This window comes from Alosa pseudoharengus, unplaced genomic scaffold (genome assembly GCF_046254945.1).
Source record: "Alosa pseudoharengus isolate Yale_2024_CS ecotype anadromous, Long Island Sound unplaced genomic scaffold, YU_APseudo_1.1 YU_APseudo_1.1_scf_25, whole genome shotgun sequence".
Lineage (NCBI taxonomy): Eukaryota > Metazoa > Chordata > Actinopteri > Clupeiformes > Clupeidae > Alosa > Alosa pseudoharengus.
Window position 1 is genome coordinate 3,245,232 of NW_027468696.1, and position 51,718 is coordinate 3,296,949.

General features: G+C 41.6%; 1 protein-coding gene across 1 annotated transcript; it reads right to left on the reverse strand.

The window, feature by feature from the left end:
• Positions 1-11,003: 11,003 nt before the first annotated feature.
• LOC143099149 (uncharacterized) lies at positions 11,004-40,331 on the reverse strand. Its single transcript, XM_076262230.1, has 11 exons — positions 40,230-40,331; positions 39,513-39,692; positions 38,556-38,626; positions 37,738-37,795; positions 34,768-34,906; positions 34,520-34,560; positions 32,625-32,724; positions 32,165-32,235; positions 20,422-20,605; positions 19,232-19,345; positions 11,004-11,455 (listed from the first exon to the last, which is right to left on the reverse strand). The coding sequence occupies exons 1-11, from the start codon at positions 40,329-40,331 to the stop codon at positions 11,004-11,006; spliced, it is 1,512 nt and encodes a 503-aa protein (XP_076118345.1).
• Between the last annotated feature and the right edge of the window lie 11,387 nt (positions 40,332-51,718).

A 51,718-nucleotide genomic window follows, 5' to 3' on the forward strand; every position in this document is an offset into this window, starting at 1 on the left:
TATTGTTTACTTTTTTGTCCTATTTCCAGTTATGTTTTGCTGGGCTTTTATTTTAAAACCATTCCTACCAAGCTACTGAACAGAACAGGCATAAACATAGATGTGATTGCAGTAGCAACATGAAATCACACGGAATGATAATCTGATTTTCACAGAACACTCCGAGGAGACACAAAGCTAGTGTTTTAGTGTTCACAGAATATTACACTTTTATTGTGTGTTTTGTTGGACTCTGTCTAGAACTTCATTTGAATCAATTCAAATTTGAGCAGCCTATGTTAGTGTTAACTGATGTGAATGAATGAATTTGTGATTTCAGAGAAACAGGAAGAGGTTTTAGTTTGGTTGATGATTTGATTTCAAAGTTCAAAGTACTATGACATGTTCTACGGTTGCTTGAATGCCACACTCACAGTAACCATCAGCATGCTTTCTCATTAGAACTAGTGTGCTGTTCAACCCTGTATGCTCATACCTCATTCTTGACACAATATCCTCCTCCTGTTTGTTTCTGCTGGTACTCCTACTCCATCCTACATTCTTTTGAATTGAATGCAGATGCCTGCCTGTAACTTCATTATCCCATAAATATTGCCATATTTCCTTATTCTTAGCTTTAATCATGTTTTTAATTTCAGCTTTGCTATATTGTACCTGAATACCTATCAAGATTTGTGATGTCATTTCTGTTTGTCTTCAAACCGAGATTGTGACACCTCTAGTAGGGGTTATTGCGTTTAGAAAACGGTTCCGTTTACTACATAACCCTGTCTAGATTTCATAACATTTAACCATAGCAACAGTTCGTTAAGAAAGAAACGTTGAGATGTAGAAACTCTTGACTTTTGATTCAATTCGTAGCACAGTAATATAGAATGAAATGTGGTGAACATGGGGGGTTGCAGTTTTGCAGCAGCAAAAAAACGTGATTCAGTCAATTATAATCAAGAACACACTTGAGTGCATTTCTACGGCCTCTCTCCTGTGGGCAGCCGTGGCCTACTGGGCAGCCGTGGCCTACTGGTTAGCGCTTGGACTTGTAACCAGTTGCCGGTTCGAACTCTGACCAGTAGGAATGGCTGAAGTGCCCTTGAGGTACCTAACCCCTCATTGCTCCCCAGGCGCCGCAGTAGCAGGCAGCTCACTGCGTTGGGATTATTGTGTGCTTCACCTCACTGTGTGTTCACTGTGTTTCATTAAGTCATGGATTGGGATAAATGAAGAGACCAAATTTCCCTCACAGGATCAAAATAGTATATAATATATATACATATATTGTATGTATTTAGTGTCTTTTGAGATCTTCCTCTTGAGAGGAACTCTTGCCACACTGATTGCATCTACAGAATATGGCCTCTCTATGTATTCTTTGGTGAACTCTGAGATTTCCCTCGAGAGTGAAACCCTTGCCACACCTAGTGTATTGATACAGCCTCTCTCCTGTATGAATATGTTTGTGAGTTTTGAGATGTCCCGCTTGACAGAAACTCTGGCTACAGAAAATTGTATGAAGGCTTTTCACACACACTCACACAGCAGCACAGAGCTATCAACCAAAACAATAGGAGGGCCATTAACCAAAACAAAGCATGTGACATGCCATACTGTGGGTAACACTGGACACTGGAACAACTCTGATTAAACAACATGTAATGTGGAAGCCATTCCATAATTTCAGCAAAGACTCCAAAAGGTAAAGTTCCGCCATTCTTCAGGACGTCCCGACCGTCCAACTTGGCCGTTTCATCCACTTCAGCAATGGCAGCTTCAGTGCTGTCCCTCAAGCATGCCCTCCGCAGATGGGCTAACCTGTGGGTGGAGCCAACCTATGTGTAGCTCCACCCATCTTCAACAGACAGGTGAACCATACACGTGCTAATGGGTGGGGCTAACCTGTAAACAGAAGCATAAATAGAAGCATGACACTTTGGGAATTATCTTACTGTGCAGGAGATCTACAGACAACATTGCTACAGTAGATTTTCATTGCTACTGATTTTTCCTTTTTGCATTTTTCATTTCTTCCTTAGGCCTTCACCTGAAGCCAAAAAAGCAATTTTCATTGCTACACTGAGAAGCATTTATTCCATAGGCTTTCACCTGAAGATTCTGCTTCATTCAATCCCGAGAAATGGCTCCAAGAATAGTGTCAAAGGGACAGTCTCTGTTCTGCCCATTTTGTCGTAAAACCCAAGATAACCTGCCCGTCCACCTGTGCAGATCCTGCATGAGAACGAGCACTGAAGCAGACCGTTTGGCAGTGTTTGAAAAGGCGAAGTTGGACGCTGCGGAAGTCCTGGATCGAGTATGGTACTATTGCATCCTTCAGAAAGTTAGGAAAACTCAAGATCCAGTCCAAAGGTTGGTGGCTTCTACATTACTTTTTGTTTAGTCAGAGTTATCACATTCCGCTTGTTTTTGAAAGCCTTAAAACATGGTTTGTGTATGTATGTAGGAATGAATCTCAGTTAATTGCCATGTAGGAATGCATCTCAGTGAATTGCTCCATTATCACCTCTCTCAGTCTTATGTGAATAGGTCATTGATTATTGATTGTAACTGCTTTAGTCAGAGCTCATGTCACTGCGCATGTCCAATCCCCAATAGGCCACATGCTTTGTTTGGTTAATGACCCTCCTATTGTTGGTTGATAGCTCTGTTCTGCTGTGTGAGTATGTGTGTGAAAAGCCTTCATACCTTGCTTCCAAACTCTTCTTCCATCACAGTCCCCTTTTACTATTTCTTTGAGTTTAAATGTTTCATACATTAGTTAATTTACCTTTTTTCAAATATCTTGTTTTCCTTAAGCTTGATTGAGGAGCTGAAGCGTCGTGACATGGTTAAGAATGGTGTCCCCCCACCTGAGGCGGGACCATCCACCAGGCAGAACAATTCTGTGGCTAGACCATCCACCAGGCAGACTAATTCTGTGGCTAGACGATCCACCAGGCAGACTAATTCTGTGGCTAGACCATCCACCATGCAGACTAATTCTGAGGCCGGACCATCCACCAGAGACCGTGGAGAGTCAGCCGAAGTGGCATCTGACGGCAATGGAAAGTTGTTTCAATGGTGAGAGTCTCAGTTTTCACAACTTATCTGTGATTTGTGTTTTTTAGTGTGGTTCACATTAAATCATAATAATGCACTATTATGACAAAAGTCTTATCCCACATTGCAGTGGCCGAGATGTGAATTATTCCCAGAAGACCAAGCAACTCATGCTTAAGAAGGAGCTTTATAACAAACATCCACTGGAAAATCCACTGCTGAAAGACTTTGCCGAACACCTAAGGATAGATCTCCTAAAAGAAAATTATAAACAGGGGGTGAGGATCATCAATACACACTCTGTGTTTATTAGGCACATTCATTAGAAAGTTAATAAACGATGAAGCAACGGTCATGATTAGAAGGTAATTTAACATTGTTGCTTTTATTTTCAGGTAGAAAATGTTTCCCGGTATCTCTACTATGTCAACCCTGAGCAAGTATCCCTGGAGTTTGTCAATGACAGAGAGAAGCTCCGACAGTACCTGCGTGACCTTTCTGAGGCAACACAATTGAACTACCTGAAAAGCTTGAAAAGATTCCTGGTTTACCACGCTAATTTATCAGATCTGGGGATGGAGAATGTTACACTCCAGGAACAGTGCCAGGACTTCATTGCCTTCATTGATTCTCTGAAAAAAGTCACCTCTAAGCTGGTGAGCAAAAACATCACCCAAAAGAGGTTAGTTGAAGTGTTTGTACCCCATGCAAATTATTACACTACAGAACTGGTAGTCCTCTCTCTGTAATATGATTTGTTAATACAGTTGATGTGTTTTGTCATAGGCATGACTTGTTGACTAGCAGCGAACGTCAATTACAACCATATGAATGCGTGGCTGTTCTGATGGCTGCCGAGAAGGACCTTTTGGCAATTATGAACAAACTGTCGGACAGTTGTTCTGCCTCATTGGAGTTGGCCGAGTGCACCTTTGTGGTGTACTACCTCGAGGCTGTTATCATTCTGCAACACCTCCAACGACCAGGCGTGGTGGCACACATGACTGTGGCGGAGTGGCTTGCCAGGAGAGAACATCAATCACGTTACATCATTGACGTACACGAGCACAAGACAGCACCACAGGAAGAGGCCTCGTTTGCCCTGTCAGAGGAGGAGGCGCGCGTAAGTTCAATTCAGAGATATCACATTTCCTCAGAGAAAATGGATAAACCAAAGCAAATGTCATTTGAAGAATGAGTGAAATCCTGTATAGGAGAAGCAGGGACAGTGTATTCTTAGATGAGCAGTCCATCTGTAACCTGCCCGTCTGTGGGTTAGTCAGCTGTGTGTTCAACAGCAGAAGTGAATCTTAATTACCTTTTCTCATCTGCCAACAGTGGTTTGATCTATACCATAGACGGGTGCGTCCACAGCTCCTTAGATCCAACAAGAAACGCAAGAGGAGTAAAGATGTTGACGTGGAAGACAGGTTCTTTGTCTCCTCAACAGGGAGGGCAATTCACAACCCATCCAATGACCTGTTGCGGCTGCATTCAAAGTAAGTGAACCATTTGCCCTCTTATATGTTTGCCCATGTGTTGTTCATTGTGCCTCAGATGAGATGTCTTGATACATTTCTAACATACTGTTTAAACTTGCATTTTAGATACAACCTCCCGTCAGTGACCAGCCAGATGGCGCGGAGAGCGTTTCAGACAGCAGCTGAGAGCTGGCCGGAAGCTGAGAAGTCAATGTTGGCCGGTTACATGGGTTGAATGAGCACGGTTTAATCACGCGCATCCAAATAATACGCGTGCAGGATCGAAGATACGGTTCGAACAAAAAGTGAAGATCCTCACACTGGAGTGCTCCCATTGAAGCATTTTTTATTGGTAACATTTCAAGCCCTTACGGCCCTTCCACAGACTTCCAGCAGGTGTTACACAGACCTCTTGGCCGATTACCTGACACATGCCAACGTAATGTAAAAATTAAAAAATTTAGTTTTATCTTTCTCCAGTTCTTCCAGCTGTTCGCTGAGTCTGGCGATACCACTTAGCTCTAGCCTAGATCATGAATAGGATTAGACCAGTGGTCTAAGCATCACGCTTAAAAGTGACTAACATTATGGATGTGTTTTAGTGTAGCGTGTAACCATCTTTAATTCTGCCTCTCGTGTAGCCCTTCTTGTCAGTGTGAGTGTGACCTCCCTTTCTGTGTACTGTATGAGTGTTGTTGACTGCCCTATCGTGTGCCATGTATTGGTGTCTGTATTCCCCACAATAAAGCTAAATGTTTTGAACAAGCCTTGCTCGAGTCATCACAATATGATTAAAGGTGAGAGAGAGGGAGAGAACATAGCTAACTTAGGCTGTGATCAGATAGGACACGGTATTTGCAGTGAGATCCGGCTTTCTTAATGTTGTTTCCTTTTGGCAGTAAGCGTTTTGCGTGCTGCGTATGTGCTCAGAGCTTCATTCTGTCTAGAACTTCATTTGCAAACTTGAGCAGCTTATGTTAGGGTTAACTGACGTGAATGAATGAATTTGTGATTTCAGAGAAACAGGAAGAGGTTTTAGTTTGGTTGATGCATTTTTTAAGTGGCTACAGCGTAAAGTTTAAGTAGATAATGTTGCCGTGCTGCACTTCAGCATCGATTGTGTGCTTGTTTTCTCCCTCTTGACATGCATGCTGGACGTGACATTTGGGGTGTGGCTGCATCGTCGATTCTAGCTTTGATTTCAAAGTTCAAGATTGTGATGTCATTTCTGTTTGACTTCAAACCGAGATTGTGACACCTTTAGTAGGGGTTATTGCGTTTATAAAGATGTAGCAACTCTTGACTTTTAATTCAATTCGTAGCACAGTAATATAGAATGAAATGACGTGAACATGGGGGGTTGCAGTAGATTTTGCAGCAGCAAAAAACATGATTCAGTCAATCATAATCAAGAACTAGAACTATCCGTTTCAAAACAATGTTGATAAAAATAAAGTGTTGATTAAAGCCTTGGCCATACAACTGGGCTATTCACACCCTGTTACATAACAACAAAAACATGTTTCTTGCGTGCCCAAAAAACATGGCCGACATTCGTTTTTTCGTCAGCAGAAAGTGAAGAATTCTGAACGGTTTCAGCACTAATATCTGTTCAAATTAAAGTTGAGATGGAAAAGTTGTGTTAATAATCTTTGTTCAGTGAACACATACAACCGTCAGTTTGTTAGCTAACAGAAATTTCGTGAATATGACGTACAGGCCTATAAACTATATGTTTACCTGCAAACTTTATCTTCTTGTCTAAGCAGATGCAGTGGTCACATGCAAGGGCTGGCACGCGGAAGACCTGGGTTCGATTCCCGTGTGATGCGTTTTGGCAGAGTGAGTGTGCATGTGTACCAACGTCTCTGGAGAGAAGGCACGCAATTTGAACAAGAAATCGGTTGTCAAACGGAAGTTTTGATTGCAACAATTAGCTAGTTCATGCACCAGGGTGTAAATAGCATGCAGTACTATAAACACCTGGGTACGAATAGCATCCACTTCTAATTGTACATTGATGCAAACAGCATACCTTATTCAGAGTGTCTATTACACAGCTGAGCTATTCACACTCTGTTATGTAACAACAAAAAAAACATGTTGCTTGTTTTTTAAAAAAAAAAAACAATATTATTACATTGTGTGATCAATATGCCAGATTAAATGCACAGGGGTGCAAATAGCATACACTGATATTTGTACCAGACAAGGTACTAATAGAACACTTTGCTGTGTGCACCGGGGTACGAATAGCATACACTGATATTTGTACCAGACGGGGTACTAATAGGACACATTGCTGTGTGCACCAGGGTACGAATATAATTCACTTCTTATTGCACCAGGGTACGAATAGCATACACTGCTAATTGTACCATTAAAATAAAGCCCTCTGCAATGTCTGCAGCAAGGAATTTGCATGTCACCGGAGTTTGTCAACTCTAAAGTCACACATCAATGCAAAGAAATAGTGTTGACATTCAAGGGAGTGTTAATTTATTTTCATTGTGTCCCCTGGGTTATATCTGTGGCCTGAAATGCCTGTATGAAAAAAAACTTCTTCCCGAAGCACTTTTGAATTGATTTCCTCAGCATATTACGTCATATCACAGATTATTATGGCCATTATTTGAACAGTGAAAATAATAATGAAAGAGTTTTTGAACTTTAATGTCACTAATGCTGATTATTCAATGATTCATTTGAATTTAAATATTCAAAATATATTCACAGCAAAAATTATATATGCGATTCATTTAGATTAATTAATCACAGAGTATGTAATTAATTTCATTAATTGTTTTAATCGATTGACAGCCCTAGTGTAAACAGATGTCTTTTGAGATGTCCCTTTACTTTGAAGACCTTGCCACACTTGAGTGCATTTATACGGCCTCTCTCCTGTGGGCAGCCTTGGCCTACTGGTTAGCGCTTGGACTTGTAACCAGTTGCCGGTTCGAACCCTGACCAGTAGGAATGGCTGAAGTGCCCTTGAGGTACCTAACCCCTCATTGCTCCCCAAGCGCCGCAGTAGCAGGCAGCTCACTGTTTTGGGATTATTGTGTGCTTCACCTCACTGTGTGTTCACTGTGTTTCACTAATTCACAGATTGGGATAAATGCAGAGACCCAATTTCCCTCACAGGATCAAAAGAGTATATTATATATATACTGTATGTATTTGGTGTCTTTTGAGATCTCCCTCTTGAGAGGAACTCTTGCCACACTGATTGCATCTACAGTATATGGCCTCTCTATGTATTCTTTGGTGAACTCTGAGATTTCCATCGAGAGTGAAACCCTTGCCACACCTAGTGTATTTATACAGCCTCTCTCCTGTATGAATATGTTTGTGAGTTTTGAGATGTCCCGCTTCACAGAAACTCTTGCCACACTGGCTACAGAAAATTGTATGAAGGCTTTTCATACACACTCACACAGCAGCACAGAGCTATCAACCAGAACAATTGGAGGGCCATTAACCAAAACAAAGCATGTGACATGCCATACTGTGGGTAACACTGGACACTGGAACAACTCTGATTAAACAAAATGTAATGTGGAAGCCATTCCATAATTTCAGCAAAGACTCCAAAAGGTAAAGTTCTGCAATTCTTCAGGACGTCCCGAACGTCCAACTTGGCCTTTTCATCCACTTCAGCAATGGCATCTTCAGTGCTGTCCCTCAAGCATGCCCTCCGCAGATGGGCTAACCTGTGGATGGAGCCAACCTGTGTGTAGCTCCACCCATCTTCAACAGACAGGTGAACCATACACGTGCTAATGGGTGGGGCTAACCTGTAAACAGAAGCATAAATAGAAGCATGACACTTTGGGAATTATCTTACTGTGCAGGAGATCTACATTGCTACAGAAGATTTTCATTGCTACCGATTTTTCCTTTTTGCATTTTTCATTTCTTCCTTAGGTCTTCACCTGAAGCCAAAAAAGCACTTTTCATTGCTACACTGAGAAGCATTTCTTCCTTAGGCCTTCACCTGAAGCCAAAAAAGCACTTTTCATTGCTACACTGAGAAGCATTTCTTCCTTAGGCCTTCACCTGAAGCCAAAAAAGCACTTTTCATTGCTACACTGAGAAGCATTTCTTCCTTAGGCCTTCACCTGAAGCCAGAAAAGCACTTTTCATTGCTACACTGAGAAGCATTTCTTCCTTAGGCCTTCACCTGAAGCCAGAAAAGCACTTTTCATTGCTACACTGAGAAGCATTTCTTCCTTAGGCTTTCACCTGAAGATTCTGCTTAACTCAATCCTGAGAAATGGCTCCAAGAAAAGTGTCAAAGGGACACTCTCTGTTCTGCCCATTTTGTCGTAAAACCCAAGATAACCTGCCCGTCCACCTGTGCAGATCCTGCATGAGAACGAGCACTGAAGCAGACCGTTTGGCAGTGGTTGAAAAGGCCAAGTTGGACGCTGCTGAAGTCCTGGATCGAGTATGGTACTATTGCATCCTTCAGAAAGTTAGGAAAACTCAAGATCCAGTCCAAAGGTTGGTGGCTTCTACATTACTTTTTGTTTAGTCAGAGTTATCACATTCAGCTTGTTTTTGAAAGCCTTAAAACATGCTTTGTGTATATATGTAGGAATGTATCTCAGTTAATTGCCATGTAGGAATGCATCTCAGTGAATTGCTCCATTATCACCTCTCTCAGTCTTATGTGAATAGGTCATTGATTATTGATTGTAACTGCTTTAGTCAGAGCTCATGTCACTGCGCATGTCCAATCCCCAATAGGCCACATGCTTTGTTTGGTTAATGACCCTCCTATTGTTGGTTGATAGCTCTGTTCTGCTGTGTGAGTATGTGTGTGAAAAGCCTTCATACCTTGCTTCCAAACTCAAAACTCTTCTTCCATCACAGTCCCCTTTTACTATTTCCTTGAGTTTAGATGGTTGATACTTTAGTTAATTTACCTTTTTTTCAAATATCTTGTTTTCCTTAAGCTTGATTGAGGAGCTGAAGCGTCGTGACATGGTTAAGAATGGTGTCCCCCCACCTGAGGCTAGACGATCCACCAGGCAGACTAATTCTGTGGCCAGACCATCCACCAGGCAGGCTAATTCTGATGCCGGACTATCCACCAGGCAGACTAATTCTGATGCCGGACCATCCACCAGGCAGGCTAATTCTGATGCCGGACTATCCACCAGGCAGACTAATTCTGTGGCTAGACCATCCACCAGGCAGACTAATTCTGAGGCCGGACCATCCACCAGAGACCGGGGAAAGTCAGCCGAAGTGGCATCTGACATTAGTGGAAAGTTGTTTCAATGGTGAGAGTCTCAGTTTTCACAACTTATCTGTGATTTGTGTTTTTCAGTGTGGTTCACATTAAATCATAATAATGCACTATTATAACAAAAGTCTTATCCCACATTGCAGTGGCCGAGATGTGAATTATTCCCAGAAGACCAAGCAACTCATGCTTAAGAAGGAGCTTTATAACAAACATCCACTGGAAAATCCACTGCTGAAAAACTTTGCCGAACACCTAAGGATAGATCTCCTAAATGAAAATTACAAACAGGAGGTGAGGACCATCAATACACACTCTGTGTTTATTAGGCACATTCATTAGAAAGTTAATAAAAGATGAAGCAACGGTCATGATTAGAAGGTAATTTAACATTGTTGCTTTTATTTTCAGGTTGAAAATGTTTCTCGGTATCTCTACTATGTCAACCCTGAGCAGGTATCCCTGAAGTTTGTCAATGACAGAGAGAAGCTCCGACAGTACCTGCGTGACCTTTCTGAGGTAACACAATTGAACTACCTGAAGAGCTTGAAAAGATTCCTGGTTTACCACGCTTTTTTTATCAGATCTGAGAATGGAGAATGGTACACTCCAGGAACAGTGCCAGGACTTCATTGATTCTCTGAAAAAAGTCACCTCTAAGCTGGTGAGCAAAAACATCACCCAAAAGAGGTTAGTTGAAGTGTTTGTACCCCATGCAAATTATTACACTACAGAACTGGTAGTCCTCTCTCTGTAATATGATTTGTTAATACAGTTGATGTGTTTTGTCATAGGCATGACTTGTTGACTAGCAGCGAATGTCAGTTACAACCATATGAATGCATGACTGTTCTGGTGGCTGCCAAGAAGGACCTTTTGGCAATTATGAACAATTCTGTGGAGTTGTGGGTCTACTGTGTGTCCTCTATTGGCTGAGGTGAGGAGATCACATGAGGGAGGATGTGGGTGAGTCTATTCCAAAACAGTTGACTGTCATAAAATATACTCTCCTGGAGAACATGACTTTATCAAGTGTTTTTGATTTACAATGAAGATAAAACAAGGGAAACAGTAGGACAGAGAAAATAGGCACAGAGGTGAGATGCCTCTTCCCACTGTGTACAAAATGCTTCTCTAATTTACCTTGATTATCAGATCTGTATTGCTCTCCAATTCAGAAACATAATCTACGACGTTTCTGAATTTGAAGGTTCCTAACTTGATCCTCGTGTGACTGCTATGACTGAGGTTTGCATCCCTGCAGAATCAGAACGATGAGCGGAGCTCTTGCTCCCCCCAGTGCCGAGGCAGCAGGAAGAACAGAGGATGGCGTTCAGCATGACAGTGTCCATCCCAAGCACAGCGGGCAGACTGCAGGAGGTCAAGGGGACGATGTCCTGTACGCCGGTGTCCAACCCAAGCACAACAGGCAGACTGCAGGAGGTCAAGGGGACGATGTCCTGTATGCCAGTGTCCAACCCAAGCACAGCGGGCAGACTGCAGGAGGTCAAGGGGACGATGTCCTGTACGCCAGTGTCCAACCCAAGCACAGCGGGCAGACTGCAGGAGGTCAAGGGGACGATGTCCTGTACGCCAGTGTCCAGCTCCAGGACAACAGACAGACTGCAGGAGGTCAAGGGGACGATGTCCTGTACGCCAGTGTCCACTTCAAGACAGATGGTGCACAAAAAAGGTATCATTCTGTTACCCAGTAATCACGGGTTATAAACAGCGTTATAATAGCATGTTGATGACATCACTGAAATATGCCACCGAGGGCATCACAACCTGGAAGCGTTAACATTGTTTCACTTGACCCCTAACTTGCTGTGTCACCCACCTAAGGGATAACGGCCGCCGAGGTGTCCTGTTATACGGAATTAATGGACGAGGGCGAGGGGCAAAAACTCCTCGACGCGCAGCGGAGGGGAGTTGCCCCCGCCCAAGTCCATAAATTCCGTATAACTGGACACACCTCGAAGGCCGTTATCCCGCTTATCACCCGGTTGCCACTGTAAACACTGTAAACACGCGGTTCTGTTTAAAAAGAAGCTCACTAGTTCAGCTTGTTGTACAACTTTAGCATGGACAGTTAGCTTGTTTACAGTTGATTCCATTGTTGGGAAGCCTGCAACCAAAAGATTCTAGAGCGCTGCAACCGTCGTCCTACTATGGTTGTTATAGTTACCATTCATAAGCATTGATATGGAACGGTGTCCTGTTATTCAGAATTAAAGGCCACCCGCCAGCCAATCAGAAAAGAGTATTTCTTCTCTCCGGGTGATAATGATCTATAAAGAACACTGGATAGACTATCCCATTGTTGCCGCCCCATCAACAATGAAGCCAATGGAATTGGAACACCGCCGCCATATTGGGACCACTGCACTGTAGAAAATGATAGGCTTACAGTAGAAATGCATGAAAAAAGTGAGGCAACTTAATTACTCGAAAATATTAGGGGGGAAATATAAACCTATTATTTTTAAATATATAGTCTTTAAAAAAATCATGGGCATTTACTTAAATTATTCATCTATACTAAAATGTGTAAAATATCTCAATACAATTAACGTAGCCTATTCAAAGGAAATTTCACTCCGGAGGGCTGTTTTAAGGTTGAAAGGTGAAACAGCATATTGCTCGACGTCAGTAGCCTATGCCTCGATCTAAATGTAGGTTGCAGAACGTTACAAATGAACATTACAGTCTCACATTTGGTGCTTAATAGGCTATGCTGTTACGGCTTCGTGTTTTCCCCTTACAGTGTGACAGAGTGGCATATTACCCGACATTACCTTATCCATTGGTAGGCTACATTTTTAAATAGTGAAAACACCGTTATAATCACCCACTTTCGATATTGGCGCTTAGGCTACAGTCGGTAGGCCTATCTTTAGTTTTAACTTGACGTGAAGTCCTAATCCCATAGCTCGAATCTGCCCATTTCTTTCCAACTTAACCAAGTCATCCCAAACATTTGCACAGACATATATTGTCGAGCACGTAGCAGAGTTTATATTCTCCTGCTGTCTCGATTTGTTTGTAGGCTAATAGAGTAGGCCTATATGTTCTCTACTAATAAAAACTGCAGGTGTCCGTCTATACCAGTGGTTCCCAAACTTTTAATAGGCATGTACCCCCTGAGACATTATGATCTTCCGGAGTACCCCCACCACCAATTGTTAACAAGTTTTTTTTTAATTGTTTTATTAATATTTATTTTGATCAATTTTGTCGAGAATAGTGAATAGGATCATAAACATATGATACAAATCTCATCAATAGTCTACAAATGTGCTGAATATAATGATTTTAAATAGATCTGCACCTAGGCTCTCACACACACTCGTCTTGTTGAATGCAGTGATCTTATCGGCTAGGTGCTTGTCTTTGCCTTGTAACTGGAGATTTAACTCATTGAGCTTTCCAAATATATCGCTAAGATAGGCCAGCTTCATCAAGAAATGTTCATTAGTGAACGTGCTTGCAGATTCAAACATGCGCTAATTCCTCCAAGAAGAGGCGACTCGGAGCTCAAACACGCGACAGCACTTTACCTCGGGAAAGCCACCTTGCCTCGCTGTTAAACAGTAGCCTACAGCCTTTTGGTCAGCTCCCATCTCCTCTCAAAGTGCGGAGAATAGACACGCTTTTAAGGGCCGGGTCTTGATGAAATTCACCACTCTCACAACCTCGTTCAAAATCTCATTCAGGTCGGGACTAACTAAGCTGCCTTGACACAAGCGCTTCCCTATGAATAACACAGTGCGTCCATTGCGCATCAGGTGCTACCTGGGCCTAGGCTACAGATAAAAAATAAAGAAAAAAAAACTCACGTCAGTTCGCGCCCCACCTGGCATGTCTCCGCGACCCACAGTTTGAGAAACGCCGTTTTACCCTCCATGTATCCACTCTCGAATATTTTGTTAATGCGGAGAAAATAAGTTTTTAATGTGGGGTACGCGTACCCCAGTTTGACAACCGTGGGTCTATACTATGAGAATGCAGCTGCCATTGAAACGTTCTTTCTCAACAGTGAGTTGTTAAATTATGTCTTGACTCTTTATAAACAAACCTCAAATCAAAAGTGAAATGTGGAGTCAGTTCTTTATAGGCTATGTGATGTGATGACAAGGCCGTTCTCTATTCACTCTACGCACGCAGCACAGCCTACCAGGAGAAACAACAATTCATATCAATTAATATTAATTAATTAATTAATTATCAAATAATATTAGGCCTATAGATCAGTCCTACAGTACAATTGCAAGCGACCATATGCCACAGCGGGCACAGGTTATTAACGTCCTCATTCTCCTACCTTAAAACTTTATGCTATCCTCAAACTCGTCTGCTGCCCAAACATTAAGCCAAGAACCGTTCTCTGCCTCCTTTTTTGTATTTTCTATCCTCCGTTAATGTTCTTTTTTTCTAGCTACCAGATTTGTTAACAGACATTTCCCCCTAGTTTAGCCTACCGAGAACATCTCTTGATCTCACGTCTTGATACTTGCAGATAGGCTAACGTAGCCTAGGCTAGCCTATTCCCCACTGGGGATGGGGAACTTTTGATACATTTTTTTAAATAAATCGTTATCAGCCATCTGTAACAAGCAACGTGCTGCTTGCCAGAGCTGGCCTTGCACGCATCTTCTCTGATCTGAATAGGCCTAATCATAGGCTATGATGGACACTGCAATCAATGACAATCATGTTTTCAATTTGATAAAATTGATTACGAAATCATACAGCAAAATAAGGCTATATCACCCGGGGAAAGAATGCAGGCAGAAAAGCGACGGGACTAACGTCCGGAAGAAGTTGAACAAATAGTTCAAATCCCCAATGTAGGCTAGCCTATGATATGACAAAACTATTTGTATTTGTAAGAGCTATTGCATACTGAAATATAGATATGGGCCTATTAACATTGTTTGTCTCCCCCCTCCATGCTAGGTCGATCGCACAAATAAAAAAAAAATAGTGAAAAAACCTATAGAAACTAGATGTACCGCAGAGCGGTACAAAATATGACCGCCGCCCAGTCCAGCACATTTTTTCCACAAAAATAAATCACGCTGAAAGGCCTATATGATTCTAACTGTCTCACTAAATTGCATTATCCACACGTACTCAATTCTCACTGATATCTGCTAGACAACAAGTACCAAAACATGATTAGTTCATAGATTTCACATGTAAAATTCATTTTATACAACCCCACCTCCACCTTGCCTGTTCATAATTCTGAGAAATTCTTGAATTGTGTGCATGTTCATGTTTATGTTATGTGTGTGTGTGTGTGTGTGTGTGTGTGTGTGTGTGTGTGCGTGTGCGCTTGTGTGTGTGCCTGCGTATGTGCCTGTGCACGCGTACATATATCTACTGTGTGAGTATGTGTCATACGTATGATTACTGTGAATGTATGTGTGTGTGTGTGTGTATCTGTTTGTGCACATGTGTGTACATGAAATGGGTTAACCTGACCCCTGGAGGCAAACATACGGAAAAAAATGGTCATCTTAGTCCCTACAGTTCTCAAGATATTCACAGAGAACTGTGTCTGCCCTACCCTCCTTTCGGGGGTCCAGTCCAGCGGGGGGGCTACAGATCAAAACGAAAAACGACGGTTCCATGCTCTCCATGTGGGGTTACATGCCCACCAAGTTTTGTGTACCCCGGTCTTTCAGTGTCCCGGGAATCATTGTTGGTGTACGTCACTAAATTATTTTATTGTAAGGCCCCCCATGAACGAAAGTACACAAAACTTGGCATGCATTCGGAGGGTGTCATAATGATCCTACACTTTTAATTTCGTGCAGTTTTGACCTTGTCAGCCAGAGATATTGTGATGAAAACACCTAATTTTTTGCTTTTTAATTTTTAACTAGGTGGCGCTATACATGAAATAAGTGGTAATGGGATGGGTTGACATGCCCCCTTAAGACCAACATACATAAAAAAGGTGGACCTCGTAGGCCCTATGGTTCTCGAGATATTCACAGAAAACTGTCTCCGGCCACCTACAGGCCAGTTGGTGTATAGTAACATAAATTAATTTATTGTGTGGCCCCCCATGAACGGAATTCCACAAAATTTGGCGTGCATACAGAGGGTGTCATAATGATCATACACTTCCAATTTTGTGCAGTTTTGACTATGTTAGGTCACAGATACCTTCAATTACAACACCTCATTTTTACTTTTTTGTGTTTAACTAGGTGGCGCTATACATGAAATGAGTGGTTATGGAATGGGTTGACATGGCCCCTTGAGATCAACATACAAAAAAAAATGGTCCTCCTAAACCCTACGGTTCTCGAGATATTCACAGAAAACTGTGTCTGCCCTACCCTCCTTTCGGGGGGTCCAGTCCAGCGGGGGGGCTACAGATCAAAACGAAAAACGATTCCACGTTCCATGCTATCCATGTGGGGTTACATGCCCACCAAGTTTCGTGTACCATGGTCTTTCAGTGTCCCGGGACTCATTGACGGAAATTTGGGCATGCGAAAAAGAAAAAAAGAAAGAAAAAAAAAGAAAAAAAAACAAAATCTGACTAAACCTATATGACCGCCGCTTCGCTGCGCGGCGGTCATAATAAATAGGATACTGGTCTCTTTGAATGGAGACCTCTGTCTGTTTTATATACATGATTAAAGCATTATTCATATTATTATCACGCCCACTAAACTTCTTCCAGACAGGCTACATTGACAACATTAAAAGCCTACAGTGATTTTCTCCGTGGGTGCAGCACACAGTAGCCTAGGCTAGATCATTTTGGTGAGGTTTCAGAACGGAGCAGCGTAGTTCGGACTCGCAAGTGGTCCCAATATGGCCGCCGCGCCGATTTCACGGAGGCTTCAGGTTTGTGACGTAGTTGCGCTATCCAGTGTTCTTTATAGATCAGTGGTGTCACCTCACTGCTACTTTTGTCTTATGGCTGTGCTCATCTCTGTTGTCCCGTAGTTCACTTGACCCACCAGAGGGGGAGCCCTCTGTGATCTACAGCAGTCTAAAGATGAGAATGTGAAGCAATATGACATCAACCATGAGCAAACAAAGTGAAGGTGATGCCATAATATATTTAGCTTATGGAGTGGAAGTATAATTTCATATATCTTTTCTTGTTACATTATCAATATGTTTAAATGCAACACCTATATTATTTGTAAGAAGTTGTTGATGTTTATGAGAACATGTTAATGTAAATGAAGACACAACATCACATTAAATAATTTTTTTGGCTTTAGGAACAAAATGTTACCAATGTTTATAAATTGACTTTGTTGCTTAGTTTGTAGATTGAACTAAATAGGCAGCACAGCTACCATAACAAGAATTTTGTGGACAGTCTAGTACTCTGAATGACCTGGATTACATCAAAAAGGCCCCAACTGTAGCCAGTTTTAAATCTTACCTTAAACCTTAAATCTTCTTTTATAACTTACCGGTAAGACCAAACTGTTCTCAGATGCTTTATGCTAACTGCACTGAGTTACAAATTCTGAATCTGCCTTGGAAATTATTCTACCTTGTCTTTTTATTACTTTTGTACTACTTTTGCTTTTGTTTTTTTGCTTATTAATTATTCTTTATTTTTAAATGATTTTACCTTGTGCATTTTCTTTTTTCTTTTTATTATCTTTATTATTATTCTTTACTTCTTAAGCTATTCTTTGATTATTGCCCTTCTATGCTTTTATCAGCTATTACTGTTTGCTTTTGTTTATGTAAAGCACATTGAATGACCTCAGTGTATGTAAGGCGCTATATAAATAAAGTTGACTTGACTCGACCTGTTCAGAATTGAGGTTTGTAGACACTCCCTAGTACTGTGAATGAACCCTGCAGGTGTGAGGCTTGTGGACACTCTCTAGTTCTGTGAATGACCCCTGTACGGTGTACATTTTAAGACATTCTCAGCTTCAGACTCATGTCTCAGACATCAGATGAAAAGGAGTCAGGTCTCGGGAAAAGCAGAGTCAGACGAAAAGTTCTCAGATGAAAAGTTATCAGAGTCAGGTTTCAGACATCAGATGAAAAGGAGTCAGGTCTCAGGAAAAGCGGAGTCAGACTAAAAGGTCTCAGATAAACAGTTATCAGAGTCAGGTTGCAGACATCAGATAAAAATGAGTAGGCCTAAGGTCTCAGGAAAACGGCTGTCAGAAAAAGCAGAGTCAGACGAGGGCAAAGATTCTTGATTACTAGCAAGATAGAGCAATGTAATTCGTTACTATGGGAGCAAAATGTGACAGTTCTGGTCTGAAATGTTGTCATTTTTAATAGCCCACATTTCACAATATGCTATGCAAATAAAGGCCTAGTCGTGATCAACTAATGTTGTTGCGCTGCATTGCCTCTAAGTGTCGCCAACTGACGATACACATCGGAAATGTGCGTACGCCACAGATGTAATTGCCGTGGAGAAACCCGGGAGGAACGCACATTCTCACGCTCATTTACTCTTGATACAGCCAACCGTGAGCGTGAAAGATGGCGTACGCAACATTTTTGTGCGTACACAAGCTTTGTACATGAGGCCCCAGGTCTTCTTAATTAGTAGTATTATACAATTCCCCTTTCACATATAAGGCTGCTTATATCATGTATTGATGAAGATTTATTGACAAATAACAAACTAGTAGAATTAATAGGCCTGAGGCATAACTCAACTAACAATGAGTGCATTGGTGCGTCCTCTCTCCTATGTGAATTCGCTGATGTTCTCCAGTATGTATTCGTTGGTGAACTTTGAGATGTCCCGCTTGACTGAAACTCTTGCCACACCGACTGCATTCTCCGGTGTGTACTCGCTGGTGTTTATTGAGAGCTCCCTTTTCAATAAAACTCTTGCCACACTGAGTGCATTTATACGGCCTCTCTCCGGTATGCATTCGTTGGTGTCTTTTGAGCTCTCCCTTTTGAAAAAAACTCTTGCCACACTGAGTGCATTTATACGGCCTCTCTCCAGTATGCATTCGTTGGTGAACTTTGAGATTTCCTACTAAACTGAAACTCTTGCCACACTGAGTGCATTTATACGGCCTCTCTCCAGTATGCATTCGTTGGTGATCTTTGAGATTTCCTACTCGACTGAAACTCTTGCCACACTGAGTGCATTTATACGGCCTCTCTCCAGTATGCATTCGTTGGTGATCTTTGAGATTACCTACTCGACTGAAACTCTTGCCACACTGAGTGCATTTATACGGCCTCTCTCCGGTGTGTACTCGCTGGTGAACTTTGAGATTTCCTACTTGACTGAAACTCTTGCCACACCGACTGCATTTATACGGCATCTCTCCAGTATGTATTCGTTGGTGAACTCTGAGATTTCCCGCACGACTGAAACTTTTGCCGCACAGTTTACAGCAGTGTAGCTTCTCTCTTGTGTGAGTGTAATTACACAACTTGAGCTGGGAGCTGTGTTTACTTAGAGGGCGGGACAATCTTCCAGACTCCTTCGGCTCTTTTTGCAGGGTCAAGCTGGACGTGGGACTCTCTGAAGGGGCCATGGAGGATGAGGTGCATAGTCCTGTCCGTTTCACTGGGAAAACACAACACATGAAATAGGCCATGAAATAGATCCATACCAGGGTTTTCATGGTTTCCTTTTCTCATGCTGGTCCGATGTCCGGATATATATCTGAAGATCATGTCTAGTACTAGTCATGTTTTAATAAACGTCTGTCATAAATGGAATGGAAAATTGAATAAATAATTCATAAATGGAATGGAAATGGAACCAAATGTGTGTACACGTCTGTACTTACATATGTAAGTTTATACTTTTTGAGAAATGGGGGATGTCTATGACATCACAAAGGGGGCTCATTTAGAAGGGTCGTAAAGTAATCAGGTGTGGGTCCACCTGCAACGTCAGCTTCTAAGCATACAATCTGGCGCTCCCTAAACTACACATCCTATGACTAATCGCTTTCGACCACACTGCTTTCAAGCATATCTCAATTCTTTTCAAGAAAGTTTACATTCTTGGCGTCTGCTTCATCCAACAAACTATGACGAAATGGACATTTTCCTACCACACCCAAAGTAAGTTACAATTAACTTGTGTTTTTTATTCAAATGGATTGTGTGAAGTCTGTTTTTAACGACTTGGCTAGTTAATCAAGTAAGCAACCAAGCTGGCTTTACCTGTCATCGATTAGCAACAAACTCATAGCTGCTACGTATAGAGAGGACGTTAAGTTTAACTCTAGCTAGTTTGATAAGATTGGTATTACGTCGAGTAAGTTCATAACTTGATTAAGCGATAACCGAGGATTTAGTAGGACGTCAGGTATGTTTCTAGATTCGCAGTTGTGTGCAGTGGTGGCGGTAGTGTTAGCAGCTAAGTAATAATTAGCTTCAGACTCAAATTGTCAGCCACCTTTCCTAGCGATAGCTGGCCTGACAAGGGAAATGGCCTTCTATGGCAGTCACTGGCAGAAACTTAGCCTTCGTTTTGAACTACATTTGTATGAGTGGTAGGTTGTGGTGTAAAATTACTTGATTGTAGGCTTATTCTATTTTCAGAAAAGAGCATAATTCGCACAAAGTGAACCACCACTTTTGACATAGACTAACAATGAAGTGAAATGTTTCTTTTTTGAATTATCTTACGCCTCTTCTGCTGTTCTCCATCTCTGTTCTTCTCTGTCCCATGCTGTCCTGTCCTGCAGCAGTCCACCAACTTCACGGACACCCTGCTTAACTGGACCAGATGCAGGGGGTCTGCAAGGGACAGGGTGGATGAGGCAGCTTCAGAGCTGAACACTGGAGCCAAGTGTGATTCATCTTCCTCTTCCTAACACACACAGAAGGAGAAAAAGAGGTAACTTGAGCCAGTTGGTTAAATGCAGCGCCTTACTGTTAGCATTAGGTTGTCTGATAACTGGCCCTTAAGAACTCATCCTAAATAAATACTTCAAAGACATGTACCGTATTCATCTTACATACAGTACCCTCCAGAATTATTGGCACCCCATGCTAAAATCTGGTATAAAAAATAATCTGTTGGAAAAAGGAAAATATCATAAAGAAATAAATATTTTTAACAAAAACACATTGCTCACAATTATTGGCACCCCTGCTTATAATACCTTCTTAAGCCTCCCTTTTCCAATAAAACAGCTTGTAATATTCACCTATGACACCCCATAGAGTTGGAGAATACAAAGCAAGAGATTTAAGACTGTTGGTCTTTACTGTCTGGTCGCCCAGATTCCTAGGTCCACACTTGTGCATTCTCCTCTTTGACTCACCCCACTGTTTTTCTGTGGAGTTTAAATCAGGGGACTGAGATGGCAATGGCCGAAGCTTGATTTTGCGTTCAGTAAACCATATTTGTTTTGATCTGGACGTTTGTTGTGGTTCATTGACCTGATATATAATCCAATCATGACCAACGTTTAGTATCTTGGCAGAGATTGACAGATTTCCTTTAAAAAAGGTTTTTCATGTTGTTTGTGATACCAGGCACCTTAATTATATTCCCAAGGCCTTTGGGAATAAAAACAGCCCCACAATAGCACAGCCTCTCCACCATAATTCTCATTAAGTATGTGGTTCTTTTCAGTAAAGTCATTCTTCTATGTACGCCAAACACACCTAAAGTGTACCTAGCCAAAGAGCGCAGTTTTCATGTCATCTGACAATAGACCACACTTCCAGACTAAGTCACTGTACCATTCGGTAACTCCTGCCGTTTACATTGGTAATAAAATGACTGGACAGGCGTTTACCTAGCATGCCCTCTAAATAAGCTATTAGCAGTGAGGTCACTTTTGAAGATTGTTTGGGGGACTTGGTGACCCCAAGATGACACCTTTGTCTGTAACTCTCCAATAGTGGTCCTTATGGAATTTTTTGCCTATCTTACCATCCTCCATACTGTAGGTGGGGGCGAGATAACCATGGGTCTTTGTCCAAGCATGTTTGTTACATTTCCAGTTGATTAGAACCTACTTGATTCCAGTTGATTAGAACTGTAAATATAGGCATTTTCAACAAAGTACCTCGTTTTTATAGACATTCACTGACTTACAAATGTCAACACACTTTCTTTTTATTTAAATTTAGTGTATTCTCTTGTCTTTCTGATGTTGAAAAATGAGAAGAGGATTTAGCCTCTGTGTCCCTTTATTTTCATACCTTAGTGAAAAACAAAGTAATGAACTACCTCTGAAAGTTCACAGACACTCTGATTAATTTAACAAAGTTAAAATTAGATAGGGAAATGCTTCTGTTAGGTTTTGTATGTATGATTTTCTAGGGGTGCCAATAAATGTGAGCAACGTGTTTTCGTTAAAAGTATTTATTTATTTTTTCTCAGAATAAGTTTTCTTCCCTTCAAGGGTGGATTTTTCCTTGTTGTTTTCGTTGTGAGAGTACAATGAATCATCAAAAGATTATTTTTTATGCCTGTTTTTAGTCAATATTACCAAAGGTACTAATAATTCTGGAGGGTACTGAAAATACCTCAAATGTAGCCCAGCTTGTATCTCTACACTAGTGGCGCCGGCAGGCGTAATCCTGTACGCACTGTGCGTACCATTTTTCACAGCTTTATTTGTGAAATCATTCAATATTAGCCTACAACAATAAAAAAAAACTTGTGATAACTAGCCTATAGTTATTGACTTTGCAGTTTGGTTTGTTGCCTCGGCTAATGTGGCCATTGACAGTTTATGAAGTTCCTCTGTCAAAGGTAGAGAGGTTGGAAAAAATGATCAACTCCTTTGTCAGAAAATGGCTCGGAGTCCCACGCTGCTTAAGCAGTGTAGCCTTGTATGGGAAGGGTATTATAGAGTTGCCAATATCTAGTCTGACAGAGGAATTTAAGTGTGCTAAGGCTAGATTGGAATTGACTCTAACTCAGTCCAAGGACCCAGTGGTGAGGAAAGTTGCACCCACAGTTAATGCAGGGAGGAAGTGGGACCCAGAGCAGGCAGTTAAGCAAGCTCAATCGGCATTGAAGCATAGGGATATAATGGGCCATGTGCAGCACGGGCGGCGGGGTCTAGGGGTGGGTGCAAGTAAACCCTTGTGGAGTAAGGCTTCTGCAGGAGAAAAGAGGAAAATGGTAGTGGAGGAAATGCATAGACAGGAGGAGGCTGTAAGATGTACTAAGGCAGTGTCGCAGGCAAAACAAGGGCAGTGGGTGAACTGGGAAGGGGTGGAAAAAAGACGGATTAAATGGAAAGATCTATGGGGCATGGAAGCTGGTAAGATCAGATTTATGTTAGGTGCTACATATGATGTGCTCCCATCTCCCAATAATTTAAGTCAATGGTTTGGTGAGGATGATAAATGCATACTTTGCTCGTGTGTGGGCAGTCTCCACCATATCCTATCAGGATGCAAGGTAAGTCTCACCCAGGGGCGGTATACGTGGCATCATAACCAGGTATTGAAATGTGTGGCAGCGGCAATAGAGGATAAAAGGAGAGAAGTCAATTCATTAGCAGCTAGTAAAGGGGTAAGGCAAATTAACTTTGTACGTCAGGGGGATAAACCTTGTTCCGCGAAGGCCAGGTGTAAAACCGGCCAGTTGAAAAATGGGGCGGGCTGGGAAATGAAGGTTAATCTTGGCCAGCAGATGGCGGTACCTCCACATATAGTGAGTACTAAGCTACGACCCGACGTAATTTTATGGTCGGATTCAGAGAAGATAGTTTACTTCATTGAACTCACTGTTCCTTGGGAAGACAGAGTGGAAGTGGCCAATGAGCTGAAGAGAGCTAAATACACTGAAATAGCAGAGGAGGCAGCTAAGCGAGCTTGTAGTGCACGATTAAGACCTATTGAAATCGGTGCACGTGGGTTTGTGGCCAGATCTGCTATTGGCTTGCTGTCTGAATTGGGCATTTGTGGTCAAAGTCTAAGGCAGGTGGTTAGTAACATGTCTTTAGCAGCAGAACGGGCAAGCGAATGGTTGTGGGTAAGGAGAAGTTACCCTTCCTGGGGCGCAAGCTAAGGTAAGCTAACTGGCTCATTTGTCTTGGTTGTGGGTAAGGAGAAGTTACCCTTCCTGGGGCGCAAGCTAAGGTAAGCTAACTGTTTAACCTTTAACTTAACGAAACAGGTTTTTGGCAGCATGGGGCATAAGCTAACTGGCTAATTTGTTTTGTGTTTGGGATGGGGCCTAAGCTAACGGGCTAAACTAACTGGCTAATTTGTTTTGTGTTTGTGATGGGCTGTGCCTAGGTTGATGGTTGGTTGGCCAAGGTTTTATGGTTATGGTTCAGTCCACATCAACGGGACGGACCAACCTAGCCAACTTAGACCATACCTAGGTTGGTTAAGGGTATTTGGATGTTTGTTGTGGTAATATGGTGGCATCATGGGGCGTAAGCTAACTGGCTATTTTGTTTTGTGTTTGGGATGGGACCTAAGCTAATGGGCTAAGCTAACTGGCTAATTTGTTTTGTGTTTGTGATGGGCTGTGCCTAGGGTGATGGTTGGTTGGCCAAGGTTTTTATGGTTATGGTTCAGTCCACATCAACGGGACGGACCAACCTAGCCAACCTTGACCATGCCTGGGCTGGTTAAGAGTATTTTGGGTATTGAATATTTCAATGTGATAATATGGTGGCAGCATGGAGGGGAGTGTCTCCAGGACGCTGGTTTCACTGTTAAGCCTTCATGAGGTGTCGTGGGCCTAACTTAACGAAACATCGGTGAATGAGGGTGCCCACTTGATAACCCCAATGAAATGCCGCATACTGTATAGGCTACTGCTGTTGGATGGGCCATTTGTATTGTGCTTGTGACCATTTGTTGGCGGATTTGTGGGTAGTGTGCTTTTTAAAGTTAAACTTGAGCAGGGGCTTCTGAATGTGTTTTTACCTTGGATTTTGGCACAAGGGATTTTAACATCTAATCCTGTGTATTAATGTAAAAGTAATCATGTGCAATCTGAATATTGGCATTATTCCGAATAAAACCGGAATACGATGTGCATGGAAATCATAGACTATAAAATATGAAAACGTAGCATTGTCATGATAACGATTGGCCTGTGGCGGTTTTCGGGCGTGGCTTTGGATGGGTCAATTCTGGCGCTTAAAAACACAAAGTTTCATTAATTCATAGGATATAGCCTAAATCATTCAGTCATTAAAGAAAAAAACAGCAGCAGCTTAATATTTTTCAGGCGTTTAACCGTAATGTTAAAAGACGTAGCTACTGTTCTTAGCAGTGATGCTGACACTGACAGCAGTGAGAGATTGTCCTCGGTCACGGTTACGGTGTAGGCCTACACATGTTTAAAATGTTGAATTGTTTGCTTTCCTCTGTAGGCTTATTTAAAAAAAAATAAAGCACTGTTTGGAACAGGGATTCAGTTAATGCGTAGAACAGAGGTTCTCAACCTTTTTGGGGCTAAGGCACGTCATGACGAGTCTGGTTGGTGCGGGTGTTAAAAAGTCCTTGACTGTGCATAGGCCTATCATCTAAAAGTTTGGGACAACCAAAACAGCAGTGCAATGTATTTAGAGTGTTGTGAGCAAATCGTTATTGTTAGTAGGTTACCTTAACTGTGTTTTTCTCTATCACAAATCGCAAAATTTTTTCTTTTCTTTCCCTTTTTCGCGGGATGGGCAGTGAAGTTATAATGCGCATAAGGTATGTTCACCTAATTTGAGCCAGAGTCGCTTGCTCTGTAACGGTATTTCTGTCCTTCCCAAACTCTGTTAAAATAGTGTGTTTAGCAACCAAAATTAAAAAAAATTCTCGGGGGAGAAATCTCCCTCATCCCAGAACTTTTATAAAAGCTTGAAACACCCCTATAGCCCACGTAGCCTACAGCCAGTGTTATAAAAGTTAGACGCTTCATGCGGTAGGCTATTTCATAAGGGATGACATGGGTAGGTTGACGTGACTAAGAGGGGCTTTCTGATCCAGTTTATGTAAATGTTTTTCTGAGGCTCAATAAGGAGAGGCCTACATGTAGCCTACATTTACCAAAAGCGCAAATTTTGTAAATAAGGTCGGGTATCTTTTTTTTTTTTTTTTTTTGGGGGGGGGGGGGCTAGCGGCGTCCCTGCTCTACACTATCTACCACATTGCCAATTGTGGAGAACTAACTCCTGTCATGCCCATTAGGTGCATCATTTGCCCCAATTTTGGAAATTCAACTTGTACCCAATTTTAAAATGTGACAATACTAATGAAAAGAAAATGTGTAGAATATTAGCTGGATTGAATAGTATCTAAGGGGTCCACCAAGCCTCTAAAGTTGCTTCTTAGCAGAGCCTATATTCCCGCTCTGGAAAAATCAGTTTTTTCGTAAATAACTTCCAAAATAATGCATTTAGGCCTACAGTGTCAATGAAAGTTGAATATAAATGTGGCTATTGCGCATCTTTTGGTACCAGTCTGATGTCTCTAGCTTCATTGGTTTCTAAAATATTGCATTTTCCCCCTATTTTTAGCATTTCTTTGTCCCAATATCTATAAAAAGCAGATGTGAAGGTAGTCCAGTCATGGTCTTATATTTTTTCATATTAATAAGAATAAGTATATATACTCTTTTGATCCTGTGAGGGAAATTTGGTCTCTGCATTTATCCCAATCCGTGAATTAGTGAAACACACTCAGCACACAGTGAACACACAGTGAGGTGAAGCACACACTATAGACTAGGCAGGATTTTGGAAAATGTGCTTATTTAAAGTCCCGAAGGCAAATCATGTTAATTTTTGGCATACAACATTTTTAGGTGTTTTGAAGGGTGCTGAATTCAAATCTTCTGTATGCCAGGCTCAAAAATGTCCCATAATGCCTCAAAATGGAGAAATCCAATATGGCCACCGCCGCCAGGTCAAAATCGAATTAATCACTTATCTTTTAGACTGTACAAGGTAAAAACCTGAATGTAATGTGCTTTTATAGGTTTTCACATATAGGGAATTCAATGTCATGCTCAGATTTAAGATCAAGACTAGAGAAAATGCTTGAAATTAATGTACATGGTTAAAATTGTTGTCTCGGATAATGAATAATTCATGAAAAAAGAGGACCATGAAACAGGTTGATGGCTTTCTGAAGAATTTACTTGAAACATGTTTAGAAGCAAGGTTGATTACCATATTTCAATTATATATTTATATTATTTATCTGTATTTATCTATTTATCTGTATTTTAACTATTTATTTAATAATGCATATTTACCTATTTATTTAGTAATTAATCCATTCTGTTCTAATCAATTCTTTAAACTTCTTGGTATGAAGAGGTAGGCTACACACTTAGGCTATCCTAATCATCCTCATCCTCCTCCTCTCCAGCAGTGTTCTGACAGGTGCTGCTGCAGCTGCATGACTCCATGCATAACATGCAACTTTTCCTGCAACTGTAGCGCTGGCTTAGACATCCCTTGACGCAACCACAGGAGGTGATCTCCTTACAAGCTTTTGGAATTGGTGAGAGATAGTAGCTGTGGCACTAACTGATCATGCACATTTGGATGGCCTGATAAGCGTGTGTTGTGTTTGGGCCACCAACATGCTTTCTTGGCAAGGGACGCCCCCCAGTAGTGCATGAATTGTTTAATTATGCCTACGCACACATGGGAAGCCCGTTGTCGTTTTTTCTCTGGTAAACGTGCGGGTTCTCCTGTTTCCGAGGATCCGTCAAGGAAGATGGCAATACTAATCCCGGCGCAGTGAGCTGCCTGCAACAGCGGCGCTCGGGGAGCAGTGAGGGGTTAGGTGTCTTGCTCAAGGGCACTTCAGCCGTGCCTACTGGTCGGGGTTTGAACCGGCAACCCTCCGGTTACAACTCCGAACCGCTACAAAGAACACACACTCTTTACATGTTTCCCTTCCTCTTCCTCAGGTTTGGTGTTTTCTTTCTGTCTGCTTCCACCACCTGCAGAACATTCTGGTAGTTCTTCTCCTCTTGCAGAGCCTATGGGCCAGTCCCAATACTACCACTTCACCCTAGCACTTCGCCCTTTCCCTTCGTTTGCGCGTTCATGTGAAGGGGTAGGGTATCCCAATTCTTTTAGAACGAAGTAGAAGTGTTGTTCAACCCTTCAAACTACCACTTCACACGGAGTGCGATCAGAGGCAGACTACGGCTGAAGGGAAAGATTACATTTCCCAGGATACCTTGCGAACACCTTGGTAACCGATTGACTCCAAACATTTTGAAGAAAGATGGCTGCCAGTGCGGAAAAAGAAGTTTGCAAATGTAAGTATATCTTCGCAAATAAAGATTTAAAAATTGTGAAACACATCGGGATATCTAGCTGATCATCATGCAAAATAGTATTCCTTACAGTTGAGTTGAATATGGTTGTCAGAAAAAAATCGCTATTTCGACATGTAAATGAACGCCTGTCTATGCTGCTGAGAGTAGCCTAGCTGATTAACGTTAACGTTAGGATGTCAAAAAACGCTATTTTATTAGCCTATGTCATGTGGATAACGTTAATAATGTTTGTCAAAACCTGAAAACCTGACGTGTGTTCATATTTGCAAACATAAGCTGTTTGCCTTGAGCTTTTGGCAAACGTAGCCTACAGTGGAGCTGGACAGGAGCTGGATGAAATGTTAACGTTAGCTGCTGCCGTTACAATGGAATGTAACTAAAATAGTTTAAATGTAACGGTTGAAAGATAAGTTTATCGCAAGATAACAAACTGTGTCTATGTTACAATGTTAGGGACTCCCGAACAGACCAGAGCACTCATTAGGTTCAGGACAGAAAATGAGGAGCAATTTACAAAAAAGAAATATGCATCCAAGCAGCTATATGAGTGAGTGACGGTTGTTGTTTTCTAATGAACCATGAATATCTGATAATTCCTGTAACCAGAGCCTAATCTTCATCACTGTTTGTTGTCTGAGTCAGGACACTAATCAAACAGCTGGGCCTGGAGGGAAAGGTCAATGTACAGCAGGTTGGAAAGAAATGGGAAAATTTAAAAAAAGTAATATAATATAAGGTAATAATTATTTGGTTAGATATATGCTGCATGTTATTGCCATCTTCCTTTACAAATGAATGCATAATCTATATATCTTGTATATGTATCTGTATGTTTGCTATTGCAGGATCTGAAAACGCCAAAGACTGGTTCAGGGACCGAAAGCGGGGAGAAAACAGCTGCCAACTGGCCATTCTATGAGGACATGCATGAAGTTCTCGGAGCCAGACCATGCATAGAGCCCCCTGTATTAGTGGCATCTTTTAATGAAGACAGTGATGCCACAACATTACTGATGGTAAGTTGTAAGGAAAATAAACTAAAATTGATCACTTACATTTAACCAATGTAAAACTTCAATGACACTTACATATCTAAAGCCTGAAGTACATGCCATGTCTGTAGGTCTCCAAAACATTCAGTCTGAATAGACCTTCAGGCCCTGGTTTACTGCTGTAGCACGCTTACAGTGTGTACAGGATGTTACGGTGTACTGTATGGTACTGAGCCAATATGGTTATTATTTTTTCTATTTACAGAACATTGTTGAACCAAGAGAAGATTCTGCCTCTAGTCCTGGTCTTCAAACTACTCCCACTGCTCCTGTTCCCACAACACCCTCTCCCAGGAAGAAACGCACAAAGAGCAATCATGTCCTGGAATTTCTGAAACAGGAATCTGCAAAGGAGCAGAAGAGGCACGAAGAGACTGAAGCCAAAACTGAACGTTTCCTCAGCCTATTTGAGAAGCTAGTAAATAAAATGCCAGAGCAGTAATTTCTTTGTTCTATTCTGTTTTTTTATTTATTTATATATCTTATTGTAGATGTGTAAAAACCTGTGTATGGACATAGGAGACCCAAAATCTCAAAGAAGTTGTCCAAACATCATAGTAATTACATATTATTTACATACATTTTATCTAGAACAAATATAAAAACAATAAATAAGAAAATACAGCACAAAATTATAGAATGAGGACATGTGCATATGAACTATTTACAAGTTTGTAGAGGCATTCCTACTGAGGCACCTCTATATTGCCAGTGATCAGGGCAGCAAGCCTGTCCCTTGTTGCATTCCCTGGCCTCTCATGTGGTGCAGGGGCTTCCTGCAGAGGTTATGGATCCAGGTCGTCCTGTGCCACAGCATCATCATCAGGTTCAAGGAAATCCCCATTATCTATGCACACATTGTGCAGGAAGGCACACGATGCGATAACCTGCGGCGCAAATGTGGGCTTCACCTCCAAGGCCTTGAAAAGTGTACTCCTCCATCGGGTCTTCATTACACCAAAAGCTCTCTCGACTATTGAACGCCCCTTTGATTGATGTTTATTAAATCGTTTCCGCTCCCGTCCATTCACTGGCTCCTTGTATGGCGTGATTAAGCAGATTGGAGTCTCCAAACAAGGATATCCACCATCACCAAGCAGAAAGTATACATCGGGAGGGTACCTTTTAGGCAGGTAAAAGGGGCTATTTTTTAAAATTCGGGTGTCATGTACAGATCCTGGATATCCAACAAATATATCTAGAAATCTCCCAGATGCATCACAAATGGCCTGCATGTTTACAGAGAAAAAGCCCTTGTAATTCAGATAGTCCAACCGGTGTAGTGATGGGGGCTTGATTTGAATGTGGCAGCCATCAATGGCACCCACAGCTTTATCAAACACTGGATTTTTAGATATCTGGCCAAATCTAAGTCCAATATTGTCTAGATCTGCAGGCTTTGGGAAAGAGATGGCTCGATGTAAATTGTTCCAGATGTTTTGAGCGGTTTTGTGAATGACACGGTGGACTGTTGATCGGGGTACACTGAATACCCGTGGCACCACACGATACGACAGTCCATGAGCAAGCCAGTAAAGATACATGAGGACCTCCAGTTCATGGCCCCAGCCATGATCCTGCTCGCTTTTCAGCAGTCTCTGCAGAGCATGTATGGCCCGTCTACTCAGTCTGAAGTCCTCCTTTAGCTCCAGCTCTTCATTCAACCACAACTGCAGGATGGGTACGTGGATATTCAGATGACAGTAGGTCATAATACGGCCACTCTGAAGAACAAACAATAAACATTATTGGACAAAAGTCACCAGCTTTAACAGGCACAAACAGTAGCCTAGGCTAAACTTCACTGTTTTTACCAATTCAGTTCACAATGAGTGTGCTTTGTGATGCCTCTAAAATAGCCTACAAACGAAAAATTAAAAAGCAAATCAAACATTCAACTGAGTTACATAGAGCTTGAGTAGGCCTAATCACAGGAAATGGCAATAATAACATAGAAGAACAATTAACTTTTTGTTTTGATTTAGCGATTTTGACGCGATCATGTATCAAAATAGTAGGACTAGTGCCCCTACGATTCCCATTCACAAAAACACCCTGCATTTTGGCGAAAGTTATGCTTTAACCATGAGCGTCACTATACTAGGCTACTACTAAACAGGGAGGCTAACTGTTTAAACAAAAGTTACATTTAACTGTAGGCTACAGAGAAAACTTGTTCAACAGAAACGTTCGCAAATTTTGAACCATAGACTGATGTGAACGCACGCACCTCTCGAGCAGGTAAGACCAACGTTAACGTTACATCCAAGTTCAGGACAACCTTACATTTAAAAAAAAAAAATCCACATACCTGAAAGACATCCGACATCGCTAGTAGGCGTCGAAGACGTCTTCTGTTCATCTCATTTCTTCTCCGTTGGTTGGTTAAACGGAGAAGGATGATAAAAGCTAACATAACACCTGGAGCAGGCATTTTCATCAATGAAACGTCTACTACTAGGCTACTTTCGTTGATGCGTGTGACGTAGGAGAACTCGTTAGCTACTAATGACGCAATGACGCATGGAGTGGTATCCCATTTCGTAGGTAAAGATTTCAATCCCTTAACACTTCTCACTCCGTTGTGAAGGGGCACTCCCCAGTGAAGGGCACTTCAATGAAGTGGTAGGGTGAAGGGAAGAGAATTGGGACTGGGCCTATGTCTAGCATAGCTATACAGCATAGACGTAGCGAGTCCCTACCGAGAAAACCAACCATGCAACATCCAAAAGCGGTGCCCAACAAATCTCGCGAGAATCGTGAAACATTACCTTGTCAGTACATCCAGCTCTTTGGAGATAGTGTTTGCCTGTTGCTAATCCTTCACCTCCACAACAAAAGCATTTGCATTGTGTATAGGGGATAAGTCACGAGAAGTTTGCTATTTACAATAGCAGAGTAACATATCAATACATTGCGACTCTAGAGGGAGCTTTACACTTGCCAAAAATACCTAAACCTGTATATTGTACCTTTTACTCATTTGATTTTACTGTAATATTAGTACGAGTTTGGCAAATTAAATAAAGATGTGATTTTAACAGTGGATAACTATACTAGACATTACAAACATCATAGACTTTCACCACTGTACCTGGACCTGTTCAGTTTTGATGTCTTCAGCTGAAGAGACAGGGTATTCTGCTCTGAGGGCGGATTCTTCTACTGCAGACGCAAACAAAGAAGACACTTAGTGTGAACAGACTACGCTTCCTTTTTGACAAGAATAGTTGGCCAGGGCGGTTTTTTTATTTGAAAAATAACTCACAGCAAAAAAAAAAAAAAAAAAAAAAAAAAAAAAAAACAGTTAAGGGAGTTTTTACTGCCATAATGTGCAATAATAATGAGTTAATGGTAGCTAACATGCTAGTTTTTGAAACCACTGCAATAAAGACACGTGCTGGCCAGAAAATTTGGGACAGGTCCAGTCTATCTACACAAATGAATATGATGATACATTTTAACTCTGACGTCATATTAGTCATATGTGTGTGTGTGTGTGTGTGTGTGTGTGTGTGTGTTTGTGTGTTGTGTATGTGTGTTGCTCTTTTCACCTATGCTCTCCTTGCCAGAGCCTCTCCGCTCCCCACATCCACTTTCACCATCTTCTTCTTTAACTGCAAGGACCAGACCACCACACGGCTCTTGCTGAGTCTGAGAAGTAAACAAAACCATCAGAGTGTGTGTGCGTGCGTGTGATTGTGTGTGTGCCAAGCAAGCTGACACATATCCATGTGTTTGACATGATGTGTATTAGGCTTATTCGATCTACGTAATAATCAGGTAATAACGTTCGCAGCGGCCATTTTGTTGATATAGAAAATGCATAGGTGGTTCTATTTAATGCAGCTGTCAATTGACAAGCGCGACAGCGCCGGTATGATCGCTGTAGGCTATTTATTTATTTGTACAAAATTTAACGTGATGGTAGGCCTATGTTGCAATAGGACTAGGCTACAGGGCAGGCCGTTCTAACAACAGCAATACAGGCCGTTCTAAAAACAGCAAATAGCCCTAGAGTCACCCACTGTCAGAAACATACCTGTCAACTTTTTTCCAGCTGTCTTCCTGTTTTAATATTTTCCCGTAAAATATCCCATATTTTATTACTTTCGTAACATTAGCCCCATCGGACTTGGCCGTCTCTGTACTGTTGTCCTGTACCCCCTGCCCTTCCAACGAAAATATGTTTTTAAAGCATCGTTTTGCTTGCCTGAAGGCGACCTACACAGAACAGTGTGGGAGAGAGCACGATTTGACGCCAATCTCATTAGACCTGGCTTAGCTTCACACCTCGTTTAATTAGTGCAGCAGTTTTGTAGTAGGCCTACGAATTCTTGCTCTCAGCAGAGGGATAGCAACAGAAAGACGAATGTTGAAATTTAACCAGGAAAATCTCCCTTATTTTCGTTGCTCAATGTTGACATGGTCAGAAAACGAGAAAAGAATGAGATTGAGAAGTAGTCAGCGCAGGAGAGACTTGTGGCTACATAGGATAAATAGCCTAGGCTAAACTTACAGCCAACTCCTCACATCGCCATTATTATTTGTATTATTAATACTATATATTGTCCTCTGTGGGCTTAAGTTAAATACGTTTTAGACAGCGCAGACAGCTGCCCCTATGCAATGCGGAGACATCAGCAGTAGCCTGATGTAGTCGCCTACCGTAGATTACCTTTGGACATATTGCATTTGCATAGATAGCATTGCTAGGTAGGCAACGTTAGCCAACGTTTACAGTAGCCTATAATATATTTATTCGTGATGCGCCCTTTTCAGCTTGTCTTAGTGGCACGGCAAGTGGCAAATAGTAGGAACAAACTCAGCGGAGAAAGATATCAGTAGATACTTCTGATTTGTATAGTGTTTTGTTCACTTGGATTTTGGAAATGTTACAGAGAAATATGTTAGCCTTTTCTGCCTCCAGACCATGTAGTTGCATCATAGACAGACAAAAACGATCACTGGCTAACCCACTTTAAACTACTTTAGCAAAGTCCTTGGCTGCAGGTTGTGAGCAACAGGCAAACGCAAGATACAATTGCAGTCCAATGAGATGCAACTTTATTCTCTGCGATCATGGCAATGTTAGACGATGTCGTTGGTGTAACAAATATAAGTTCGCCGACCTTGACTCAGGCGACTTGTCCCCTTCAGCTGCGACGTGTGCCGATGTATGAACAAGACAGGCTATAAATATCGGGGTAATTTACAGTTGACAATAATGACGGATCTTTACTTAATGCTATTAGATATGGGTCCATACGTTTATTTAGGCTACTTATATTGACGAGATGAAGCCGTTAGGCTATGTGCTCTGCTCAGCTCAAATCTACGCGCTACAGGCGATTGTCACATAGAATAGCCTATAGAACTGGAATGTCATATCAACAATATGGCCGCGGCGGTGTTTGCGAATAAGCCCTATATGTAACAAACACCGTACCTGGAACAGCTCTGATCTGGGGTCAGTTATCTCTAACGTTACTGCAAAAGCAGAAAAAAAGGAAACGTATTCACATTTAATCCTCCAGCATAATACAGTACAATTGTGTTGCACTCAGTGGATATTCAACACAGGACATTAGTGTGTGTGTTGTGTGTGGTGTGTGTGTGTGTGTGTTGTGTGTGTGTGTGTGTGTGTGTGTGTGTGTGTGTGTGTGTGTGTCTGTGTGTGTGTGTGTGTCTGCTTACCAGACTGACTGGACTCTCCATGGCCATAATCCTCCTCCTCCTCTTCCTCATTCTCCTCTTCCTCAGCCTCTTCTTCTTCTTTAATGCAAGAGACTGGAGCCTCAAACAGCTTCTGACCCTCAGGAGAGACCATCTGACTCTGAACACGAGACGAGTACAAGACAAGCCCATCAAAATTGAGTGTTAATAGGTGAACACGAGACGAGTAGGAGACAAGCCCATCAAAATTGAGTGTTAATAGGTGAACACGAGACGAGTACGAGACAACCCATCAAAATTGAGTGTTAATAGGTGTGAGTGAGCGGGTGGTTAAAGGTACACTATGCAATATGTTCACCTTAAAGGATAATTCCAGTATTTAGTACTTTGAGTCCCTTTTCTGGTTTGTTTTGGATGAACTAGAGTGGTGGAAACCGAAATTTTGACAATGGGTCCTGTCTTGACTTTCTGACTCGTTTTGAATCGCCTTTGACTGTTTCAGAGTGGCTGGCTATGGGCATGCACAAACATGTCCTTAAAACAACCCTTAACGACTACCACAACGTTGCTGAATGTATGTTCAGGCATGAAAACGTGTCAGGGGTGAAAAAGGTGAGAAGGGCGCGCAAAGAGGGAAATGGCCGTTTCATAGCAAAACAAGCGCGAGTGACATTGTTGCCAATATTGCATAGCTTCCATGGAGTATGAAGTTGCCTAAAACCAGAGATTTATAAAGAAAACAAACTACAAAATGACTAATTATAGATTTCATAGGCCTAAGGGACACTTCATTGTAGACTATTAGAATAAGTCTGAATAAGATAAGTCTGAATATTTGTTGGACCAAACCAGGTAATAAATAAACTTATGTAGGGTAGGCTTTAATTTGTAAAATTGGTTTTAAATGTTTTAACCTTCAGCCTTGGCTACATACAGATTGTGGCATTGTGCTAGTGTGTTTAACCAACCAATAAAGTTGTGTGAACAGTGTTCACATGTTAAACTGTACCCTGTAGACACAGGACAGTGATCTGATCAGGTTACTGAACGTTTCTTAAAAGACAGCATTACCATGTCAAACACTGCTTTTGTCTCTGAACTCGACAAAACGCACCAGCCCAGTTTAGGAGCTTTTAATTCAACTATTTAGCTATTCACATTTTTTTGTCCCTTTGCTATAGGCGACTGATACAGTATGCCTATTTGCTTCACCTTTTGTCGATCTAGATGGCTCAAACTGCACGTATTCTTCATCAAATGAACTTGTTATGTCTATATTTCTGTCCAATATCGCTAACTTTAACAACAAACAGCCTATGCTACGTTGCCAATCTCAACGTCTTTTTCTGAAAGAAGTTGAAAGTTTCAACTAGCCCACCTGTGACATCAATTAAGCATCTCTCCTCGCCGGGCTCACATTCCAGCTGACATTTCAGACGCATCTATCTGCAGTCACACAGACATAGAGGCTATTCCAGCGCTATTCGCGATGCGTCCGCGGCAAAAATTAGCTTCCACTGTTTAATAGGCTAAATGCATAGGGGCTGCATTCACATATTCCTTGCTGGATCAGACAAGTTTGTAATGGGGCTCTGACAACGCATCAAGATGCGTTCCCGTCTGCGCATGGTTTGTAAACTCAGTTGTAACTTAATAGCCTACCCCACCCCCCCACAATATTTTTTTCATCAGATCTGCGCAAACCACTTAAGTCCCCCATTTTGGATTCAAAATGGCGAATTTCGCCGAAAGGTGAGGAGTTTTCATGCTTGTATGCTATTTCAGGTTAGTTTGCAACAATGTACAAGTTTAACCAAAGTCCTTAGCTGCTACCAAGCTAGCGAAGATCACTAGCCATTCCCATTCACTTTCAGTTTACTGTGCTAACGTTAGCTAACTAGCTCAGTTAACAGGCAAAATTAAATGATTTATTCCATGTCCGAAAGTGTGTTTCATTGGCATCACACACAAGCAATGACAAAAGAAAACAGTTAATGTTTTGACACACCTATTTAAGAGTCCGGAACTAGGGCAGTCATCTAGGTAGATTTGCAACGAGATGAGCTGCGACTAGATATGGTAACGTTAAATGCTTTGCGACAGCTGGCAACGACGTGCGCCATTTAATTTACACAGCTGCAACTCCTTCTGCGATGGTTTCGTCTCGATGCGGATCTTTGGTGTGAATTGGGTGTTATGTTTTTGATGTGCAACGGCTACCGTAGTTCTATTAGGTTGCAATATAATCCCTAAACACTAGATGGGAGAAGTTCTTCCACATGGGACCTTTAAGTTCAGTTGAAAAGAACTTGTCATATTGAGAAATATGCACCAGTGCATGAGCAAAATGTAGCCTAGTCCTTCAACACATTTTAATGAAGTGCATAAAGTGCGTGGCGGGCCGTAGTTTGCCCACCTCTGTTGTAGATCATAGCTATACCTGAAGTGCTTTGAGGATCATTTAATTCCATGTCTATTGAGTCAACTTATTTAAAAAGTAAAAAATGGGCCTTTCAGCCTATCGGGAGTTGTTTTTTTTTTATTTTAAAAAATGTGTCATTCACAGCTGTGTTGCTGTTATCTGTTGTGCTATAGTTATCTCTATGACCTCAGCAGGAGGACCAGGCAGAAGCCCACTAGGAAGTGTCTGTGCTGGGAAATGTTGGTGGTCTGTGCCAGTCTCAGGACAAGAAAGGGTCATGAATAGAAAGCAGCCAAAGAGAATCGTTGATAACAGCACAAGTGACGGTGTAAAAAAAATACAAATAAAAAAAACATTTGGCGGCACACCATGAACGCAATTTTAAAAAAAAATAACATGTTATGGTCCATAATCTCATCGCGATTAACATGTGATTAACACTGACAGCAAGTGTGTGTGTGTGTGTGTCTGTGTGTGTGTGTGTGTATGTGCTTGTTAATGTGTGTGTGTGTGTGTTAGTATACTATGTGCACGTTTGTGTATGTGTGTGTGTGTGTGTGTGTGTGTACCTTAACCTGAAGTTGCCTCTCAACACCCTGCAGCCATTCTTGCCCTTCCTGTAACACCCTGTAGGAGTCAGAAGAGATCAAAGGCTACATAAGTTATAAACTAGATGTACCACATAGCGGTACAAAATATGACTGCCACTCAGCTCTGCATATTCTCTCTGCAAAAATAATTCACGCATGTCAATATGTCTCCATCCCTTTTGTTGGTATGTGTGTTTCTGCTGTTGTGGGTATGTGTGCTTCTGTGTTTGTCTATGTTAACTTATGAGTGTGTGTGTGTTTGTGTGTGTGTGTGTGTGTTTGCTGTTGTGGGTATGTGTGCTTCTGTGTTTGTCTATGTTAACTTATGTGTGTGTGTGTGTTTGTGTGTGTGTGTGTGTTTGCTGTTGTGGGTATGTGTGCTTCTGTGTTTGTCTATGTTAACTTATGAGTGTGTGTGTGTGTGTGTGTTTGCTGTTGTGGGTATGTGTGCTTCTGTGTTTGTCTATGTTAACTTATGAGTGTGTGTGTGTGTGTGTGTGTGTTTGCTGTTGTGGGTATGTGTGCTTCTGTGTTTGTCTATGTTAACTTATGAGTGTGTGTGTGTGTGTTTGCTGTTGTGGGTATGTGTGCTTCTGTGTTTGTCTATGTTAACTTATGAGTGTGTGTGTGTGTGTGTGTTTGCTGTTGTGGGTATGTGTGCTTCTGTCTTTGTCTATGTTAACTTATGAGTGTGTGTGTGTTTGTGTGTGTGCCATGTCCATGTGTGTGGAAGTCATGAATAACGGCAGTCATAACACCCCCCCACCATCTCTCTCTCTCTCTCTCTCTCACTGTACCTCTCTTTACGCTGCTGCGTCTGAAGCTGCTGACACAAGTCCCTCAGTTCATTCCTCAGTAAAACCACAGTCTGTAAACACACACACAAAGACTGCTGAAATCTCCCAACAGATAAATACAGTCATTTGTCATGTGGACAGTGAGCTACCTAAGTAACACACGCCTCCCGCCTTAACTAAGTTGTCCAAAAATAAATAAATCAATAATCATTTTATAACTCTTTTGTTGCAGAGCTAAGTGCAACTTTTAAGAGTATAGAAGTAGGCTACTTTAAACAGGCTATTATACCTGCATAATGTATGCGGTCATGAATAAATAATCAGAAATGCATCATTCTTTTCTTTTTATATCAGTAGTTTTTAGATCACATCATATTTTATCTACTGTCCTGTCCTGTCAATGCACACTTACAATGCATGCAATTAGTAATTGGGGCAATTCCCCAGCAGTGGCGTTTTCTCCCGGAGGCCAAGGGAAGCCAGGCTTCCACCTACCTCATCCGACAATCGCTGTTATTGTAAATAAAACAATTTGTTCCATCATTTTACAGTTTTGTTCATTCTTGCTGTGCTGCCATCTCCCGTTTTCATGTAGTGTTTTGCAATGAGTGAAATTGTATTTAGTGAATGTGGTGACTGAATCACCTCAATTCGCCTTATTCACCAGGCGGCCATTACAAGGCTGAGGGGTACACTTGCCATTACACCTCAGTCCAGCAGATGGTGGTGGTAATGCTCTCCGTTTGCAAACTGCCAAAAAAAAAAACTCACTGAAGAAGAAGAACAGGCCAGTGAACCCTTCTTCTTTTTCGGTGAGCTTTTTTTTGGCAGTTTGCAAACGGAGTGCATTACCACCACCATCTGCTGGACTGAGGTGTAATCGCAAGTGTACCCCTCAGCCTCGTAATGGCCGCCGGGTGAATAAGGGGAATTCCTCATACACACACACACACACACCTGGTTGGCTTGTGTAAGGGAGCGGTCTTTTTCCTCCAGGCGTTTCTGTAGTTCATCAATCTTCGCCTGCAGCTGGCGGTTTGACTCTGCCAGTTCTGTTAGACTCCGCCCAGTCTCCACATCCTTCTCCTCCAGACGACGGATCAATACACAAAGCTCCCGGTTTCGACCTACTGCATGCTGCACACACACACACATACACACACACACACTAATTAACATTCTGAAGAATTGCCCAGAGGGGTATTCCATCATCCTCACTAATGAAGGTGGCGCTTAACAGAAATAGCTTGGCTTGAACTAGCGTAGACTTTCACTTGGGGCTGAAGCCGTTCCATTCACTGAAGTTAGCTGCATCTTGCCTTCGTTTATTCAAGCGAGGCTTAGGTGAGCTTCATGTCTGCTCGTGCATGAGGTACAAAAGTAGACCAAAACAGTAGATTGACGAAAAGAGGATATGTCATAAAATTAAGGCAATACTAGATGATTTCTGTTTGATTTACAAGCTTCATCTACAGGATTTCCATCGAAGTCATCAAATTGAAGATCAAGAGAAAAAAAATGAGATGGTTGCCTACATAAATTGGAGAATAATGAAAACATAAATTTAAACAACAATGAGCATGGTTTGAAATCAATTGTGAGTTTGATTGTCTTCACTCTTTTGTGTGTGTGTGTGTGTGTGTGTGTGTGTGTGTGTGTGTGTATGTGTCTTACCTGCAATACTTGAGTGATAAACTGAGTTGCCTTCTCCAGGTCAATGCAGGCTTGCTTGTGACTCATCATATCAACATGCTGCTGCTGACCACTTTCATCCATGATCTACACAGAGGACACAACAGCACTTCACGCACGGTCCATCAACTGACAACCATGCCAATAAGTAGACGTCCACACAAACTAGCCTAAAATGTTAAAATATAATTTTCCATAAAGAGGCGACTAGGCCTATAGTAGCCTATAAGGGCCAAACATGAAGAAAAAAATAAATATTTTGTCATGACAAGATTAAACATTAAATTTGAAATGCTCCTAACTGCTCCACAGCACACGGTGTTTCTGGGCTAAAAAAAAAAAAACAGGATTTCCTTGTTGCTAAACCCGATTTTGAAATAGTCAATTTCACCAAATCCTCCAGACAAGGTATTTTGTTGCTGACTGACTGTCCGGACTCACTGGCAGCTACTGTCTCCAAACTAGTTTTGATGGACAAATCTAGAATGAAGACGAAATGTCGTATGTTATATCATAATAGATAGTCAGTCATAGGTGACTCAATCAGGAATGGAAGTCGATTAAAAACCAAGAGGAGGAGGTTAACTTTAACTTAATGACAAAATCGACACCCCCTTCCCCCTGTAAAACTGGCTGTATCTTGGAAAGTATTCTTGTCTCCTGGGTAACAAAGGTACACCTGGTATTTTTTTCAGAATTTTTTGAGACCTAAGTGTGTGGGCCCTGGTTGAATTGACGTGGAATGAACCAGATGTAGTATGTTGCCTGGGAGGCCGTAGAATGTGTGTTGTGATTTTGAAAGCACTAGGCTCAATGAGAGTGAAGCTTTTGAATTGTATCCCCGATAAAATATAAATAGGGTGAGTCAGTTTTTCAATAATTAGGTGTAGTACATTGCTAGGGAGGCCCTAGCTGGGTGTTGTGATTTTGGAAGCACTAGGCTCAATAATAGTGAAGCTATTTTAAAATGTATCTTTGTAGGCCTATCCACTATCGGTTTTGAACTTTGTAGACGGTCCCTAGACGCTGGAAGCAGAATGCTCAAGGGACGCATTTTATTTATCCACATGGTTATACGGTGCTTTCGGATAAAAACCGGGTTGTAGCTTGTTGTCTACCTTACTACGGTTAGATATACCTGTATATTATGTCATGAATGCAAAACGCGAATCTTGCAAATCTGCCAATTTCTGTCTAACCGTTTCTAAAAGTGAAAAATACGGTGCTCTGTGTTTCGCCGGTTTACTCGTGGTGATGTCTTTCAACTTCAACTTTAAGTTCGCCGTCAACGCACAACTCTAGGTTGAACTAATTGGTAACCGGTGTTTTGGAACCGACAGCTCAGGTTTAGTCGCCACAGGTTCAGACAACTCGGAGGTTAGGTTTTATCTCTAGGTTTGTTAAATCTGGAGATTTATATAATCCCCAGAAGTTGTAGCCTACACCAACAGATACACCGTTAACTAATTTGTAGACTTCCTCAGTCAAACACTCACTTTACTTCGTACATCCCTCTGGTACCAATCGGTGTGTTGTAACTTTAAACCCTCGGGGCTCGAGGCAAAGCTCAGTGTATCGCCTGTCAGTTTCTGCATTATTTTGTGTACGAATGACCTCAGTTATTTTGTTTGACCAATGTTCAGGTTTCCATAGTTGAAAGGCGACAGACACGTGGATTTGTTTAGATGCTCTCTGAAGCTTCAGCGTCGGCGATTGACGCTTTCGGTATTCAATTAATGCCTTAATCTTATCGCCCTCTGCAGTCCTGGAAGAGAATTCTAGGTAAAAAATGCCTAGCCTACACTGCCCTACAAAGCCAAAGTGCATTTTTTTGTGAAATTCACGTTTTTACACCAATATAAAATGCCATATCCTCTGATCAATCTATCAAAATCTCATTAATCTACTGAAACATTTCCTAAAGATATAGGGGTTTTCATTTCATAGTATCTGCTAAAATACAGTGTGAAAGACAAACAACAATGCTGTTTTTCTCAGTTTGGAATTTTCGTAAATACTGCACTTTGGCTTTGCAGGGCAGTACAGATGCAGCCATTTGGTTCTCAATTTCATTTTACTATTTACCTATAGGCCTAGGCCAGTGTTTCCCAAACCTTTTCAGACCAAGGACCACTTATCCAATAATAATAATAATAATACACATTACTTTTTGCTCAGTCATAGTTATCACATTCAGCTGTTTTTTAAGGCCTTAAAACATGCTGGGTGTCTTACCTGAGTAGGCCTAACTATAGAGCAGGGGTCTCAAACACCCGGCCCGCGGGCCAAATCCGGCCCGCGACCGGCCCAATTCCGGCCCGTATGTCCGGAATCCGGACGTATGTCAAAATAATAACGTAATCCGGCCTTTGAGACTTTTTAATTGCGACAAACAACGATACTGATTAAAATAGACAATAGTTCCAAGTACGGTGACAAATCTCATGTGTACTCTGCTCTGCTCCACTATGTGCTAGACATCCAGAGCTTCATTCAAACCCAAAATCGCTGCGCAAAGTTTTCAGGAAATACTTGTATTACACGCGAGAAACACAAAGACGTGCATTTGTAATGACGCGGAAGCGATGCAGGCCATAGTGTTGCATAAATTGAAGCAGAAATTAAGCAGAAATAGGCCTACACCAAATGTTGAAAAACGTTTACGTGTGATGAAGTCTTAGGTAGGCTATGTTATTCACCTATTCTAAATCTGAAGGAGAATATCCTTTTGGAGATTATGATCGATCGTCTATTGAATGGAGGTGCGTCTGCGTGTATACGACGGTGTCCACTAAGCATACCATGCTTATTTCGACCCTCTGCCCAACATAGCTTGGAGGTTGCAGTGGTAATCGTGATGATAGTGTCCGTAATGGACGTGGTACAGACAGCAGGGCTAGTAGAAATAGGGCTCTAAACTACAAAGTCACCCGCAATATGATCCAAACTTCTGGGTACTCAGATTACCCGCGATAGGAACTGATTTGACCAGAATACTTTATTGTAGGCCTTGTGGTTTAGAAACCATATACATCTTAGGTGTTGGTATACATCTTAGGTGTTTTCCTGTTAATTTGTTATGTGGGTAATATGAAAAAAGGAAAGTAAACCTGCTCAAATATGTTCATCCAGTAGCCTATTTACTGAAAGGTGTATAATTTGAGGTGCTTGCCATCCAGTAGCAAATTACATGGGTAAATTTACCCCCCTTCATAAACTTTTGTTTTACTCAAAGATTTTTACATTTACAGTAGGACTTTATCTCTGACCACTTTCAAGCCATGGCCTTTTGAAATTTTGATATAAAAATCCAATGGTGTTGCTTTCTTAACCCTGACGCCTAGTTTGCCAGGTTTAAAAAAGTTATGAGAGGAAAATATTTTTATTTGGTGTGAAACACACTTTATGCTTTTCATTTGTTTTATCATTTGTATTAATATTTATTATTTTATATTCATTATTTTATTTATAAGCTAAGGTTGCTAGCAGGTGTCTAAAACACTTGCACTTTCTGTTTGCAGTTTTGTGTGGTATTTGAAAAAAAGAACATTGCATTTTCAGAAATAGCCGACCCTCCAATCAGATGACGTTGGCAGAATTGGCCCCCAGCTCATTTGAGTTTGAGACCCCTGCTATAGAGGATTAGAGCCATGCAGGAATGTATCTCAGTTAATTGCTCCATTATCACCTATCTCAGTCTCTATGTGAATAGGTCATTCTCTCTATGTGAATAGGTCATTGATTATTAATTGTAACTGCTCATGTTTAGTCAGAGCTCATGTCACTGCGCATGTCCAACCCCCCCATAGGCCACATGCTTTGTTTGGATAATGAGCCTCCTATTGTTCTGGTTGATAGCTCTGTTCTGCTGTGTGAGTGTGTGTGTGAAAAGCCTTCATACCTTGCTTCCAAGTTTTGTTCCATCACAGTCCCTTTATACTATTTCTTTGAGTTTAGATTTTTCATACTTTAGTTTGATTTGATTTAATCGGTTTGATTCGATTTACCTTGATTCGATTTAATCTTCCATTTTAAAGTCATGATTCGATTCAATTTTGCATCTTTTTAAAAATATATTACTATCAATGCATGTATTATATTGTTTACTTTTTTTTGTCCTATTTTATGTTTTGCTGGGCTTTTATTTTAAAACCATTCCTACCAAGCTACTGAACAGAACAGGCATAAACATAGATGTGATGTGACAAACATGCAGTAGCAAAATGAAATCACACGGAATGATAATCTGATTTTCACAGAACACTCCGAAGAGAAACAAAGCTAGTGTTTTAGTGTTCACAGAATATTACATTTTTATTATGTGTTTTGTTGGACTCAAGATTTGTGATGTCGTTTCTGTTTGTCTTCAAACCGAGATGTGACACCTCTAGTATAGGGTTATTGCGTTTATAAAACGGTTCCGTTTACTACATAACCCTGTCTAACATTTAAACATAGCAACAAGTCGTTAAGAAAGAAATGTTGAGATGTAGAAACTCTTGACTTTTGATTCAATTCGTAGCACAGTAATATAGAATGAAATGTGGTGAACATGGGGGGTTGCAGTAGGTTTTGCAGCAGCAAAAAAACGTGATTCAGTCAATTATAATCAAGAACCAGAACTATCCGTTTCAGAACAGTAAGTAATTTTATTCCAACTGAGGCATGAATCCAATTGTAATTGGATTAGATGTGCCCAGGTCAACACACTGGATTTTAACATGTGAACAAATGCTTTTTTATACTCTTTTCACTGCATCAGCTTTAAAGAAATATTACTAACAAAACATGCCCCCCTAAGAAATTTTTTCATAGTTGTGGTGCATCCAAAACTCTTACCACACTGACTGCAGTGGTATGGTCTCTCTTTTGTGTAAAAAGACTGGTGTCTTTTGAGATGTCCCTTTACTTTGAAGTCCTTGCCTGTTGCCACACTTGAGTGCATTTATACGGCCTCTCTCCTGTGGGCAGCCGTGGCCTACTGGTTAGCGCTTGGACTTGTAACCAGTTGCCGGATCAAAATAGTATATTAGTATATATATATATATATATATATATATATATATATATATATATATATATATATATATATATTGTATATTGTATGTATTTAGTGTCTTTTGAGATCTCCCTCTTGAGAGGAACTCTTGCCACACCTAGTGTATTTATACAGCCTCTCTCCTGTATGAATATGTATGTGAGTTTTGAGATGTCCCGCTTGACAGAAACTCTTGCCACACTGGCTACAGAAAATTGTATGAAGGTCCAACTTGGCCTTTTCAACCACTTCAGCAATGGCAGTTTCAGTGCTGTCCCTCAAGCATGCCCTCCGCAGATGGGCTAACCTGTGGGTGGAGCCAACCGGTGTGTAGCTCCACCCATCTTCAACAGGTGAACCATACACGTGCTAATGGGTGGGGCTAACCTGTAAACAGAAGCATAAATAGAAGCATGACACTTTGGGAATTATCTTACTGTGCAGGAGATCTACATTGCTACAGAAGATTTTCATTGCTACTGATTTTTCCTTTTTGCATTTTTCATTTCTTCCTTAGGCCTTCACCTGAAGCCAAAAAAGCAATTTTCATTGCTACACTGAGAAGCATATCTTCCATAGGCTTTCACCTGAAGATTCAGCTTCATTCAATCCTGAGAAATGGCTCCAAGAAAAGTGTCAAAGGGACACTCTCTGTTCTGCCCATTTTGTCGTAAAACCCAAGATAACCTGCCTGTCCACCTGTGCAGATCCTGCATGAGAACGAGCACTGAAGCAGACCGTTTGGCAGTGGTTGAAAAGGCGAAGATGGACGCTGCGGAAGTCCTGGATCGAGTATGGTACTATTGCATCCTTCAGAAAGTTAGGAAAAGTCAAGATCCAGTCCAAAGGTTGGTGGCTTCTACATTACTTTTTGTTTAGTCAGAGTTATCACATTCCGCTTGTTTTTGAAAGCCTTAAAACATGCTTTGTGTATATATGTAGGAATGTATCTCAGTTAATTGCCATGTAGGAATGCATCTCAGTGAATTGCTCCATTATCACCTCTCTCAGTCTTATGTGAATAGGTCATTGATTATTGATTGTAACTGCTTTAGTCAGAGCTCATGTCACTGCGCATGTCCAATCCCCAATAGGCCACATGCTTTGTTTGGTTAATGACCCTCCTATTGTTGGTTGATAGCTCTGTTCTGCTGTGTGAGTATGTGTGTGAAAAGCCTTCATACCTTGCTTCCAAACTCTTCTTCCATCACAGTCCCCTTTTACTATTTCTTTGAGTTTAAATGTTTCATACTTTAGTTAATTTACCTTTTTTCAAATAACTTCTTTTCCTTAAGCTTGATTGAGGAGCTGAAGCGTCGTGACATGGTTAAGAATGGTGTCCCCCCACCTGAGGCGGGACCATCCACCAGGCAGAACAATTCTGTGGCTAGACCATCCACCAGGCAGACTAATTCTGTGGCTAGACGATCCACCAGGCAGACTAATTCTGTGGCTAGACCATCCACCATGCAGACTAATTCTGAGGTCGGACCATCCACCAGAGACCGTGGAGAGTCAGCCAAAGTGGCATCTGACGGCAGTGGAAAGTTGTTTCAATGGTGAGAGTCTCAGTTTTCACAACTTATCTGTGATTTGTGTTTTTTAGTGTGGTTCACATTAAATCATAATAATGCACTATTATGACAAAAGTCTTATCCCACATTGCAGTGGCCGAGATGTGAATTATTCCCAGAAGACCAAGCAACTCATGCTTAAGAAGGAGCTTTATAACAAACATCCACTGGAAAATCCACTGCTGAAAGACTTTGCCGAACACCTAAGGATAGATCTCCTAAAAGAAAATTACAAACAGGGGGTGAGGATCATCAATACACACTCTGTGTTTATTAGGCACATTCATTAGAAAGTTAATAAACGATGAAGCAACGGTCATGATTAGAAGGTAATTTAACATTGTTGCTTTTATTTTCAGGTTGAAAATGTTTCCCGGTATCTCTACTATGTCAACCCTGAGCAAGTATCCCTGGAGTTTGTCAATGACAGAGAGAAGCTCCGACAGTACCTGCGTGACCTTTCTGAGGCAACACAATTGAACTACCTGAAAAGCTTGAAAAGATTCCTGGTTTACCACGCTAATTTATCAGATCTGGGGATGGAGAATGTTACACTCCAGGAACAGTGCCAGGACTTCATTGCCTTCATTGATTCTCTGAAAAAAGTCACCTCTAAGCTGGTGAGCAAAAACATCACCCAAAAGAGGTTAGTTGAAGTGTTTGTACCCCATGCAAATTATTACACTACAGAACTGGTAGTCCTCTCTCTGTAATATGATTTGTTAATACAGTTGATGTGTTTTGTCATAGGCATGACTTGTTGACTAGCAGCGAACGTCAATTACAACCATATGAATGCGTGGCTGTTCTGATGGCTGCCGAGAAGGACCTTTTGGCAATTATGAACAAACTGTCGGACAGTTGTTCTGCCTCATTGGAGTTGGCCGAGTGCACCTTTGTGGTGTACTACCTCGAGGCTGTTATCATTCTGCAACACCTCCAACGACCAGGCGTGGTGGCACACATGACTGTGGCGGAGTGGCTTGCCAGGAGAGAACATCAATCACGTTACATCATTGACGTACACGAGCACAAGACAGCACCACAGGAAGAGGCCTCGTTTGCCCTGTCAGAGGAGGAGGCGCGCGTAAGTTCAATTCAGAGATATCACATTTCCTCGGAGAAAAAAAAATGGATAAACCAAAGCAAATGTCATTTGAAGAATGAGTGAAATCCTGTATAGGAGAAACAGGGACAGTGTATTCTTAGACGAGCAGTCCATCTGTAACCTGCCCGTCTGTGGGTTAGTCAGCTGTGTGTTCAACAGCAGAAGTGAATCTTAATTACCTTTTCTCATCTGCCAACAGTGGTTTGATCTATACCATAGACGGGTGCGTCCACAGCTCCTTAGATCCAACAAGAAACGCAAGAGGAGTAAAGATGTTGACGTGGAAGACAGGTTCTTTGTCTCCTCAACAGGGAGGGCAATTCACAACCCATCCAATGACCTGTTGCGGCTGCATTCAAAGTAAGTGAACCATTTGCCCTCTTATATGTTTGCCCATGTGTTGTTCATTGTGTCTCAGATGAGATGTCTTTATACATTTCTAACATACTGTTTAAACTTGCACTTTAGATACAACCTCCCGTCAGTGACCAGCCAGATGGCGCGGAGAGTTTTTCAGACAGCAGCTGAGAGCTGGCCGGAAGCTGAGAAGTCAATGTTGGCCGATTACATGGGTTGAATGAGCACGGTTTAATCACGCGCATCCAAATATTACGGGTGCAGGATTGAAGATACGGTTCAAACAAAAAGTGAAGATCCGCACACTGGAGTGCTCCCATTGAAGCATTTTTTATTGGTAACATTTCAAGCCCTTACGGCCCTTCCTCAGACTTCCAGCAGGTGTTACACAGACCTCTTGGCCGATTACCAGACACATACCAACGTAATGTAAAAATTAAAAATTGAGTTTTATCTTTCTCCAGTTCTTCCAGCCGTTCGCTGAGTCTGGCGATACCACTTTTAACTCTATCCTAGCATAGATCATTGAATAAGATTAGACCAGTGGTCTAAGCATCACGCTTAAAAGTGACTAAGATTATGGATGTGTTTTAGTGTAGCGTGTAACCATCTTTAATTCTGCCTCTCGTGTAACCCTTCTTGTCAGTGTGAGTGTGACCTCCCTTTCTGTGTACTGTATGAGTGTTGTTGACTGCCCTATTGTGTGCCATGTATTGGTGTCTGTATTCCGCACAATAAAGCTAAATGTTTTGAACAAGCCTTGCTCGAGTCATCATAATATGATTAAAGGTGAGAGAGAGGGAGAGAACATAGCTAACTTAGGCTGTGATCAGATAGGACACGGTATTTGCAGTGAGATCCGGCTTTCTTAATGTTGTTTCCTTTTGGCAGTAAGCGTTTTGCGTGCTGCGTATGTGCTCAGAGCTTCATTCTGTCTAGAACTTCATTTGCAAACTTGAGCAGCTTATGTTAGGGTTAACTGACGTGAATGAATGAATTTGTGATTTCAGAGAAACAGGAAGAGGTTTTAGTTGGGTTGATGCATTTTTTAAGTGGCTACAGCATAAAGTTTAAGTAGATAATGTTGCCGTCCCGCACTTCAGCATCGATTGTGTGCTTGTTTCCCCCCTCTTGACATGCATGTTGGACGTGACATTTGGGGTGTGGCTGCATCGTCGATTCTAGCTTTGATTTCAAAGTTCAAGATTGTGATGTCATTTCGGTTTGACTTCAAACGGAGATTGTGACACCTCTAGTAGGGGTTATTGCGTTTATAAAGATGTAGCAACTCTTGACTTTTGATTAAATTCATAGCACAGTAATATAGAATGAAATGAGGTGAACATGGGGGGTTGCAGTAGGTTTTGCAGCAGCAAAAAACGTGATTCAGTCAATCATAATCAAGAACCAGAACTATCCGTTTCAGAAAAGTAAGTAATTTTATTTCAACTGAGGCATGAATCCAATTGTAATTGGATTATTAGATGTGCCCAGGTCAACACACTGGATTTTAACATTTGAACAAATGCTTTTCCATTCTCTTTTCACTGCATCAGCTTTAAGGAAATATTACTAACAAAACATGCCCCCCTAAGACATTTTTTCATAGTTGTGGTGCATCCTAAACTCTTACCACACTAACTGCAGTGGTACGGTCTCTCTTTTGTGTAAACAGACTGGCGTCTTTTGAGATGTCCCTTTACTTTGAAGTCCTTGCCACACTTGAGTGCGTTTATACGGCCTCTCTCCTGTGGGCAGCCGTGGCCTACTGGTTAGTGCTTGGACTTGTAACCAGTTGCCGGTTCGAACTCTGACCAGTAGGAATGGCTGAAGTGCCCTTGAGGTACCTAATCCCTCATTGCTCCCCAAGCGCCGCAGTAGCAGGCAGCTCACTGTTTTGGGATTATTGTGTGCTTCACCTCACTGTGTGTTCACTGTGTTTCATTAATTCATGGACTGGGATAAATGTAGAGACCAATTTTCCCTCACAGGATCAATCATATATATATTGTATGTATTTGGTGTCTTTTGAGATCTCCCTCTTGAGAGGAACTCTTGCCACACTGATTGCATCTACAGTATATGGCCTCTCTATGTATTCTTTGGTGAACTCTGAGATTTCCATCGAGAGTGAAACCCTTGCCACACCTAGTGTAATTATACAGCCTCTCTCCTGTATGAATATGTTTTTGAGTTTTGAGATGTCCCGCTTCACAGAAACTCTTGCCACACTGGCTACAGAAAATTGTATGAAGGCTTTTCACACACACTCACACAGCAGCACAGAGCTATCAACCAAAACAATAGGAGGGTCATTAACCAAAACAAAGCATGTGACATGCCATACTGTGGGTAACACTGGACACTGGAACAACTCTGATTAAACAAAATGTAATGTGGAAGCCATTCCATAATTTCAGCAAAGACTCCAAAAGGTAAAGTTCTGCAATTCTTCAGGACGTCCCGAACGTCCAACTTGGCCTTTTCATCCACTTCAGCAATGGCAGCTTCAGTGCTGTCCCTCAAGCATGCCCTCCGCAGATGGGCTAACCTGTGGGTGGAGCCAACCTGTATGTAGCTCCACCCATCTTCAGCAGGTGAACCATACACGTGCTAATGGGTGGGGCTAACCTGTAAACAGAAGCATAAATAGAAGCATGACACTTTGGGAATTCTCATACTGTGCAGGAGATCTACAGACAACATTGCTACAGAAGATTTTCATTGCTACTGATTTTTCCTTTTTGCATTTTTCATTTATTCCTTAGGCCTTCACCTGAAGATTCTGCTTCATTCAATCCTGAGAAATGGCTCCAAGAAAAGCGTCAAAGGGACACTCTCTGTTCTGCCCATTTTGTCGTAAAACCCAAGATAGCCTGCCCGTCCACCTGTGCAGATCCTGCATGAGAACGAGCACTGAAGCAGACCGTTTGGCAGTGGTTGAAAAGGCCAAGTTGGACGCTGCGGAAGTCCTGGATCGAGTATGGTACTATTGCACCCTTCAGAAAGTAAGGAAAACTCAAGATCCAGTCCAAAGGTTGGTGGCTTCTACATTACTTTTTGTTTAGTCAGAGTTATCACATTCCGCTTGTTTTTGAAAGCCTTAACACATGCTTTGTGTATATATGTAGGAATGTATCTCAGTTAATTGCCATGTAGGAATGCATCTCAGTGAATTGCTCCATTATCACCTCTCTCAGTCTTATGTGAATAGGTCATTGATTATTGATTGTAACTGCTTTAGTCAGAGCTCATGTCACTGCTCATGTCCAATCCCCCAATGGCCGCATGCTTTGTTTGGTTAATGACCCTCCTATTGTTCTGGTTGATAGCTCTGTTCTGCTGTGTGAGTGTGTGTGAAAAGCCTTCATACCATGCTTCCAAACTCAAAACT

Coding starts and splice junctions, on each gene's coding strand:
- LOC143099149 (XM_076262230.1), bottom strand. CDS start 40,331: ATGGATGAAAGTGGTCAGCAGCAGCATGTTGATATGATGAGTCACAAG. Junction 34,561..34,767: donor TGGAGAGTCCAGTCAGTCTG/GTAAGCAGACAC, acceptor CTGCTTTTGCAG/TAACGTTAGAGATAACTGAC. Junction 20,606..32,164: donor TCAAAACTGAACAGGTCCAG/GTACAGTGGTGA, acceptor TGTGTGTGTTAG/GAAGAGGAAGATGAATCACA.